Genomic DNA, 70,911 nt, shown 5'->3' with positions numbered 1-70,911 from the left:
TAAACATACTTTATTTTAGTGACAATATGCCCAAAAATATCTCAGAGGATATACTCCCTTAGGAGGTCAGTAAAATACACAAAATATACACACAAACAAAAATCAGGTAAGTAAAAGAGTCAGAAAGTAGTGCAAACACTGTAGAATACAATAGGATGCAATAGGTCTAGGGGCAACACAAACCATATACTAAGAAATTGGAATGCGAACCACAAGTGGACCCCTAGGCTAGTGTAGTGTGTAGAGGGTCGCTGGGAGTGTAAGAAAACACTAAGGGTGTCCAAGATACCCCACCCCAAGACCCTGGAAAGTAGGAGTAAAGTACTACTATTTCCCCAGAAACACACTAAAGTCGTGATAAGGGATTTTGCAAAGACCACAACAGACTGCAAAGCGCTGAAGACGGATTCCTGGACCTGAGGACCTGCAAAGGAAGGGGACCAAGTCCAAGAGTCACGAAAGTGTTCGGGGGGGGGGGGGGGGGGGACAGGAGCCCACTAAACCCCGGATGAATGTGCAAAATGGCTGCCTCCGGATGGAAGAAGCTGAAGATTCTGCAACAAAGAAAGGTGCTAGGAACTTCTCCTTCATGCAGAAGATGTTTCATGGAGTGCTGGAGGATGCAGAGTTGTTTCCTTGGCAAAATACCACAAACAAGTCTTGCTAGCTGCAAGAGTCACGGTTGAAGAAAAAGGGTGCTGCCCGGGCCCAGGCAGGACCAGGATGTCGCCATTTGGGAGAGGAGACAGAGGGGCCCTCAGCAACGTAGAGAGCCCATGCACAAGAAGGTAGCACCTGCAGAAGTCCTTGAACACGGGTTCAAGAAGTCTGAAAATGGCGGTCGTCTGAACATTGCAAAAGAGGGTCCCACGACACCAGAGATCAACTCAGGGAACTGAGGATCACAGGACAGAGTGCTGGGGACCTAGGCTTGGCTGTGCATGCAGGAGTGTGTTGAAATATGCACAGAAGCCCTTGTAGCTGCAGTTCACGCGGTGCACAGGACTACTGTCTGGAGAAGGGAGGCAAGGACTTGCCTCCTCCAAATTTGGACAGTTGGCCCACTGGACAGTCTGGGTCACTTGGGTCCACCACCTGTGTTCCAGGGGCCACACTCGTCCGGGTGAGACGGGTCCCAGAGTGCCGGTGGTGCTGAAGTTTGGTGCCTGCTGAAGCAGGGGGAAGATTCCGTCGACCCACTGGAGATTTCGTTGTGGCTTCCAGTGCAGAATGAAGGCAGGCAGACCCCAAAGCATGCACAACCAGGAAACAGTTGAGAAAGCGGGCAGGATTGGAAGCTACAATGTCGCTGGTAGTCTTCTTTCTACTTTGTTGCAGTTTTGCAGGTGTCCTGGAGCAGTCAGCAGTCAATCCTTGTCAGAAGTCGAAGAGAGAGGTGCAGAGGAACTATGGTGAGTTCTTGCATTTGTTATCTGAGGAAAAGCCCACTGGAGAGACCCTAAATAGCCCTCAGAGGAGGATTGGCCAACTAGTCAGGTAAGCACCTATCAGGAGGGGTCTCTGACGTCACCTGCTGGCACTGGCCACTCAGAGGCCTCCAGAGTGCCCTCACATCTCTGGATCCAAGATGGAAGAGGTCTGGGACACACTGGAGGAGCTCTGGGCCCCACTTCTGGGGTGGTGATGGACAGGGGAGTGGTCACTCCCCTTTCCTTTGTCCAGTTTTGTGCCAGAGCAGGGACTGGGGTTCCCTAAACCGGTGTAGACTGGCTTATGCAAGGAGGGCACCCTCTGTGCCCTTCAAAGCATTTCCAGAGGCTGGGAGAGGCTACTCCTGCCCAGCCTTTAACACCTATTTCCAAAGGAAGAGGGTGTAACACCCTCTCTCAGAGGAAATTCTTTGTTCTGCCTTCCTGGGTAGGCCCAGGAGGGCAGAACCCTGTCTGTGGGGCGGCAGCAGCGGTAGCTGCAGAGAAAACACCAGAGAGCTGGTTTGGCAGTACCCGCTGTCCATCGTGGAGCCCCGGGATGCATAGAATTGGCACCCCAATACCAGATTTGGCATGGGGGGGGGGGGGGGGGGGGGGGTGACAATTCCATGATCTTAGACATGTTATATGGCCATATTCGGAGTAACCATTGTGAAGCTACATATAGGTGTTGACCTATATGTAGTGCACATGTGTAATGGTGTCTCCGCACTCACAAAGTCCGGGCAAATGGCCCTGAACTATGTGGGGGCACCTTGGCTAGTGCAAGGGTGCCCTCACACTTAGTAACTTTGCACCTAACCTTCAGAAAGTGAAGGTTAGACATATAGGTGACTTTTAAGTTACTTAGTGCAGTGAAAATGGCTGTGAAATAATGTGTGTTAATTGTCTGAGCTCCCTACGGGTGGCAAAAGAAATGCTGCAGCCCATAGGGACCTCCTGGAACCCCAATACCTGGGTACCTAGGTACCATATACCTGGGAATTATAAGGGTGTTCCAGTTGAGATTGGTAAAAGTGGTCACTAGCCTATAGTGACAATTTAAAGGCAGAGAAAGCATACACACTGAGGTTCTGATTGGCAGAGCCTCAGTGACATAGTTATTCACTACACAGGTACACACATTCAGGCCACAACCTATGAGCACTGGGGTCCTGGCTAGCAGGATCCCAGTGAGACAAGCAAAACAAACGGACATACATGTAAAAAAAAAAATGGGGGTAACATACCAGGCAAGATGGTACTTTCCTACACACTGTGTGGTTCCTTTCATATGTGATAAGTTGCTGTGTGACTATTGTGGTATTGTACAAGCTTTGCATCCCTCCTAGATAAGCCTTGGCTGCTCATCCATAGCTACCTCTAGAGAGCCTGGCTTCCTAGACACGAACACTTAATCTGGGTTGCCATGACCTGGTATAAAGTACCAACACCACAGATGTGTACCACACACCAGGCCAGCATCCTATATAACTCCATGGTGGATTCTGGGTGAAGATGACCTGCAAAAGAAGGGGACAGAGTCCAGTCCACGCAGGAGTGTCCAGGTGGGGCAGGAGGCAATAGCCACCCTTCTGCGGGTGAAGATCTAGGTAGACAGTGATGGATGAAGTCTCCTAGTTGCTGGATTGCTAACAGGTCAGAGGTCAGGAAGACCATCGCCATGCAACTGGAGCTGTTGGAAATTTGCAGAGCTGAACAAGACCAGCCAGGTCCTGGGGACTCTACCCTTGGAGGGGAGTCCAGACTGACCCTCAGAAGATAAGAGCCAGCAGAAGCAGTACTATCCTCCACGAGCAGCCCACTAGCAGCAGGCACAATAAGCCGCAGTGAGGTCCATGCAGCACTCCTGAAGAGGAGACCCACGTCGCTGGAGCAGCAGATAGGAGACTGCCCTTGCAATTGTAGAGTGCTGGGCTACCTGGAGACTGAAGATCCCTCAGAGCAGGAGTCAATAAGCCTTGGTTGCAGAAGTAGTCACAGTGAACAGGGTTTATGTCTTGCAGGAAGAGGCAAGGGCTCACTATCTACCAAGTTGAGCGAAAGGCAGAGAGGACCCCTCAGAACCACCACTTGTGCTGAAGAATCTTCACAGGTCCAAAGGACAGCAGATACCAGCAGGCAGACATTGTTGCTTGCAGATGCAGAGGAGTGGCTCTTTCACTCCAAGGGAGATTCCTTCTTGCTTCTTTTGTGCAGCTGAAGTCTTGCTAACCCCAGAGGATGCACAGCCATAGAAATGTTGCAAGTTGCTGACAGGAGCCACGTAAACAATATTGCAATGAGATTTCATCCCAGTGTTGCAGTCTTGTTCGGTTCCTGAGAAGTTCAGCAGCGGTTCCGGTGGCCAGGAGCAGAAGAGGTTGTTGCAGAGGAGTTCTGGTGGAGTCTTGCACAACAAGTCTGGGAACCCACTGGCAAAAGGAGTCCCTAAATAGCCCCAAAAGGGGCTTGGTCACTTTGCAAGGTGACCACCCATCAGAGGGGGTCACTGACGTCATCTGCCTTCCCTGACCAGTTAGCTGCTCTCAGGAGACCTCTGCCCATCTTATTTTCAGGATGGCAGAATCAAGTGGCCACCTGGGGGAGCTCTGCGCACACCACCCCTGGGGTGGTGATGGACAGGGGAGTGGTCACGGTAGGAAGCTGGCCTGGTGTGTGTGGTGGAGACCTATGGCATTTGCACTTTATATCAGGTCCAGGCAATCCCTGTTAATTAGTGAGACAGTGTCTGGGAAGCCAGGGCTCCCTAGTGGTAGCTGTGGTGAGCAGCTAAGACTTGTCTAGGAGGATTGTAAAGCACTTGCAATACCACAGCAGTTACACAGCAACTTATCACACCTGAAAGGAACCACACAGTGTCACAAAAATAAAGGCACTTTATTACAGTAGCACGGAACTAGATTATAGGCAGCCCCCCAACTGGAGGTAATATATATAATATTAATAAACACAAGCTTTATTCAGTGATAAAAAAAAAACATCAAAGCAGATAACCATAGTACCCCATATGATTACAAATTGAATTAAAAAATAAATAATAAAAACAGTTAAAAAAACACCATTCCATACTAACAATAAACATTTATGTCTCTCAGTTCTTACCCTACAACATGCATACTTACAAATTACTGTATTTTTAAAAGGCTAACTGCATGAATCAGAGCAATAGAAGTATCGCTCTTTAGAATCCTGAGGGCGATAACAAGTTGTCTGATGCCCAAGTTCTGACAAACTGGACGAATCCACTTACGTCGAGAAAGAGCATACCCTGGACAGAAGAATATGAAGTGTTTGAACGATTCAAGGGCAGCATTGCAGCCTGGGCATAGGTTAAATACTGGTGGTGTCCTCCAACTACCAGTGAAAGACAATAACGGTAAACACCTGTAACGAAAACGGGCATACAAACTCTTTACAACGGAGTCTGGAATAAGATCTAAATAAGATTCATACTGGGGGTACCACTTAAAATCAAGAAATTGGTAGGTCAATCGTCCATGGGATGTACCAAGGAGATAGTTGTTCCTAACATAAAACCAATAAACTGTTTTCAGAGATTGTTTCTGAGCCTTCCCTATATCCTGTGGGTTGTCCCAGTAGTTCCCAAGTCCAAGGGTATGAAACCAGTTAGACACATGCCTAAGCCATGGAATAGAGGCTGCATTAGGTCTTTTTTTTAGAAGATCAAGAAGTGAGTCCCTATAAATAGTGAGCTCTTGGGTGGTCCAGATCCTTATCGTGTCAGAAATGCGATTAAAACCAAGGTTCAGAAAAATGGGGATCAGAGGAGTAATGCTTGGGCACGCAAGTAATGCTCTGGCAAAGCTATTTTCACCCACAGACAGTTTGGTGGTTTTACAAAATCCCCACACCACGGCGCCATGGGTAACAGCATTTTGTGCTTTTTCCAAATAGCCGGGGAAACGGCTTTCATGGCAGTACTTTTATATAGGCGCAAAATGGCACCTGATCTATGTTGGAGAAGAGACAGACTTTTGCTAATCTGATCTTCCCAATGTAATTTATTGGAAATCCTCACACCCAAATAGTTTATCGAAGTGACTTTATCCAAAGGAACCCCAGCTATAGTGATAGTGCACCTCATGGCTTGTTCTGGGCTAAACACCATTAATTTGGTTTTGCTGACATTCAGTTCCAAACCATGACCTGCACAAAATGTTGAAAACTTGTTAACAAGGGTCTGGAGCCCCATTGGAGTCTTAGAGATGAAGAGGGAGTCATCTGCAAAGAGTAGTACAGGGATTTTTTGCGCATTCAAGGAGGGGGCATCGTTTTGACAAAGAAACACAGCTTGTACCACCTCATGTATATATAAAGTAAATAGTGTTGGTGCCAACATACAAGCTTGATGTACCCCCCCGCTGGATTGCAATGTGGTCTGTTAGTTCTCCCGGATTACCCCATCTCACCTGAGCATATGTGCCCTCGTACAGCCGTTGTAGAAGATGAACTATGTTCCCTGGATACCTATTTTATGTAGAACACCCCATAGTTTATCTCGGGGAACCATGTCAAAAGCAGACTGAAGATCCACAAAAACAACATATAAATTTTGTTTGTCAAGGATTACATATTTCCAATAAAAGAGCGCCAACCTGAAAACCTGATCCGCCGCACTAGTTTTGGGGCAGAAACCCGCCTAGAGTGGGGACATCACATAATGGACATCAACCCAGTCCAAAAGCTGTTTAGCAAAGATTTTTTGAAGATTATCGATAAGGCTGATGGGTCTATAGTTAACAGGTGAGCTCACTTCAGTTGTTTTTCTTCTAAGAAGCTTTTTCTAGTCACGAGATTGAATGACTCCTCCTTTTGGCGATAGTGCGCATGGGCATTGAGTCCTTTGAGTCCAAGGGTTCCCCTTAGAGGTAAGATAGAGGCAAAAAATTAGATAACTCTAATGCTCTATTTTGTGGTAGTGTGGTCGAGCAGTAGGCTTATCAGAGGGCAGTGTTAAGCATTTGTACACACACAGGCAATGAATGAGGAACACACACTCAATGACAATTCCAGGCCAATAGGTTTTTATAGGGGGAGCCTCTGGATTCCCTCTGCAGGCGTCGCTGTGGGGGCTCAGGGGGTCATCTCAGGCTACTCACTGGGTCGCAGTCACCGGGGAGTCCTCCCTGTGGTGTTTGTTTTCTGGATCTCGAGCTGAGGGCGTTGGGTGCAGAGTGGGAAGTCTCATGCTGCCAGCAGGAAATGTGAGTTCTTTAAAAGTTGCTTCTTTGTTGCAAAGAAGTTGCTGTTGTTGAGCAGAGCCGCTGCTCACAGGACTTTTTTGGTTCTTTAGTCTAGGGAAGTCCTCTGAGGCTTCGGAGGTCGCTGGTCCCTGTCGGATGCGTCGCTGGTTGCAGGTTTTCGAGTCAGGAGACAGGCCGGTAGGGCTGGGGCCAAAGCAGTTGTTGTCTTCCGTCTTCTCTGCAGGGCTTGTAGGTCAGCAGTCCTTATTTCTTCAGGTTGTAGGAATCTGATTCCCTGGGTTCTGGGTGCTTCTAAACACTAGATTTAGGGGTGTGTTTAGGTCTGGGAGGGCAGTAGCCAATGGCTACTGTCCTGGAGGGTGGCTACATCCTCTTTGTGCCGCCTCCCTGTGGGGAGGGGGGCACATCCCTAATTCTCAAGATGGAGGATTTCTAAAGGCAGCGGTCACCTCAGCTCAGGGCACCTTAGGGGAAGTTCTGACTGGTGGGTGACTCCTCCTTGTTTTTCTCATTATCTCCTCCAGCCTTGCCGCCAAAAGTGGGGGGAGTGGCCAGAGGGGCGGGTATCTCCACTAGCTGGGATGCCCTGGGGTGTTGTAACAAAAGGCAGGAGCTTTTGAGGCTCACTGCCAGGTGTTACAGTTCCTGCAGGGGGGGCGAGAAGCACCTCCACCCAGTACAGGCTTTGTTCCTGGCCCAATAGTGACAAAGGCACTCTCTCCATGTGGCCAGAAACTCGTCTGGTTGTGGCAGGTTGACAGAAACTGGTCAGCCTAGCATTAGGAGTTGGACTGGTATTCAGGGGGTATCTCTAAGATGCCCTCTGGGTGCATTTTACAATAAATTCTACACTGGCATCAATGTGCTTTTATTGTGCTGAGAAGTTTGATACCAAACTTCCCAGATTTCAGTGTAGCCATTATGGAACTGAGGAGTTTGTGTTTGACCAACTCCCAGACCATATTCACTTTTATGGCTACCCTGCACTTACTATGTCTAAGGTTTTGCTTAGACACTGTAGGGACATAATGCTCATGCACATATGCCCTCACATGTGGGATAGTCCACCCTGCCTTAGGGCTGTAAGGCCTTCTAGAGGGGTGACTTACCTATGCCACAGGCACTCTGAGGGGAGTGTCATGTCGACTTAGTCATTTTCTCCCCACCAGCACACACAAGCTGTGAGGCAGTGTGCATGTGCTGAGTGAAGGGTCCCCAGGGTTGCATAAGACATGCTACAGCCCTTAGAGACCTTCTCTGGCCATCAGGGCCCTTGCTACCAGGGGTACCATTTACAAGGGACTTATCTGGGTGTCAGGGCTGTGCCAATTGTGGGAACAAAGGTACAGTTTAGGGAAAGAACACTGGTACTGGGGCCTGGTTAGCAGGGTCCCAGCACACTTTCAAATCATAACTTGGCATCAGCAAAGGCAAAAAGTCAGGGGGACACCTACCCCCACCCCCTTCACCCTCTCTCTACAGCATGCCTCAGTGATAACCCCCGCAGGCAATGATTCCAGACTGTTGGTGGCTGCAGGAAGCTCAGTCCCCCTTCACCCTTGGTGGCTGCAGGAAGCTCAGTTCCGCTTCACCCTTGGGGGCTGCAGGGAGCTCAGTCTCACTTCACCCTTGGGGCTGCAGGAAGTTCAGTCCTGCTTCACCCTTGGGGGCTGCAGGAAGCTCAGTCCCACTTCACCCTTGGGGGCTGCAGGAAGCTCAGACCCGCTTCACCCTTGGGGCTGCAGGAAGCTCAGTCCTGCTTCTCCCTTGGGGCTGCAGGAAGCTGAGTCCGCCATCACCCTTGGGGGCTTCACCCTTGGGGCTGCAGGAAGCTCAGTCCTGTTTCACCCTTGGGGCTGCGGGAAGCTCAGTCCTGTTTCACCCTTGGGGCTGTGGGAAGCTCAGTCCCGATTCACCCTCTGGGGGCTGCATGAAGCTCAGTACCGCTTCACCCTGTGGGGGCTGCAGGAAGCTCAGTCCCGCTTCGCTCTTGGGGCTGCAGGAAGCTCAGTCCCACTTCACCCTTGGGGCTGTAGGAAGCTCAGTCCCGCTTCACCCTTGGGGGCTGCAGGAAGCTCAGTCCCACTTCCCCCTTGGGGGCTGCAGGAAGCTCAGTCCCGCTTCACTCTTGGGATTGCAGGAAGCTCAGTCCCGCTTCACTCTTGAGGTTGTAGGAAGCTCAGTCCACCTTCACCCTTGGGGCTGCAGGAAGCTCAGTCCGCCTTCATCCTTGGGGCTGCTGGAAGCTCAGTCCCGCTTCAACCTTGGGGCTGCAGGGAGCTCAGTCTGCCTTCACCCTTGGTGGCTGCAGGAAGCTCAGTTCTGCTTCACCATTGGGGTTGCAGGAAGCTCTGTCCACCGCACCTGAAGAGCTGACAGTCTGAGTGTTCCTGTCCCTACTGTCGGGTCGTGGGTAAAAGCACAGTGACCATGCCGACACAAGATATGGTGATTGGCAGTATCTTTATTCACTCCGCTCCGCAGGCCTAGGAAAAAGCCCTTTCCCGCTCCTCACATTTAAAGATTATGTCTACGTCACCCAGGGCGCACCCATTGATCCCGGTTCTAACGGGATGAGCGGCATAGCCCCTGCGGGATATGGGTGAGATGGACTGGCCCTGACGTCGACACTACATCCCTCCCCAACTGAAGGATGAAAACCATAACAGGGCAACCATCATGATCAACCTACAGGATAGAAAAATCACAACATTAATCAATCATGTCTCCAGACAGGCAGTGACGCAGAGGCGTCCAAACGAATGCCCCAGTTCAGCCGAGTGCAAAGTCTGCATATTGCCTGGACGGGCTGGGGTTAGACCTTAGTTGATAGCACTCACTCCCACACCTTCCGGACGCCGGCTTCTGGCTCAACCCTAGGCTGGAGGCACCTGCCTCCGTGATTGTGTCTTCAGTTGTTGTTGGCGTCTTTGGGGATGCTGGTTCTGGGTGATCCACTGAGGTCCTTCCCGCGATGGGACCATCTTGGTTTTCCATGCCCTCAGGAAGGGTTGGACTCCTCTCATGGTCGTTCTGGGCCTCAGTTGTGGCATTTGAGACTGGGCAGTGTTTCGGGTTACCTCTTCCGACCCGCGGCTTGCAGTTATTATTGTGCCCTTCACAACAGTCACTGTCCAGGGTAGTGCTTCAAAGGGTAACCAAAATTTGCCTCCAGGGTGGCAGTCTTTCACTAGGACAGCATCTCCCACTTGAATGGATACTTCTCGGGCCCTCTGCCTCCAAGAGGCATAGGCGTTGGTTTGGGACCTTTGTCTTTCTGACTAGCTCTGGGGCGGCTGGACTGCCCATGACAGGTGATGTGGGATAATGTCCGTCACTACTCGTCCAAAACAAAGCTGACGTGGGGTCACACCCATGGTGGGTGACTTGGTACTCCAGGAGGAAGGCGTATATTGCACTGAGGGGCCATTCACCGTGATGACCGGCGCTGGGGGGGCTCCGGGGCCCCGCTGGCTTGGCAAACTAGGCAGCCTTTGTCGGTGTCCTCCACTAGCTGGTCCAAACCCGGGAACCAGACCTTGCTTTGGAGCCGGTTTTTAGACTTGACAATGCCTTGGTGGGCCCTGTGCGCCAGTGACACAGCTCGGGCGACCAGACTAGCGGGGATTACCAGGCGGAGCCCCCTCAGCAGGAACCCCCCCCCTCGCTTACTGACAGTTCATGCCAGCATTCACCAAGATAGCGTCGTTCACATTGAGGACCCCCGGGAGCCCTTGCAGGACCCCCTTGATGGTGTGTTGAAACACCTCCGCAGCACTGGAGATGCCAAAATTCCACTGGGTATATCTCCAGAGGCCAATGTGTGTGGAAAAGATGGTTATCGGCCTGGATGTTGGGTGTAGCACAATCTGATGGTACCCTGACCTGAGGTCCATTTTGGAGAACCACTGGGATCCTGACAGCTCACCTATGATGTCTATGGTCGGGGTCAGGTGCCGTTCCCTCTTGATCGCCTGATTGGGTAGGCACATATGCGCGCAAATTCGGACAGCCTCCGGTTGTGTGGGTTTTCGTGCGACAACAATTGGGGACACCTATGGGGTGGGACCTGCCACTCTTTCAATGATGCCTACCCTCTCCAGGAGTCGTAGTTCTTGTTCTACTTTTGGGCGTAGGTGGAAAGCTACCCGTCTGTGTCTGAGGGCGACTGGAGCTACTGAGTCGTCAATGTGGAGTTTCAGACAATCAATCCCCTTGAAGAGTGAATCAAACTATTTTACGAGGTCTTCTAGATCGTTGGCATGGATGCTAAATGCAAAATGTACTAAGTTGAAGTTCTGGGCGGTCTGGCAGGCAAGCAGGAACCCTGAGCCTTCTTTGGACACGTAGATTTTAGCCAATACTGTGGTGCTTTCATGGGCAACTTCTGCTGTGAAGACTCATGCCATTTCAAGTGGTTGAGTGTTGCCAAATGCATAGACCTCTACTTGTGTCGGTATGAGTGGTGGTGGCGGCTTGGAAAGTCTCTGGTACCCTTCTGCGGCCATGAGATTTATCGAGGCACCAGTGTCGACTAATGCAGATACGGGTAGGCCTTGTAGCAGCACCTGGCACGTGGGTAGCCGTCAACCACCGATGGTGTGCACAACATGGACCACATGGTGATCATCGTCCATATCACTGTCCGAATGCGTGGGTGGGGTGGCATCTATTGACCATCTTCTTAGATGTGGGTGCCACTGCTCTTGGCGCGGATCGACAGACCTCCGTGAAGTGGTTTGGTTTCCCACGTGCGCTGCACGTTTTCCCTCATGCTGGGAAGCTTCCGGGGTGCGGTAACAATCCTCCACACCACTTGCAGTGTCTGTCAATGTGTCTCCCTATGTGGCTGTCGTCCTTTGTCTGCGGTGCGCTTGTGGACACTGTGTACTGATTCTGTTTTGACCTGGACTGTTGGTGCCTGCTCCATGTGCGCGGTGCGTGCCTTTGACAGCTTAAGGGAAAGTCCTTCATTTGCATGTTTGGCTGTTGTAGGATGTGCTCTCTGAGCTTCGATGAGGGGCATCCCTGGATAAACTGCGCCTGGATTTCGTCTTCCTCGTCGGGCAGCGTGCATGTGCTGGCCAGTTCTCTCAACCGTGCATAGAAGACGTCAACTGATTTGTCGGATGTTTGGCGCGCCTGGCTGAGCAAGAATCACTCATAGTCGGGATTTGCGTACGGTTCGAAATGTGCTGTGTTTGCCCTCCTGAGAGTGTCATACGTGTGTGGTCTTGCTTCAATTATCGACTTGTACACATTGTGGATGTCCGCCCCCCTAGATGAAGAAGGGGAGGGTTCTCTTGCGCTCCGCTTGAATGTCCAGAGCATCAAAGTGGGTTTCGAGGTGCTCTACCCACACTTTCCACCTTGCTGCCTGTGTTGTGGGGGCTCCTGTGATGGTGAATGGCTCCAGGGCGGGGATACCAGCCATGTTGGGGGAGGTATTGGGTTGTCCGTGGGGGGCGGGGGAAAGACGCTTTGAAGTCCGTGCCTTGGGAGCAGCGGCTTCCTCACCTCAGATAATGCTGGAAGGACTTCTGCTAGTAAAACACTTCACATGCAACGTGCTGTCAGGCAGGTGTGGTAGCACGTGGGACCTGGGATAGTCTGCTTGCTGGATTTGAGAGGCGGCTGGCTTCTTTGTTGTTGGCACTGTGGTGTAGGTACAAGTGGTGTCTTTCCTGGAGTCCGTCCCATATCGGTAGGCTAGCTGAGTAGCAGGAGTCCCAGCAGGGTGTTCCTGCCCCTCCCTGGAAGTGCTGGTTGAATACACGGCAGGAGGCCCAGTCGGGCACAGCTCATGGGGGTGGGGCGCACAAACACCTGCAGTGGCGTTGCGAAGGGCCGCAGGCTGCACTCAGAGGAGCCGCACTTTACCACTCGTGCAGAGGGCCGGGCTGGAGAGTGCCACCGAAACCTTCGGGCCGGTGAAGGGCGTGTCGCCGTGACCACGCGCTGGCAGCAACAGGCTGGACGAAATGCGGCACAGTTTTGTAGAGGCATCGCACCCGGGACCTCCGGTATTGTAGGCTGGTGGGCCCAACCCTCATCGCCAGTTGTCTGGTCCCACCCTCGTCGCCAGCTGTCAGGTCCCACCCTTGTCGCCAGCTGTCAGTCCCACCCTCGTCGCCAGCTGTCGGGTCCCACCCTCGTCACCAGTTGTCGGGTCCCACCCTCGCCGCCAGCTGTCGGGTCCCACCCTCGCCGCCAGTTGTCGGGTCCCACCCTCGTCGCCACCAGCTGTCGGGTCCCACCCTCGCTGCCAGTTGTCGGGTCCCACCCTCGTCGCCACCAGTTGTCGGGTCCCACCCTCGTCCCAGTTGTCGGGTCCCACCCTCGCCGCCAGCTGTCGGGTCGCACCCTCGTCCCAGTTGTCGGGTCCCACCCTCGTCGCCAGCTGTCGGGTCCCACCCTCGTCGCCAGTTATTGGGTCCCACCCTCGTCCCAGTTGTCGGGTCCCACCCTCGCCGCCAGCTGTCGGGTCCCACTCTCGTCCCAGTTGTCGGGTCCCACCCTCGCTGCCAGCTGTCGGGTCCCACCCTCGCCGCCAGCTGTCGGGTCGCATCCTCGTCCCAGTTGTCGGGTCTGTAGGAAAGTACCATCTTGCCTGGCATGTTACCCCCATTTTTCACTGTATATATGTTGTTTTAGTTGTATGTGTCACTGGGACCCTGCCAGCCAGGGCCCCAGTGCTCATAAGTGTGCCTGAAAGTGTTACCTGTGTTATGACTAACTGTCTCATTGAGGCTCTGCTATCCAGAACCTCAGTGGTTATGCTCTCTCATTTCTTTCAAATTGTCACTAACAGGCTAGTGACCAATTTTACCAATTTACATTGGCTTACTGGAACACCCTTATAATTCCCTAGTATATGGTACTGAGGTACCCAGGGTATTGGGGTTCCAGGAGATCCCTATGGGCTGCAGCATTTCTTTTGCCACCCATAGGGAGCTCTGACAATTCTTACACAGGCCTGCCACTGCAGCCTGAGTGAAATAACGTCCACGTTATTTCACAGCCATTTACCACTGCACTTAAGTAACTTATAAGTCACCTATATGTCTAACCTTTACCTGGTAAAGGTTAGGTGCAAAGTTACTTAGTGTGAGGGCACCCTGGCACTAGCCAAGGTGCCCCCACATTGTTCAGGGCAAATTCCCCGGACTCTGTGAGTGCGGGGACACCATTACACGCGTGCACTACACATAGGTCACTACCTATGTGTAGCTTCACAATGGTAACTCCGAATATGGCCATGTAACAAGTCTATGATCATGGAATTGCCCCCTCTATGCCATCCTGGCATAGTTGGCACAATCCCATGATCCCAGTGGTCTGTAGCACAGACCCTGGTACTGCCAAACTGCCTTTTCGGGGGTTTCACTGCAGCTGCTGCTGCTGCCAACCCCTCAGACAGGTTTCTACCCTCCTGGGGTCCAGCCAGGCCTGGCCCAGGATGGCAGAACAAAGGACTTCCTCAGAGAGAGGGTGTTACACCCTCTCCCTTTGGAAAATGGTGTGAAGGCAGGGGAGGAGTAGCCTCCCCCAGCCTCTGGAAATGCTTTCATGGGCACAGATGGTGCCCATTTCTGCATAAGCCAGTCTACACCGGTTCAGGGACCTCTCAGCCCTGCTCTGGCGTGAAACTGGACAAAGGAAAGGGGAGTGACCACTCCCCTGACCTGCACCTCCCCTGGGGCGTGCCCAGAGCTCCTCCAGTGTGCTCCAGACCTCTGCCATCTTGGAAACAGAGGTGCTGCTGGTACACTGGACTGCTCTAAGTGGCCAGGGCCAGCAGGTGACGTCAGAGACTCCTTCTGATAGGCTCCTTCAGGTGTTGCTAGCCTATCCTCTCTCCTAAGTAGCCAAACCCTCTTTTCTGGCTATTTAGGGTCTCTGCTTTGGGGAATTCCTTAGATAACGAATGCAAGAGCTCATCAGAGTTCCTTTGCATCTCTCTCTTCACCTTCTGCCAAGGAATTGACTGCTGACCGCCCTGGAAGCCTGCAAAACTGCAACAAAGTAGCGAAGACGACTACTGCAACTCTGTAACGCTAATCCTGCCGCCTTCTCAACTGTTTTCCTTGTGGTGCATGCTGTGGGGGTACTCTGCCTCCTCTCTGCACTAGAAGCTCTGAAGAAATCTCCCGTGGGTCGACGGAATCGTCCCCCTGCAACCGCAGGCACCAAAGAACTGCATCACCGGTCCCCTGGGTCTCCTCTCAGCACGACGAGCGAGGTCCCTTGAATACAGCAACTGTGTCCAAGTGACTCCCACAGTCCAGTGACTCTTCAGTCCAAGTTTGGTGGAGGTAAGTCCTTGCCTCCCCACGTCAGACTGCATTGCTGGGAACAGCGACTTTTGCAGCTACTCCGGCCTCTGTGCGCTTCCGGCGGAAATCCTTTGTGCACAGCCAAGCCTGGGTCAACGGCACTCTAACCTGCATTGCATGACTTTCTAAGTTGGTCTCCGGCGACGTGAGACTCCTTTGTGCAACTTCGGGTGAGCACCGTTTCACTCTTCTTCGTAGTGCCTGTTCCGGCACTTCTGCGGGTGCTGCCTGCTTCTGAGAGGGCTCCTTGTTTTGCTCAATGCCCCCTCTGTCCCCAGACGTAATTGGCGACATCCTGGTCCCTCCTGAGCCACCGCAGCATCCAAAAACCCTAACCGCACGATTTGCAGCTAGCAAGGCTTGTTGGCGGTCTTTCGGCGGGAAAACACTTCTGCACGACTCTCCACGGCGTGGGGGATCCATCCTCCAAAGGGGAAGTCTCTAGCCCTTGTCGTTCCTGCAGAATCCTCAGCTTCTACTGTCCAGTAGCAGCTTCTTTGCACCCACAGCTGGCATTTCCTGGGCATCTGCCCATCTCCGACTTGCTTGTGACTTTTGGACTTGGTCCCCTTGTTCCACAGGTACCCTCAACTGGAAATCCATCGTTGTTGCATTGCTGGTTTGTGTCTTTCCTGCAGAATTCCCCTATCACGACTTCTATGTCCTTTGGGGAACTTTAGTGCACTTTCCACTCACTTTTCAGGGTCTTGGGGTGGGCTATTTTTCTAACCCTCACTATTTTCTAATAGTCCCAGCGACCCTCTACAAGGTCACATAGGTTTGGGGTCCATTCGTGGTTCGCATTCCACTTTTGGAGTATATGGTTTGTGTTGCCCCTATCCCTATGTGTCCCCATTGCATCCTATTGTAACTATACATTGTTTGCACTGTTTTCTAAGACTATACTGCATATATTTGGTATTGTGTACATATATCTTGTGTATATTTGCTATCCTCATACTGAGGGTACACTCTGAGATACTTTGGCATATTGTCATAAAAATAAAGTACCTTTATTTTTAGTATATCTGTGTATGGTGTTTTCTTATGATATTGTGCAAGTGACACTAGTGGTACTGTAGGAGCTTCACTCGTCTCCTAGTTCAGCCTAAGCTGCTCTGCTAAGCTACCATTATCTATCAGCCTAAGCTGCTAGACACCCTATACACTAATAAGGGATACCTGGGCCTGGTGCAAGGTGTAAGTACCCCTTGGTACTCACTACAAGCCAGTCCAGCCTCCTACATTGGTTGTGCAGCGGTGGGATAAGTGCTTTGAGACTACATACCACTCTTGTCATTGTACTTTTCATAAGAGAAAAATATACAAAACAAGTTCAGTGTGTACACATAACTAAAAAGTTTTGCATTTCCTCTTTTCACTCTTTTCTATGTGCTGAAAAGTACCTCTGAACTTTCTAAAAGTTCTTTAAAAGTTTTTAAAGTTTTTTTCTGTCTTTCCAAAAAGTTCTGAAAAACTTTTTTCTTCACTTTTTCTATCACTTAAACTCTTTCTAAAATGTCTGGCACAGGCCAAACTGTTGATCTGTCCAAACTTGCTTATGACAAACTTAGCTGGAAAGAAGCAAGGAGTCTCTGCATAGATAGAGGTTTAAGTGTAAGGAAGAATCCTTCTAGAGAACTGTTAGTGAATATGCTTGTTGAACAGGATATGGCCAGAGCTGGCACTCCTGTTGAAAAGTTAGCTGATGGTTCCCAAAGAAGTGGGAGGGAAACTTCCAAGCCTGCCCCCTAGTAGACAACCTAGCATAGCTGGTACTGACGTTGAGTCACATCATACTGATAGTGTGGTCTCACATCACAGTAAGAGTATTCACTCACATCATAGTAGAAGTGATGTCTCTGTGAGCCAAGCTGTTAGGGTGCCATCTGTTAGGGACAGGTCTCCTTCTGTCCTTTCTCATCATACTTCTGTTTCTAGACATGTCCCTCCCACCCACCCTGATGACAGATTGTTAGAAAGGGAGCTCAATAGATTGAGAGTGGAACAAACCAGACTGAAGCTCAAGAAGCAACAGCTGGATTTGGATAGACAGTCTTTAGAAGTAGAGAAGGAGAGAGAAACTGGGTTTAGAAGCCCATGGTGGCAGCAGCAGTATTCCCAATAGTCATCCTGCAAAAGAGCATGATTCTAGGAATCTGCACAAGATAGTTCCCCCTTATAAGGAGGGGGATGACATTAACAAGTGGTTTGCTGCACTTGAGAGGGCCTGTGTTGTACAGGATGTCCCTCAAAGGCAGTGGGCTGCTATCCTATGGCTATCATTTAGTGGAAAGGGTAGGGATAGGCTCCTTACTGTGAAAGAAAGTGATGCCAATAATTTCACTATTCTTAAGAATGCACTCCTGGATGGTTATGGCTTAATCACTGAACAGTACAGGATGAAGTTCAGAGAGACCAAAAAGGAGTCTTCACAAGACTGGGTTGATTTCATTGACTATTCAGTGAAGGCCTTGGAGGGGTGGTTACATGGCAGTAAAGTTACTGATTATGAAAGCCTGTATAACTTGATCCTGAGAGAGCATACTCTTAATAATTGTGTGTCTGATTTGTTGCACCACTACTTGGTGGACTCTGATCTGACCTCTCCCCAAGAATTGGGAAAGAAGGCAGACAAATGGGTCAGAACAAGGGTGAACAGAAAAGTTCATACAGGGGGTGACAAAGATGGCAATAAGAAGAAGGATGGTAAGTCTTCTGACAAGGGTGGGGACAAATCTAAAAATGAGTCTTCATCAGGCCCACAAAAACACTCTGGTGGGGGTGGTGGGTCCAAATCCTCTTCCAGTCAAAACAAAGAAAAGAAACCATGGTGCTATTTATGTAAAATAAAAGGCCATTGGACAACAGATCCCAGTTGTCCAAAGAAAAGCACCAAGCCTCCTACCACTACAACCCCTACTGCTACACCTAGTGTCCCTACTAATAGCAGTGGTGGTGGGAGCAAACCTACTAATAGCCAATCTAAGGGAGTAGCTGGGCTCACCTTTGGTAACTTAGTTGGGGTTGGTCTGATTAGGGAGACCACAGAGGCTGTGTTAGTCTCTGAGGGGGCTATTGATTTAGCCACCTTGGTTGCTTGTCCCCTTAACATGGATAAGTACAAGCAACTACCCCTAATAAATGGTGTTGAGGTTCAGGCCTACAGGGACACAGGTGCCAGTGTCACAATGGTGATAGAGAAACTGGTCCACCCTGAACAACACCTACTTGGTCACCAGTACCAAGTAACCGATGCTCACAACAACACCCTTAGCCACCCCATGGCTGTTGTAAATCTCAACTGGGGGGGGGTTACTGGTCCAAAGAAAGTTGTGGTTGCCTCAGATTTAGCTGTAGACTGTCTATTAGGGAATGATTTAGAGACACCAGCTTGGGCAGAAGTGGAGTTGGAGGCTCATGCAGCAATGCTGGGCATTCCAGGGCATATTTTTGCTTTGACAAGGGCTCAGGCCAAAAAGCAAAAAGGACAGGGAAACTTGGATCCTGGAACAATGGACCAAGTGCTCCCTAAAGCTAGGGCTAGTAGAAGTAAAGCACTACCTACTATCCCTCCCTCTACAGTGGATTCTACTTCTGAGGAAGAAGAATTTCCACCCTGTGCAGAACCTACACCAGAGGAGCTGGAAGCAGACACTGCTGAGCTTTTGGGTGAAGGGGGGAATGCCAGGCAGGAGCTGAGTGTGGCACAGCAGACCTGTCCCACACTAGAGGGTCTAAGACAGCAAGCTGTCAAACAAGCAAATGGGGATGTCAGTGACTCTCACAGAGTTTACTGGGAGGAAAACCTCTTGTACACTGAAGCAAGGGATCCAAAACCTGGAGCTGCCAGGAGATTGGTGATTCCTCAGGAGTACAGAAAGTTCCTCCTAACTCTTGCTCACGACATTCCCCTTGCTGGACATTTGGGGCAAACGAAAACTTGGGACAGGCTTGTTCCCTTGTTTCATTGGCCTAGAATGTCTGAGGACACAAAAGATTTTTGTAAGTCCTGTGAAACCTGTCAAGCCAGTGGCAAGACAGGTGGCACACCAAAGGCACCCCTTATTCCACTGCCTGTGGTTGGGGTTCCCTTTGAAAGGGTAGGGGTCGACATAGTTGGCCCCCTTGACCCTCCTACTGCTTCAGGCAAAAGATTCATCTTAGTGGTAGTGGACCATGCCACAAGATATCCTGAAGCTATTCCTTTAAGGACCACTACAGCTCCTGCAGTGGCAAAGGCCCTCCTGGGAATATTTTCCAGGGTGGGCTTCCCAAAGGAGGTAGTTTCAGACAGAGGAAGCAATTTCATGTCTGCTTACTTGAAGGCCATGTGGACGGAGTGTGGGGTGACATACAAGTTCAACACACCCTATCATCCACAAACAAATGGACTGGTGAAGAGATTTAACAAAACTCTCAAAGGCATGATTATGGGTCTCCCTGAAAAACTCCGCAGGAGATGGGATATCCTGTTACCATGCCTCCTTTTTGCCTACAGGGAGGTACCCCAGAAAGGAGTGGGCTTCAGCCCCTTTGAACTCCTCTTTGGACACCCTGTTAGGGGTCCACTAACACTTGTCAAGGAGGGTTTGGAACAACCTTTAAAAGCTCCAAAACAAGATATTGTGGATTATGTACTTGGCCTCAGATCAAGGATGGCTGATTACATGAAAAAGGCCAGTAAAAACCTTCAGGACAGCCAAGAGCTCCAGAAGCAATGGCATGACCAGAAGGCTGTTTTGGTTCAGTACCAACCAGGGCAGAAAGTGTGGGTCTTGGAGCCTGTGGCCCCAAGAGCACTCCAAGATAAATGGAGTGGACCCCACACAATTGTTGAGAAAAAGGGTGAAGTCACCTACTTAGTTGACTTAGGCACTGCCAGGAGTCCCCTTAGGGTGCTCCATGTCAATCGCCTGAAACCCTACTATGACAGGGCTGATCTCACCCTGCTCATGGCAACTGATGAGGGACAGGAAGAAGACAGTGATCCTCTACCTGATCTCTTCTCTTCCACAGAACAAGATGCTCTAGTGGAAGGAGTTGTACTGGCAGATTGTCTTGCTGCTGAGCAGAAAGACCACTGCATAAATCTCCTGGGTCAGTTTTCTGAACTCTTCTCTACTGTGCCAGGTACCACTTCTTGGTGTGAGCACACTATAGATACTGGAGACAGCTTGCCTGTCAAAAGTAAAATCTATAGGCAGCCTGACCATGTCAGAGACTGCATAAAGCAAGAGGTGCAGAAAATGTTAGAACTGGGAGTGGTTGAGCACTATGAAAGTCCATGGGCCTCTCCTGTGGTACTTGTACCAAAACCCCATTCCAAAGATGGAAAGAAGGAAATGCGGTTTTGTGTAGACTACAGAGGTCAAAACCAGGTAACCAAAACTGACGCTCACCCTATACCCAGGGCAGATGAGCTCATAGATACACTGGCATCTGCCAAGTATCTAAGCACTTTTGATTTGACTGCAGGGTATTGGCAGATCAAATTATCAGAAGATGCTAAAGCTAAAACTGCATTTTCAACCATTGGAGGCCATTACCAGTTCACAGTAATGCCTTTTGGATTGAAAAATGCACCTGCCACTTTTCAAAGGTTGGTGAACACAGTCCTGCAAGGGCTGGAAGCTTTCAGTGCAGCATATTTGGACGATATAGCTGTCTTTAGCTCCAGCTGGGATGATCACCTGGTCCACCTATGGAAAGTTTTGGAGGCCCTGCAAAAGGCAGGCCTCACTATCAAGGCTTCAAAGTGCCAGATAGGGCAGGGGAAGGTGGTTTATCTGGGACACCTGGTTGGTGGGGAACAGATTGCACCACTTCAGGGGAAAATCCAAACAATTATTGATTGGGTTCCCCCTACTACTCAGACTCAGGTGAGAGCCTTTTTAGGCCTCACTGGGTACTACAGGAGGTTCATTAAGAACTATGGCTCCATTGCAGCCCCTCTTAATGACCTCACATCCAAGAAAATGCCTAAAAAGGTATTATGGACAGCAAACTGTCAGAAAGCTTTTGAGGAGCTGAAGCAGGCCATGTGCTCTGCACCTGTCCTGAAAAGCCCAAAATTCTATGACCAAACTGATGCATCTGAATTAGGAGTAGGGGCAGTCCTATCACAACTTAATTCTGAGGGCCAGGATCAACCTGTTGCTTTTATTAGTAGGAGGTTGACCCCTAGAGAAAAGCGTTAGTCTGCCATAGAGAGGGAGGCCTTTGCTGTGGTCTGGGCACTGAAGAAGTTGAGGCCATACCTGTTTGGCAGTCACTTCATTGTTCAGACAGACCACAAACCTCTACTTTGGCTAAAACAAATGAAAGGGGAAAATCCTAAATTGTTGAGGTGGTCCATATCCCTACAGGGAATGGACTATACAGTGGAACATAGACCTGGGAGTACCCACTCCAATGCAGATGGACTCTCCACATATTTCCACTTAGACAATGAAGACCCATCAGGGAATGACTAGTCTTATTGTCCTTCGTTTGGGAGGGGGGGGGGTTGTGTAGGAAAGTACCATCTTGCCTGGCATGTTACCCCCATTTTTCACTGTATATATGTTGTTTTAGTTGTATGTGTCACTGGGACCCTGCCACCCAGGGCCCCAGTGCTCATAAGTGTGCCTGAAAGTGATACCTGTGTTATGACTAACTGTCTCACTGAGGCTCTGCTATCCAGAACCTCAGTGGTTATGCTCTCTCATTTCTTTCAAATTGTGTCTAACAGGCTAGTGACCAATTTTACCAATTTACATTGGCTTACTGGAACACCCTTATAATTCCCTAGTATATGGTACTGAGGTACCCAGGGTATTGGGGTTCCAGGAGATCCCTATGGGCTGCAGCATTTCTTTTGCCACCCATAGGGAGCTCTGACAATTCTTACACAGGCCTGCCACTGCAGCCTGAGTGAAATAACGTCCACGTTATTTCACAGCCATTTACCACTGCACTTAAGTAACTTATAAGTCACCTATATGTCTAACCTTTACCTGGTAAAGGTTAGGTGCAAAGTTACTTAGTGTGAGGGCACCCTGGCACTAGCCAAGGTGCCCCCACATTGTTCAGGGCCAATTCCCCGGACTTTGTGAGTGCGGGGGACACCATTACACGCGTGCACTACACATAGGTCACTACCTATGTGTAGCTTCACAATGGTAACTCCGAATATGGCCATGTAACATGTCTATGATCATGGAATTGCCCCCTCTATGCCATCCTGGCATAGTTGGCACAATCCCATGATCCCAGTGGTCTGTAGCACAGACCCTGGTACTGCCAAACTGCCTTTTCAGGGGTTTGACTGCAGCTGCTGCCAACCCCTCAGACAGGTTTCTGCCCTCCTGGGGTCCAGCCAGGCCTGGCCCAGGATGGCAGAACAAAGGACTTCCTCTGAGAGAGGGTGTTACACCCTCTCCCTTTGGAAAATGGTGTGAAGGCAGGGGAGGAGTAGCCTCCCCCAGCCTCTGGAAATGCTTTGTTGGGCATAGATGTGCCCAATTCTGCATAAGCCAGTCTACACCGGTTCAGGGACCCCTTAGCCCCTGCTCTGGCGCGAAACTGGACAAAGGAAAGGGGAGTGACCACTCCCCTGACCTGCACCTCCCCTGGGAGGTGTCCAGAGCTCCTCCAGTGTGCTCCAGACCTCTGCCATCTTGGAAACAGAGGTGCTGCTGGCACACTCGACTGCTCTGAGTGGCCAGTGCCACCAGGTGACGTCAGAGACTCCTGCTGATAGGCTCATTCAGGTGTTAGTAGCCTTTCCTCTCTCCTAGGTAGCCAAACCCTCTTTTCTGGCTATTTAGGGTCTCTGTCTCTGGGGAAACTTTAGATAACGAATGCATGAGCTCAGCCGAGTTCCTCTGCATCTCTCTCTTCACCTTCTGATAAGGAAACGACCGCTGACCGCGCTGGAAGCCTGCAAACCTGCAACATAGTAGCAAAGACGACTACTGCAACTCTGTAACGCTGATCCTGCCGCCTTCTCGACTGTTTTCCTGCTTGTGCATGCTGTGGAGGTAGCCTGCCTCCTCTCTGCACCAGAAGCTCCGAAGAAATCTCCCGTGGGTCGACGGAATCTTCCCCCTGCAACCACAGGCACCAAAAAGCTGCATTACCGGTCCCTTGGGTCTCCTCTCAGCACGACGAGTGAGGTCCCTCGAATCCAGCGACTCTGTCCAAGTGACCCCCACAGTCCAGTGACTCTTCAGCCCAAGTTTGGTGGAGGTAAGTCCTTGCCTCACCTCGCTGGGCTGCATTGCTGGGAACCGCGACTTTGCAAGCTTCTCCGGCCCCTGTGCACTTCCGGCGGAAATCCTTCGTGCACAGCCAAGCCTGGGTCCACGGCACTCTAACCTGCATTGCACGACTTTCTAAGTTGGTCTCCGGCGACGTGGGACTCCTTTGTGCAACTTCGGCGAGCACCGTTTCACGCATCCTCGTAGTGCCTGTTTCTGGCACTTCTCCGGGTGCTACCTGCTTCAGTGAGGGCTCTTTGTCTTGCTCGACGTCCCCTCTCTCTGCAGGTCCAATTTGCGACCTCCTGGTCCCTCCTGGGCCCTAGCAGCGTCCAAAAACGCCAAACGCACGATTTGTGTGTAGCAAGGCTTGTTGGCGTCCTTCCGGCGGGAAAACACTTGTGCACGACTTTCCAAAGCGAGAGGGATCCGTTCACCAAAGGGGAAGTCTCTAGCCCTTTTCGTTCCTGCAGAAACCTCAGCTTCTTCTGTCCAGTAGAAGCTTCTTTGCACCCGCAGCTGGCATTTCCTGGGCATTTGCCCATCTCCGACTTGCTTGTGACTTTTGGACTTGGTCCCCTTGTTCCACAGGTACCCTCGACTGGAAATCCATTGTTGTTGCATTGTTGGTTTGTGTCTTTCCTGCATTATTCCTCTAACACGACTTCTTTGTCCTTAGGGGAACTTTAGTGCACTTTGCACTCACTTTTCAGGGTCTTGGGGTGGGCTATTTTTCTAACCCTCACTATTTTCTAATAGTCCCAGCGACCCTCTACAAGGTCACATAGGTTTGGGGTCCATTCGTGGTTCGCATTCCACTTTTGGAGTATATGGTTTGTGTTGCCCCTATCCCTATGTTTCCCCATTGCATCCTATTGTAACTATACATTGTTTGCACTGTTTTCTAAGACTATACTGCATATTTTTGCTATTGTGTATATATATCTTGTGTATATTTCCTATCCTCTCACTGAGGGTACACTCTGAGATACTTTGGCATATTGTCATAAAAATAAAGTACCTTTATTTTTAGTATAACTGTGTATTGTGTTTACTTATGATATTGTGCATATGACACTAGGTGGTACTGTAGTAGCTTCACACGTCTCCTAGTTCAGCCTAAGCTGCTCTGCTAAGCTACCATTATCTATCAGCCTAAGCTGCTAGACACCCTATACACTAATAAGGGATAACTGGGCCTGGTGCAAGGTGCAAGTACCCCTTGGTGCTCACTACAAGCCCGGCCGGGCTGGTGCAGGCCCCTCGTGGGCGGCTGTGGGGTGGTGGGTAGAAGCGCTGTGAGGCGGCGGCACAGGGTGCGTGAGTGCTGCTCCCCGTCACATGGAAGGAGTGAGTGCTCTGACGTCAGCACTACTCCTGCAAACCGGGGCTCGAATGATGGGTGAACGAGGGAGTGATTGTGAATAAACATCAGTGGGAGATGGAGTGAGAGCTGCGAGCAGAGAGCGCATCGGCTTCCAAGCGCTGCCTGGTCCCCGCAGATGCTCCGCGCCGCGCGCCGGGACGGGCCACGTATTCTTTCTACTTCCGGGTCGGTGCAGCAGCCTATCGGGGCGCTTCCGGGTCACGGGCGGCGGAGCAGGCACCGGAAGCTGTTCAGAGGAGCTTCAAGGAGACCGGAAGTGGATCCGCAGGACGCGCGGAGAGAAGATGGCGGCGCTGCCCGGTGAGGGGGCGCGGAGGGGGCGCACAGCGGTGCGGAGTAGCGTCGGTGCCGGGCTCAGGGCCGGGCTCTCAGTGCCGGGTGCTCAGTGCCGGGCTCTCAGTGCCGGGCTCTCAGTGCAGGGTTCAGTGCCGGGTGCTCAGTGCCGGGCGCTCAGTGCCTGCTCAGTGCCGGACTCTCAGTGCCGGACTCTCAGTGCCGGGTGCTCAGGGCCGGGCTCTCAGTGCCTTCTCAGTGCCGGGCTCTCAGTGCAGGGTTCAGTGCCGGGCTCTCAGTGCCGGGTTCAGTGCCGGGCTCTCAGTGCAGGGTTCAGTGCCGGGTGCTCAGTGCCTGCTCAGTGCCGGGCTCTCAGTGCCGGGTTCTCAGTGCCGGGTGCTCAGTGCCTGCCTCTCAGTGCAGGGTTCAGTGCCGGGCTCTTAGTGCCGGACTCTCAGTGCAGGGCTCTCAGTGCAGGGCTCTCAGTGCAGGGCTCTCAGTGCCGGGTTCTCAGTGCCGGGCTCTCAGTGCAGGGTTCAGTGCCGGGCGCTCAGTGCCGGGCTCTCAGTGCCGGGTTCTCAGTGCCGGGCTCTCAGTGCCGGGCTCTCAGTGCCTGCTCAGTGCCGGGCTCTCAGTGCCGGGTTCAGTGCCGGGTGCTCAGTGCCTGCTCAGTGCCGGGCTCTCAGTGCAGGGTTCAGTGCCGGGTGCTCAGTGCCTGCTCAGTGCCGGGCTCTCAGTGCCGGGCTCTCAGTGCAGGGTTCAGTGCCGGGTGCTCAGTGCCGGGCTCTCAGTGCCGGACTCTCAGTGCCGGACTCTCAGTGCCGGGCTCTCAGTGCCGGGCTCTCAGTGCCGGGTTCTCAGTGCCGGGTGCTCAGTGCCTGCTCAGTGCCGGGCTCTCAGTGCAGGGTTCAGTGCCGGGTGCTCAGTGCCTGCTCAGTGCCGGGCTCTCAGTGCAGGGTTCAGTGCCGGGCTCTCAGTGCCGGGCTCTCAGTGCCGGGCTCTCAGTGCCGGGCTCTCAGTGCCGGGCTCTCAGTGCCGGGTTCTCAGTGCCGGGTGCTCAGTGCCTGCTCAGTGCCGGGCTCTCAGTGCCGGGTTCAGTGCCGGGCGCTCAGTGCCGGGCTCACGGTACCGGGCTCAGTGCCCGCTCCGGGCCCCGGGACCCCGCAGCTCCCACGCCCCGGGGCGGCCGCGCGGAAACGCCTGTGTGCCCAGGGGAATATCACGCATCCCTCTCTCTGCCGGGCGCAGCCCTCAGTCTACGAAGTGCACACGGAGCCCAAACTATAAACCTGGCAGCGCGTTGAGCGCCGCCCGAGCCTGCGAGCTTCGGACTCTGCTAACGACGTGCGCATTCACCCACCCCATTATTCCACTTTACCAGAATATTAAGGGTCCATTTTATTTTTTTCATAATGCAAAAAGTCGTTAACAAGCACCACAACGTAAATATAAAACGAAATTGATCCAAAACATCCGTTCATTGAATAGCCCTCCCTCAGGAAGCGGAGAGGAAGTCTCATGAGCCGCACCTTCACCAGCCACTCCACATAGCGTTTAGGCCCTCCTAGTGCAAAGACTACAGACCGTCCAGAACGCTGCAGCCAGACTTATCCAGTTCACTCCTACGGTGCATCATTCAACACAGAAAGACTGAACTTGTTACAACTTCAGAAATCATAACTCAAAAAGTACTTAACTAATTCTGATCATTTTGGTCTTAAACTATATATAACAATCAAAAGTATTTTAATAAATTGGTCTCAAGTTATTCCCTCGAATATGAGTTGCATGATTGATACTAAGTACAGCAAATGCTTTGCACTTCTCCAACATTCCCCTAGCTGCTCGCCCAAGCCACCATAAAAACATTAGGCATTAGGTGATCTAATTCTCATCCCTGTAAACCAATGTGTGGTTGCCTGGACCCACTGCACAGTGTGCCTAGCTTTGCACACTACATAGAGGGCAGCCTTCTAGAAAAGTGCATAAGAAGCTTCATACAAAACACTTCCAGCTATCACTTCTTTTATTTTTGTTTCTGAATCTCTACAAGGGGAGAGGTACAGCCAGATTTGGGTTCCAGATATGCTGTACTATAGGGCTCAAGCTGCATCTCTATATCGAGAGTCTGGATGTGGCTTCCACACTTACTGTATATGGTGACTAAAGTTGTACCTCAGCGACAAGATCGCATATGCAGGTCCCAAGCTTGCTGTGCAGCATGACAGAGGCTGCAATATGCTGATCAAAGCTCAGACGTAGGTCACAAGCTTGTTGTATCTCTTGAACAAGCAGAACCTCATTAATGAGAGCCTAGATGTGGCTCCTAAGCTTGCTGAAGCTGCACCTCAATGAGCTGAAGAAGTGGGTCCCTGTGCCATAGGACTTGAACTCTTCCTTAGTGGGAAAGCTTAGATGTGGGCCCTGAGCTTGCTGGTGGGCTTCCAGTGTATGTATTGCCCCTGCTGTGGCATGTCGATAAGTCTGAACAAAAACCTGTACCGGTACCCCTCATGGACCAGGGCTGCCTGCAGTCCCTGAGAGCTTTGGTGGAAACCTTAAGCTCTTAGCCAGAGTCTGGGACGCTGATAGTAGGGAAAGTCCTTCGTGTGTTAGTGCAGTGGCCTCTGTCAGGACTGCTGCTGGATTGGGAACAGCCGGAGTTGTGTGTCTGGACGTTTCATCCAGCATTGAAAGGAGAGCAACTTCTGCAGTGGCAATGTCAAGCCCTGACCTGTGTGATTTAGAGTAGGGGGGCTGCACCTAGCAAAGAGATCATTACGTGCTGACCCAATCAATTTACAATGAGGGAGAACTTTAAAAAAAAAAAAAAAAAACGTTCCATCTCTCCAAGTACTTTCTTTCTGTAAACAAGCCATATAAAATATCTATGCACATCTAAAAATATTTTTACATGTAGTAGAGAACACATTCAAACTGCGGTTTATTCATTTGACCATAGTAAAAGAATTTGGGTGTTGAGTTCTTGGAGACATTTCGCCAGAATGAGTTGTCAGTGAATCGGAAAATAACTTACATTAAGAGGATCTGAAGAGTTTGCGCTTACGTCCTCGTCTGCTTACTTTTATCACTCTGCTTCAAACATTGCAAGCGCAGACGCATTGTGTATTAATGCTCAACAGTACTCCTGTGTTATATTAATGTAACTTCACCTATTGCGTAGCTTTCCCGAACGCACAGATGTGTGTAATAACTCTTATTAGGCAAGTAAAGCCAACCTTAATAAAAACTCTGTCTAATCAGTGCTCCTGCTTGTAATTTGGCTGTAGTTTTCAGTATTATAGCAGAGGACTGTGGAGTCAGTTTTGAAGGTCGTAAATCAGTCTCTTTCTTTGATTCATTCATCAAGGTGTTGCCACATTTGCCTCACCCGGAGCATCTCTTGTTCTGGTGCTTTTGAGCAGTCACTTTGGGCTCCTGTTCATAGTAAACCAAATTTATCCTTGCCAGCTCCTGGTGCAGCTTCTGAAGCAGAGTGGCTTTGGAGCTGAGCAGAGACTTGTAAGGTTCTGTTTCTCATCTGCTGGCCTCAGGCTACACATCTGCCTTAGAGGCCTTGAGCAGAAGAGGTATTGATCGCCCACAGTGTGCCCTGTTGCAGTGGGACAAGGCCCTCAAATTAGTCGGGAATTACATTTCTTGACATTCAGTGTGACTCTTGCCCCAGCTGGGAGATGGTATTACTCCTATGGAGTAGAGGATCAAACTTAAACCTTGACATGGCAGACAAGCCCCTGCATGGATGTGTCCGCAGTTACTTGAAACACAGGCTACTTCTATGTGAGCCGGACTGAACACGAGGTGCAGTACCAGATGAATTCTTACAGCACCAAAGATCCATCAGACAGAAGAGGGTGGTCGGGCCCTTCCATGAAATTTAAGAACCCTGTGGACCACTTGACCCACTCTAAGAATGCTGTAAGAGGCACATCTGCCCCTCAGCAAACCTTGAAAGACCTGTCTTTTCTAGTCTGAAAATACTGTCTCATCTCAGGGACCTAAAGCAAATGGGCAAATGGCTCTATACATGATGAGTATTTTATAGAGAGGAGGGGGTGAGATGCGTGCACACTCGGATGCACTGTGAGGGCCGGGAAGTATCTTGCAGTGATGTGGAGAGGTACAGGGAGAGGTGTATATGGTCCAGTACTACAGGGAGTTTTTAACCACCTTCTTTCCTTTTCAGTGCCTCGCCTGGCCCGGCTGCAAGCTCTGACCTTCAGGTAGGACTCTGCCTGGGAAGCCCTGCTGAAAGGGAGTGGTGGGAGGGCACTTGAGCTTATCACACAAAGCTGGCCGGGTGCACTTTGGTACTGAAGCAATGTAGGAGGGAGTTTGCCTCCAGTCCTGGGCTTCTTGTGGGTGCAGCCAGGCGTTTGAGTGGCTCTGCGACTGCTGTGTGTCTGTGCAGGCAGAGCCCTTTGTACAAGCCGGCACATCTCTCTTGTAGTCGTGACCTCAGTAAACTCTAATAACCTGCTAACTAATGCATACAAATGTTTGATACAGATCTACCACTGGGACAGGGTGGTGTAATGCGTTAAAAGTCCAGCTGGTCAGTACCAACACCCAAGTCTCCTGCCAGTCTTGCAGGCCCTATGCTATCATCAGTAGTTGCACCTGCCCACCCCTCCTGCCAGGTTTCTTGAATCAGTCTCTTCCTTCAGTCTGCTCACATCCGTTCTCTACCATCTGTTTTAGGCCTGGGTCCTTTGCTCTGCTTCAGAATCTGCTGTGTCGTCCGAGTGCCACAGTGGAACATGGTATCAGGTAATTCTTTGCACTGTGCAATGCTGGACAGTTATGCCAGTTGTGGTGTGTGGTCTGGAGTGATATTGTCTAGGGTAGAGAGTGGCTGGGGAGGGGGAGCAGTTGTGAAGCTGCTGGTGCATTGCCTAGGGTAGAGAGTGGCTGGTGAAGGAGAGCAGTTGTGGAGGTGTTGGTGCATTGTCTAGGCTACAGGGTGGCTGGGGAGGGGGAGCAGTTGTGGAGCTGCTGGTGCATTGCCTAGGGTAGAGAGTGGCTGGGGAAGGGAGAGCAGTTGAGGAGGTGTCTGTGCATTGTCTAGGCTAGAGAGTGGCTGGGGAGGGGAGAGTACTTGTGGAGGAGTCAGTGCATTGTCTAGGCTGGGGAGGGGAGAGTACTTGTGGAGGTGTCAGTGCATTGTCTAGGCTAGAGAGTGGCTGGGGAGGGGAGAGTACTTGTGGAGGTGTCAGTCCATTGTCTAGGCTAGAGAGTGGCTGGGGAGGGGAGAGTACTTGTGGAGGTGTCAGTGCATTGTCTAGGATAGAGAGTGGCTGGGGAGGGGAGAGTACTTGTGGAGGTGTCAGTGCATTGTCTAGGCTAGAGAGTGGCTGGCGAGGGAGAGAAGTTGTGGAGGTGTTGGTGCATTGTCTAGGCTAGAGTTTGACTGGGGAGGGAGAGGAGTTGTGGGTGCATTATCTAGGCTGGAGAGTGGCTGGCGAGGGAGAGCAGTTGTGAAGGTGTTGGTGTATTGTCTAGGCTAGAGTTTGACTGGGGAGGGAGAGGAGTTGTGGGTGCATTGTCTAGGCTAGAGAGTGGCTGGCGAGGGGGAGCAGTTGTGGAGGTGTCGGTGCATTGTCTAGGTTAGAGAGTGGCTGGCGAGGGGGAGCAGTTGTGGAGGTGTCGGTGCATTGTCTAGGTTAGAGAGGGGCTGGTGAGAGAGAGCAGTTGTGAAGGTGCCTGTGCATTATCTAGGCTGGAGAGTGACTGGCGAGGGAGAGAAGTTGTGGAGGTGTTGGTGCATTGTCTAGGCTAGAGTTTGACTGGAGAGGAGTTGTGGGTGCATTGTCTAGGCTAGAGAGTGGCTGTAGAAGGGGAGCAGCTGTGGAGGTGTCAGTGCATTTTCTAGGCTCGAGAGTGGCTGGGGAGGGAGAGCAGTTGTGGAGGTGTTGATGCATTGCCTAGGTGCACAGGCACCTCCACAACTGCATTGTCTAGGCTAGAGAGTGGCTGAGGAGGGGGGGCAGTTGTGGAGGTGTTGGTCCATTGTCTAGGCTGGAGAGTGACTGGCAAGGGAGAGAAGTTGTGGAGGTGTTGGTGCATTGTCTAGGCTAGAGTTTTACTGGAGAGGGAGAGGAGTTGTGGGTGCATTGCCTAGGGTAGAGAGTGGCTGGCGAGGGAGAGCAGTTGTGGACGTGTCGGTGCATTGTCTAGGCTAGAGAGTGGCTGGGGAGGGGAGAGTACTTGTGGACGTGTCAGTGCATTGTCTAGGCTAGAGAGTGGCTGGGGAGGGGAGAGTACTTGTGGAGGTATCAGCGCATTGTCTAGGCTAGAGAGTGGCTGGGGAGGGGAGAGTACTTGTGGAGGTGTCAGCGCATTGTCTAGGCTAGAGAGTGGCTGGGGAGGGGAGAGTACTTGTGGAGGTGTCAGTGCATTGTCTAGGCTAGAGAGTGGCTGGGGAGGGGAGAGTACTTGTGGAGGTGTCAGTGCATTGTCTAGGCTAGAGAGTGGCTGGGGAGGGGAGAGTACTTGTGGAGGTGTCAGTGCATTGTCTAGGCTAGAGAGTGGCTGGGGAGGGGAGAGTACTTGTGGTGGTGTCACCGCATTGTCTAGGCTATAGAGTGGCTGGGGAGGGGAGAGTACTTGTGGAGGTGTCAGCGCATTGTCTAGGCTAGAGAGTGGCAGGGGAGAGTACTTGTGGAGGTGTCAGCGCATTGTCTAGGCTAGAGAGTGGCTGGGGAGGGGGGAGCAGTTGTGGAGGTGTCGGTGCATTGTCTAGGCTAGAGAGTGGCTGGTGAGGGAGAGCAGTTGTGAAGGTGCCTGTGCATTGTCTAGGCTGGAGAGTGACTGGCGAGGGAGAGAAGTTGTGGAGGTGTTGGTGCATTGTCTAGGCTAGAGTTTGACTGGAGAGGAGTTGTGGGTGCATTGTCTAGGCTAGAGAGTGGCTGGAGAGGGGGAGCAGTTGTGGAGGTGTCGGTGCATTTTCTAGGCTCGAGAGTGGCTGGGGAGGGAGAGCAGTTGTGGAGGTGTTGATGCATTGCCTAGGTGCACAGGCACCTCCACAACTGCATTGTCTAGGCTAGAGAGTGGCTGAGGAGGGGGAGCAGTTGCTCTTAGACAGGATGGGTTCTTGTTTTACAAAACGCTGCCTGGGACACAGTAGGAGTTGCAACCCTACTATGCACACTCCTTTATAAATGGCACTCATAGCGGCGTGCACCTCTATCTGGGAGTAAGTGGTGTGCAGCACTCGCTTGGTATTAAAGCTGTTTCTTTCTAAATGTCCCACACTTGCACGTTATCTTTTTCTCCCTGTTAGGCATCAGAGTTCAGCTGTGGCTCCCGCCCAGAAATCAGTAGGGACCCCTGCACCAAAATCAGCTCTGCCCAGCAGCAGAGGAGAGTACATTGTCACCAAACTGGATGACCTGGTGAACTGGGCACGCAGGGTGAGCATTGAAGCTGGTGCTGGGTACTAAGGTGGTACTAGCTACACACAGATGGGCACACAGTTTGAGCACTGGTGAGGCTTGCGCCAGGCAGATAGTGCCCTGGTACTAGGGTGGTACAAGCTACATATAGGGAGTGCAGTGAAGATTGATAGCAGATACGCAAGATGGGTGCGGAGATGCCAGGAGCGCCTGGTTAGTGCAGGGAGAGTTGTGAGCGGGGCAGAGCTTGGGTGCTGGATTAGTGCTGGTGGTTGAGTGAAGGGTTTTTATTGGAACTCTGAGGGCACTCTGGAGCAGGGGTGTGGTGGCAGAGCTGTGCATCCAAAGGAGTGTTTATATAATGGGTGAGGACTGGTTTACGCGGGGTGGACAGTGAGGCGGTTTAAGGGTTAGGGTCAGGTTGTTCTAGAAATCCAGGTTGAGTAATATAGGCTGAGGCCTCCTGCAGATGCAGTGGGCGCTCGGCCTTGATATCCTGTTAATGTCGAGAGGGATGGTCAGTGGCAGGCATGGCGTTACAATGGGTGGTGTTAGCTTTCCTTTACTTATGCATTGTTTACGTCTTTCTTTACTCTTCTTTACACCCACTCGTGGTACTCTGCTGATTTTTATTCTTGGTGCCTTCCTCATCAATATCCACTCTGTACACTTTTCCTCCTTTTAACCTGTCCCCTTCTCCTCACTAAAGCACTGATCCCTGCTGTCCCCCTTGCTCACGCTGTACCCTTGTCCCCTCTATCCTCTTCTCATCTCTCATGTCCCCCTTGCTCACGCTGTACCCTTGTCCCCTCTATCCTCTTCTCATCTCATCTCTCATATCCCCCTTGCTTCTGTATCCCACGTTCATTGTTTGTGTCACTTTTCCTGCAGAGCTCTCTCTGGCCCATGACCTTTGGCTTGGCGTGCTGTGCCGTGGAGATGATGCACATGGCCGCCCCACGTTACGACATGGATCGTTTTGGTGTGGTCTTTCGCGCCAGCCCACGCCAAGCTGATGTTATGATCGTGGCAGGAACCTTGACAAACAAGATGGCGCCCGCTCTTCGAAAGGTGAGATCTTCAAGCTTCACCGACGCTCACTCCAACATGGATCATGGATGTGTGCACTTCCTCCTCATCTCCTCTTCAGATCACTGCTGGGTGACTGTATCCCGTCTCACACCCGCCCCTCGGAATCACTGCTGGGTGTCTGTATCCCCTCTCACACCAGCCCCTCAGCATCACTGCTGGGTGACTGTATCCCCTCTCACACCAGCCCTCAGCATCACTGCTGGGTGACTGTATCCCCTCTCACACCAGCCCTCAGCATCACTGCTGGGTGACTGTATCCCCTCTCACACCCGCCCCTCGGAATCACTGCTGGGTGTCTGTATCCCCTCTCACACCAGCCCCTCTGAATCACTGCTGGGTGACTGTATCCCCTCTCACACCAGCCCTCAGCATCACTGCTGGGTGACTGTATCCCCTCTCACACCCGCCCTCAGCATCACTGCTGGGTGACTGTATCCCCTCTCACACCCGCCCTCAGCATCACTGCTGGGTGACTGTATCCCCTCTCACACCCGCCCTCAGCATCACTGCTGGGAGACTGTATCCCCTCACACCCGCCCTCAGCATCACTGCTGGGTGACTGTATCCCGTCTCACAACCGCCCTCGGAATCACTGCTGGGGGACTGTATCCCCTCTCACACCCGCCCTCAGCATCACTGCTGGGAGATTGTATCCCCTCACACCCGCCCCTCAGAATCACTGCTGGGTGACTGTATCCCCTCCCACACCCGCCCCTCGGAATCACTGCTGGGTGTCTGTATCCCCTCTCACACCAGCCCCTCAGCATCACTGCTGGGTGACTGTATCCCCTCTCACACCAGCCCTCAGCATCACTGCTGGGTGACTGTATCCCCTCACACACCAGCCCCTCAGTATCTCTGCTGGGTGACTGTATCCCCTCTCACACCCACCCCTCAGCATCACTGCTGGGTGACTGTATCCCCTCTCACACCCGCCCTCAGCATCACTGCTGGGTGACTGTATCCCCTCTCACACCCGCCCTCAGCATCACTGCTGGGAGACTGTATCCCCTCACACCCGCCCTCAGCATCACTGCTGGGTGACTGTATCCCGTCTCACAACCGCCCTCGGAATCACTGCTGGGGGACTGTATCCCCTCTCACACCCGCCCTCAGCATCACTGCTGGGAGATTGTATCCCCTCACACCCGCCCCTCAGAATCACTGCTGGGTGACTGTATCCCGTCTCACAACCGCCCTCGGAATCACTGCTGGGGGACTGTATTCCCTCTCACACCCGCCCTCAGCATCACTGCTGGGTGACTGTATCCCCTCCCACACCAGCCCCTCAGCATCACTGCTGGGTGACTGTTTCCCCTCCTACACCAGCCCCTCAGCATTCACTGATTCACTTCTGGGTGAGGATTCCTCCCCCACTGGATGTCGACCGGTGTTTGGGTGATGTTTAGCAGCCCTCTGGGTTATTGCTGGGTAGTGTCTGTTTCCACCCATTTTTTTGTCTTATCAGTACTCCCCCGCCCCTCCTCATTTCCCCCTGACTAGCACTGTCGTTTATTGCAAGTTGGTGCTTGTGACACCGGTGAACAAGTGACTCTGCTCGTGCTAGCTATGGCGCTTGCAGTGCTCGCACTCAGGAGCACATATACATCAGGCTCCCTCCGTGCTCTCCCATGCCACACACTCCCTGGGTTTCCCCACTCACCCACTGCTCGGAGCTACATTGCTTGAAAGCTGGGTTTGTACCCTACAAATCCCGCATCCGGAGTTAGAGGAGCTGAGTGCGGTGAGATGGGGTTCGTGTCCTGAGGACACATGTCTTGTGCCCGAGGTCGCTCTTGCATGTGGCGGCCAGCAGCTCGCTGCTGTTTATGTTGATGAAACTGTGACCTGTTCTGCGGGAGTTGGCATGGGTGAGAGATGCCTTCTAGCTGTCAGCTGACTTTGTTGTCTCATTGCAGGTTTATGACCAGATGCCAGAACCGCGATATGTGGTGTCCATGGGCAGGTGAGCACTCTGTTGATTGGCTTCTTGGTGTAGGAAAGTATCCTCTTTTTGGCATGGGTACCCCCAGTTTTTGCCTGTTGTCAGTGTGCTTGGACTGTTTTCATTTGGGATCCTGTCAACCAAGACCCCAGTGATTGTTCACTCTCCTCTAAATTTGGTTGCCTAGGACTTTGCACACCCCACAATTGCCATCCTGGTGCCCCCACATAAGTCCCTAGTATGCGATACTTAGGTACACAGGGCTGTAGGGCACCAGGGTTATGTCATGGGCTGCAGCATGTATTATGCTACCCAAGAAAGCCCATGCAAAATGTTTAGGCAGGCCTGCCATTGCAGCCTGCGAGAAAAGATGCATGCACCCTTTTCAGTACAGGCCACTATACCAGATCACTGTAAATAACCCCTGTGGTACGCCCTGCTAGCCCATGGGGCAGGGTGCAGGTACCTTTGTGTTGGGGCACCGCTCCATGACCACAGGTGCTGCCACTACACTGGACTTTGTATGTGCGGGGAAGCCGTTTTACACGTATACTGGACACCGGTCACTGTAAGTCACCCCTATGATACGCTCTCCTAGTCCAGAGGGCAGAGTTCCCCCCTTGCATAAACAGGTTTGCACCAGTCCAGGGACCCTGGTCCCTGCTCTGGGGTGAAACTAGACAAAGCAAAGGGGCGTGACCACTCAGCTGTCAATCACTATCCCAGGGCTGGTGCCCAGAGCTCCTTCAGGTGGCCACTTGGTTCTGCCATCTTGAATCCAAGATGTGCAGAGGCCTCTGGGAGCATCTGATTAGCCAGTTCAGGTAGGTGACATCACAGCCCCCTCCTGATAAATGGTCACCCTGCTAGGTGACCAGTCCCCCTTCCTGGGCTATTGAGGGTCTCCTTGGGTGGGTCCTCAGATTCACCATGCAAGATTCCAGCAGGACTCCACTGCAACGTTTACTATATCTTCTGGCCACTGGAACCGCAACTGGACTCTTCAGGCACCAACAATCTGGAACTCCAGCGACGATTTGGCTTTGCTACATTGTTTCTCCGGCTCCTTCCAGCAACTGCAACATTTCCACAGCTGTGCATCCTCTGAGGGTGGCGAGTCTTCAGCGTGCACCAAGAAGCAAGAAGGAATCTCCTTTGGAGTGAAGGAGTCACTGCCCTGCATCTGCAGGCACCAACTGCTACAACGTCTGGCTGTGTGGATCTGCTCTCCTCTGGAACTCCGTGGTTCCTGGTAGTGGTCTAGCGTGGTCCTCTTGGTCCTCTCTGCCAGCTGTCCAGCTTGGGAGATGGTAAGTCCTTGCATCTCCTTGCAGGAGAGTAACCCTGTGCACTGCGACTCTTGCAGCTACGAAGGTTTGTTTGCTCCTCCTCCAAGGGATCTTCATGCTTCATGTAGCCCCCAGCACTTCTTCCTGCCAAGGACAGTCTCCTCTCTGTTGCTCCAGCGACGTGGGACTCCTCTTTGGGTGTACTGACCTGGCCTCACTGCAGCTACTGTGTCGCCTGCCTGTGGGGGCTGCCTCTTCTTCTGGTGACTCTCCCAACTGCTGAGGGTCACCCTGGACTCACCTCCTTGGGTCGAGTCCCCTGGGCCTTGCAACACTTCTTTTCCATATTCTGCCTTTGCCAAGGCTTGTTGGTGGTCTTCCTGCATACTTACCACTGCATCCCGATAGCCGACGTTGGACACCATCTGCATCACTTCAGAGACTCCTCTTCATCTCCTGTGCTGCACTGCTGGCCTTCTTCGTCGCTTGTCGACCTAGTCCTCCATCCACAGAAGGGTAGGTAGTGGCTCCTGCCACAACCGGGCACTTCAATACAAACTGGACTTGGTGCCCTTCCTTTGCAGGTCCTCATCCGTGAGGATCCACCTTTGGCTTCTTCCAGTCTTGGTTGGGTCTTGCATAGTCCTTTTCCAAGTCCTCCTGTTGGGTTTGGGGAAAGCCAGGTATGTACCTCTCCTCTCCCGGTCGATGGGGGCACTCTGGTACTCACCTCTTGGGGTTCCTAGTTCCTCCAGCTCCCCTCTAATAATTCCACACCCTTGGGTGGGGGATTGTATATATGGTTTGGCTCTCACTGTTTTCTATTGCTTTTGCCAATGCCTATTGCTTTTTATGCTAGTTACTGACTCCTGATGTGTATATAATAATGTGTCTACTTACATGCTAGTGAAGTATTGCCTATACAGTATTTTAGTATTAGTGTTACTATAATAAAGTACCTTTACTTTTGTAACACTGGGTGTTTCCTTTCATGAGTGAGTACTGTGTGACTTCAGTGGTTTTGCATGAGCTTTGCATGTCGCCTAGATAAGCCTTGGCTGCTCATCCACAGCTACCTGTAGAGAGCGCTGGCTTCCAGACACTGCCTACACTTCACTACTAGGGGATACCTGGAGCTGGTATAAAGTGATAACACCATAGGTGCTCACCACACACCAGGCCAGCTTCCTACACTTGGGAGGAGGAGAATCTGCTAGGAAGGGATCGTAGCCTTACAGGAAGATGTGCCACGCGACTGTCTTCTGTGTGACCGGATGCTCTTTCTCACTCAGCTGCACCACTTCTTGGATCCGTGTCGGTGAGAAGGTGCTAAGGCCCCCTGTCTCCTTTCCCAAAATGCCGACAGGAAGTTTGTAGACCTCATAAGCTCCTTCTAGCAGGAACCCAAGGATGCTGATGTGTTATGGCATTATTCTTTCTGTGCAGCTAAAAAGAGCTCTCTCTCTGCAGTGAGTTGGTTGAAACTGTTACTTTGGCGAACGCAGCGTTCAGTCCTGGCTGCTTGAAGCGTGTGTTGGATTATGTTTAATTATTAAGCAGCTCCACAAGGCTGTAAACTCTCTTCTCCTGAGTTTGGGGAGATGTTTTTGAAAGGTGCAGTATAGCCCCTTCCTTGTCCAGTGTTGGCTTCAGATAACGTTGTCCCACCTTGAGAGTTGGCAGCCAGAGTCCTCTCTTTTATATCTGGGAATGTGTTTGTTACGCAAGGCGCTGGTCCCTGATTCGAACTGAGGGCCACTGTTAAGCGCAGAGAACGCCGGGATAGTGTTGGACATTGAAATCTCCAGTCCTTATTGTGAAACTGAGAGCGTTGCAGATCTTAATAAAATACTGGGTGCAGATGCCACCTGGCCTTAGCTGCACCTCTGAGAAAGTGCTGAGAGCACAGCACGTCGGTTCATAACTCCACCTCCGGGATGTGTAGAAGTGCAGAGACCCCCATGCCCTTGGCTGGGACAGTGGTAAATGCGATCACAGGCCCTGCTTGCACTTGTGATGAAGAGTTGGTTTCTGAAGCCTCAGTCACTCGTCCGTGGCTGGAGGAGTATCTCTGCAGAGGCTCTTGGCTCTTACCTTTTGGCCCGTAGTGTTGCGTGCAGGCGACATCTTGCCTTTACTCCAGGCCTGGAAGGGCTTTGGCTGCTTTCACCTCTGGTATCTTACTTGCTGTCTCTTCCTTCCTCAGCTGTGCCAACGGGGGAGGTTATTACCACTACTCCTACTCGGTGGTCCGGGGATGTGACCGCATCGTGCCAGTCGACATCTACGTACCAGGTGTGATATCTGGATTTGAAGGCAGTAGTTTGCATAAAGCTGCTTGTATTTGTGGGATGGGTTACAAACCAGGAACACTCACTAACACACACTGGTGTCTTACCCCCAGGTTGTCCACCCACGGCCGAAGCTCTCCTCTATGGAATCCTCCAGCTTCAGAAGAAGATCAAGCGGGAGAAGAAATTAAGAATCTGGTACCGGAAATAGACGCGGAACAATCTCGGCTGGATGTTTCTGATCAGACACTTATTTATCTAAGGAACTGGTTTGTGTTGGCTCCTGAAGTCTCTGGCTGCACACTTCTGCCTCTTTCATGCAGTGCTTTACTGGCTGCATTTTCTGTAGCACTCTCTGACCATCAGCGGCTGCAGGGTCATTGGGTGTAGAGTCTGCAGTGTTACGGGTTGTAGAGTTTCTAGAGTGGTGGCTGTAGGGGCTGCAGTGTCGAGTGGGGACTGCTGCGTCATGAGTAGTAGGGTTGCTATGTTCCATCGTCTTGCTTTGGTGGCTCACACTGTGTCCAAGGGATTGACAACCCAAAAAAGCTGTATTGCAGTGATTCCTCTACATGAATAAAGTATTCCTAAAGGTCCCGCCTGGTCTCCGTTCACAAGAATGCAGGTTGTGTCTTAGTGTGTGATGTGGTTTGCGACATCGTGGCATGGCCTCATGTGTTGAAAGGACATGCTCTTCGGCCCTTGTCCTTCGAGTGGGAAGACAGGCCTTTAGATGCAGGCCCTTCCTTTGCATGCTCGCATATGATCCGGGACAGGATTGCCTGCGGGTGCGCAAAGTGCATGAACCTCATTATCTTGCTTTTCCATTGCTCTTGCTCGCCACGAAAAGGCCTATTCTGGAAGATGAGGGAATTACAATAAGTTTGTTAATTAACAATTGCTGTTGGTTTTCGGAAAGGTAAATTCATCCTGCAAACAAGAGAAAGGCAGTCAGTTTGCACATTACTTTCATACATCTGTGAGTTCAGGAATGGCAGAGAACAGCAAGACCATTCAGGGAATGAAATGTGTGTCCCCACCTTCTGTAAGATGATAGTCACCAGTTTACTGGTCCATCGCAGGCCTCCATCCTTCTGGGGCCAGTGATATCAGAGCCAGTGAAATGAGTTACGTTAGCAAGGATGCGGCAAGCTTGTGAAACAAAAGACTATATAAAAACATTATTTTTCAGACGCATGTAGACTGCACTGTGTGGCAAAAGGAGGAGACTGAAAGGGGTGATAGAACCAGTGAAACATTGTTGCTTGGATGCAAGTGCTTCAGAGCCTTTCTTTGAGCCCATACTTGAACTTTGAGAAGGAGGAGCCTGGCAGAAGAACCGTTGTCCAGGAAGCTCGCCGATGGTGACCACGTTAGGCTGAAGGTAGATCTTGAAGGTTCCTTGAGTGCGAGGTCTGGTCCTTGGGCTGTAGGCGCATCGAGCACATGCTAGTGGCTCTATGCGTTTCACAAGCTTGTTCTGCTTTGTAATTTTAATTGCATGGGGTGTTCTCCGGGACAGGCTACTAGGCAGCAGCCTTGTGGCTGTTAGGGTTCTGGCCTTATGACCAATAAATAATTTGTCCTTTGAGGCACTGACCAAGCTACGCTCTGTGCAAATGTAATGTTGGTGTCAAAAGTGCTGTTCGTGTTAACCCCTTCGCTGCCTGGCCTTTTCCCCTCCTGTGCCAAGCCTTTTTTGGGTCATTTTGAGCAGTTCGTGCTTAGGCCCTCATAACTTTTTGTCCACATAAGCTACCCACGCCAAATTTGCGTCCAACATCCTATGGATTCTAGAGGTACCCAGAGTTTGTGGGTTCTCCTGAAGAAGACCAAGAAATTTGCCAAAATTCAGCAAACATTTTTTTTTAAATGGGGGGGGGGGAAGGACTGGCGAAGAAGGCTTGTGTTTTTTTTCTCTGAAAATGGCATAAACAAAGGGTTTGCAGTGCTAAATCACCAGCTTCCCAGCTATCAGGAACAGGCAGACTTGAATCAGAAAACCACATTTTTCAACACAATTGTGGCATTTTAGTGGGGCGGCATACCCCACTTTTACTATTTTTTTTGTGCTTTCAGCCTCCTTCCAGTTAGTGGAAGAAATGGATGGATGTTAAACCAATGCTGGATCCCAGAAAGCTAAACGTTTCTGAAAAGTAGACAACATTCTGAATTCAGCAAGGGGTCATTTGTGTAGATCCCACAAGATTTTCCTACAGAAAATGACAGCTGAATGTCAGATTTTTTAAATCAATATGCTGTTATGTCTGCTGGACTCTCCTGGCTCTAGGGATATATAGGGCTTGTAGGTTCGTCAAGAACCCTAGGTACCCAGAGTCAATGAATGAGCTGCACCTTGCAATGGGTTTTCATTCTATACCGGGTAAAAAGCAATTCATTTGCTGAAATATAAAGAGTGAAAAATAGGTATCAAGAAAACCTTTGTATTTCCAAAATGGGCACAAGATAAGGTGTTGAGAAGCAGTGGTTATTTGCACATCTCTGAATTCCAGGGTGCCCATACTAGTATGTGAATTACAGGGCATTTTTCAAATAGATGTCTTTTTTACACACTTGCTTATATTTGGAAGGAAAATATATAGAGAAAGACAAGGGGCAGTAACACTTGTTTTGCTATTGTGTGTTCCCCGAAGTCTCCTGATAAAAATGGTACCTCACTTGCGTGGGGAGGCCTAATACTCGCAACAGGAAAGGCAACATGGACACATCACATTTTTACATTGAAATCTGCTATGTTTTTTGCAAAGTGTCTAGCTGTGGATTTTGGCCTCTAACTCAGCCGGCACCTAGGCAACCTACCAAACCTGTGCAATTTGTAAAACTAGACACCTAGGGGAATCCAAGATGGGGTGACTTGTGGGGCTCTCAAACAGTTCTGTTACCTAGAATCCTTTGCAAACCTCAAAATCTGGCTAAAAAAATATACTTTTTCCTCACATTTTGATGAGAAAAAGTTCTGGAATCTGAGAGGAGCCTCAAATTTCCTTCCACCCAGCGTTCCCCCAAGATTCCTGATAAAAATGATACCTCACTTGTGTGGGTAGGACTAGTGCCCGCGACAGGAAACGCCCCAAAACTCTATGTGGACACATCAAAATGAGCAAATACTAAACTGCCTGTTTTTGCGGGGGCACCTACGTTCTTGGTCCTGGGCTCGGCAGCCATATGGGGAAACCTACCAAACCCAACCATTTCTGAAAACTAGACAGCAAGGGAGTCAAGGGAGGTGCGACTTGTGGGGAGCCCCTAATAGTTTTTTTTTTTTTTACCCAGAATCCTAAGCGAACCTCAAATTTAGCTAAAAAAAATCACATTTTCCCACATTTCTGTGTGGGATACCGCACCGGGACACATTCCCTACCACCCAACGCTCCCCTCAGTCTCCCAGTAAAAATGCTACCTCTCTTGTGTAGGCGACCAAGTGCCTGTGACGGGGAAGAACCAAAAACATGTTGAAATTGAGGGGGATCCAAAGCGGATCCAAAAGGGCAGTTTGAAAAGAAAAAAAAAGGTTTTAGGCTGACAAGTGGGGCATAATTTTTATCGGTATAGATGAGACAATGCTGGGTGGTAGGAATTTTGTGGATTCCTGCAGATTCCAGAAGGTTCCATCACAAAAATCTGTGATTTCCAGCAAAGTTGGAGGTTTGCAGGGCATTGTGGGTAATAAAATGGTGCCGGGTGCATGTGAAGCACACCGCCCTGGAATCACCCAGATGTTTAGTTTTCAGATGTGTCTAGGTCTTTTGGATTTTTCTACATGGCAGTGTCCCAGAGTCTAAAAAGTGCAGACCTCACCATTCCAAGTGGGGCGATTTTGAGAGTTAGCCAAGCTCTCATGGCCCAAATGTAAAACCAAAACCCAAAATAATCAAATATCTTCTTGCTTAGGGTGGGATAAGATGTTTTAGTGTGCGGGGTAGAGCTGAAAGTTACCCCCTTCAGTTGGGATGGGGGCATACCCATGCCCATACTGGTTGGTAGCCATTGCCACACAATAATTATTATTATTTTGTTTTAATTCTCTGGCATCTAGTAGACTTTCTACCCCCACATGTGTGGATCGGGGGTAATTGCCCCATCTGCCCATGGTGGGCAGAACAACTTTGGCCCCATTTATTTGGGGTGGGTATGGCCATACTCTCAACCTCTTATTTTGAAAAAAAAAATAATTCTTCCCTGGTCTCTGGTGGGCTTTCTGCCCCCCTAGGGGGCTGATGGACCTTCCAAAAATAGGCCGATCTGCCCCCGAGAAGGGCAGATATGGCCAACAGTAATGTGCTCCCATGGGGAGCGACCCTTGCCCAAGGGGCTGCCCCCCAAACAAAACACACACACCAATCCCTGTTGCCTAAGTGCTTAATAGAAATAGGCTGATCTACCCCGGGGGGGCAGGGGCAGAACAGGCCTAATAAAAAAAAAATTGCCCCTCCTGGGGAGCGACCCTTGCCTAAGGGGTCGCTCCCCTTATCAATGTAAATAAAAATTAAAACAAAAATCCCTGGTGTCTAGTGGCTTCTGCCCCACCAAACTTTTTCAAGTAAAAATGTTTGCATCCACGTTGCACTCAACAGTGGTAAACAACAGGGCATGGCGGTTTATTGTGTGCTTTGAGAATGAAGGTGAACCTACCTCCCTCTGAAGGTCTCTTGTGCACTACAAGGCCAGTCTGCAGGCTCAACAGCCGTGAAGTCATCAGGAAGTGCAGTGTAGTCTTACTCCATGTGGGCACTCTTCACAAGCAATAAGGCAAGATTTAACCCTGGTGGCGGAAACTGTTTTATACTTAACTAGAGCATGACATGGTACATAGCCCATAATACACTCAGGGTCTGCCCACAGGTAGCCCTCTCAGCACAGTACGTAACACATTAACATGGTGCCTGGCCACAGCTACCCTACTCAGGACAGTGCGTAACACATTATAAACTTGGTGCCTGGCCACAGGTAGCCTTCTCAGCACAGTACGTAACACATTATAAACTTGGTGTCTGGCAGAGGTATGCCTTCTCAGCACAGTACGTAACACACTATAAACTTGGTGTATGGCCACAGGTATGCCTTCTCAGCACAGTACGTAACACACTATAAACTAGGTGTCTGGCAGAGGTATGCCTTCTCAGCACAGTACGTAACACACTATAAACTTGGTGTCTGGTAGAGGTATACCTTCTCAACACAGTACGTAACACATACACTTGGTGTCTGGCCACAGGTATGCCTTCTCAGCACAGTACGTAACACACTATAAACTAGGTGTCTGGCAGAGGTATGCCTTCTCAGCACAGTACGTAACACACTATAAACTTGGTGTCTGGTAGAGGTATACCTTCTCAACACAGTACGTAACACATACACTTGGTGTCTGGCCACAAGTATGCCTTCTAAGCACAATACGTAACACACTAACTTGGTGTCTGGCAGAGAATGCCTTCATAGCACAGCACGTAACACACTATAAACTTGGTGTCTGGCCACAGTTAGCCTTCTCAGCACAGTACGTAACACATTATAAATTTGGTGTCTGGCCACAGGTAGCCTTCTCAACATAGTACGTAACACATTAACTTGGTGCCTGGCCACAGGTAGCCTTCTCAGCACAGTACGTAACGCATTCTAAAAATGGTGTCTGGCAGAGGTATGAATTCACAGCACAGTATGTCACATTATAAACTTAGTGTCTGCCCACAGGTATGCCTTCTCAACACAGTACATAACATTTCATAAACATGGCGTCTGGTAGAGGTATGCCTTCTCAGCAGAGGATGTAACGCATTATACACTTGGGCCCATATTTATACTTTTTTAGCGCTGCATTTGTGTAATTTTTTTGACGCAAAAGTGCCACAAACTTACAAAATACAATTGTATTTTGAAAGTTTGCGCCGCTTTTGCGTCAAACAAATGGCGCAAATGTGGCACTAAAAAAGTATAAATATGGGCCTTGGAGTCTGGCCACAGGTAGCCTTCTCAACACAGTACGTAACACATTATGAACTTGGTGTCTGGTGGAGGTATGCCTTCTCAGCACGTAACACATTATAAACGTGGTCTTTGGCCACAGGCAGCCTTCTCAGCACAGTACGTAACACATTCTAAACTTGGTGTCTGGCAGAGGTATGCCTTCTCAGCACAGTACGTAACACATTCTAAAAATGGTGTCTGGCAGAGGTATGAATTCTCAGCACAGTATGTCACACATTATAAATTTGGTGTCTGCCCACAGGTATGCCTTCTCAACACAGTACGTAACACTTCATAAACATGGTGTCTGGTAGAGGTATGCCTTCTCAGCAGAGTACGTAACACATACACTTGGTGTCTGACCACAGGTAGCCTTCTCAACACAGTACTTAACACAATAACTTGGTGTCTGGCCACAGGTAGCCTTCTCAGCACAGTACGTAACACATTATAAACTTGGTGTCTGGCAGAGGTATGCCTCTTCAGCACAGTACGTAACACATTATAAACTTGGTGTCTGGCAGAGGTAAGCCTTCTCAGCACAGTATGTAACACATTATACACTTGGTGTCTGGTAGAGGTATGCCTTCTCGGCACAGTACGTAACACATTATACACTTGGTGTCTGGCCACAGGTAGCCTTCTCAACACAGTACTTAACACAATAACTTGGTGTATGGCAGAGGTATGCCTTCTCAGTACAGTACGTAACACATTAACTTGGTGCCTGGCCACAGGTAGCCTTCTCAGCACAGTACGTAACACATTATAAACTTGGTGTCTGGCTGAGGTATGCCTCCTCAGCACAGTACGTAACACATTATAAACTTGGTGTCTGGCAGAGGTATGCCTCCTCAGCACAGTACGTAACACATTATAAACTTGGTGTCTGATTGAAGTATGCCTCCTCAGCACAGTAAGTAACACACTATAAACTTAGTGTCTGGTAGAGGTATACCTTCTCAACACACTACGTAACACATACACTTGGTGTCTGGCCACAAGTATGCCTTCTAAGCACAATACGTAACACACTAACTTGGAGTCTGGCAGAGAATGCCTTCATAGCACAGCACGTAACACATTATAAACTTGGAGTCTGGCATAGGTATGCCTTCTCAGCACAGTACGTAACACATTAACATGGTGCCTGGCCACAGGTAGCCTTCTCAGCGCAGTACATAACACATTATGAACTTGGTGTCTGGCAGAGGTATGCGTTCTCAGCACAGCACGTAACACATTATAAACTTGGTGTCTAGCCACAAGTATGTTCTCTCAGCACAGTACGTAACACATTATAAACTTGGTGTCTGACAGAGGTATACCTTCTCAGCACAGGCTGTAACACATTACGCTGGTGTCTGGCAGAGGTATGCCTTCTCAGCACAGTGCGTAATACATTATAAACTTAGGCCCATATTTTTACTTTTTAGCAATGCTTTTACACCGCTTTTTGACGCAAAAACAGCGCAAACTTACAAAATACATTTGTATTATGCAAGTTTGCGCCACTTTTGCATAAAAAATTACTCAAATGCGGCGCTAAAAAGAATAAATATGGGCCTGTCGCGCCGCTGCACGCCACACGAGCCGAACATTCGGCTTGGGCCGTGGCACGCGGTCACAAGACGCGACGCGCCCCTAGGCTGCTCTGCATTCTCCGAGGCCCCAAATTGGGCATGGGGCCTCATTCTACTTTCACGCACCGCGCTCACAGGCAGGTCTGACCCCCCACTCACCTGTTCTTTTCTGCTTTTTCTGGCTATCTGGTTGTGCCTTCCTTTGTGTTTTTTCTCCCTTTCCCATATTTCCCTTTTCTTCCCAGCATTCCTTGTTCCCTACTCTCTATGGCTCCTAGTCCATTCTGTTCTATGTGTTTTTCCCTATCTAAGATGGTGTCCTTGTACGTCCTGTTGGTCGCTTCCTGTTTGTTGGTATTTAAGGGCTGTGATTCTTTCTCTCCTTGCGCTGCAACACTTTCTGTTTGGATGGTGTCTTCGCTCCTATTTCTTTGCCTTCCTGTGCTGGTTCTCGTCAGTTCCAGTATATTTTCCTGTATTTTGCCTCTGTTGATTCCTGTTCTTTTTGTACCTGTTTCAGGAACCTATCTTTTTGGAGGTTTTTTCCCCTTTTCAGTGTTTTTTTTCCCTCTGGCTCTACTTCTGAGCGACACGGTCTGCTCTTGGCGCTCCCATTGCCTGCAGCACCGTGGCTACCAGAAAGAGTCGCCCCTACCTGGGCCAAGGCCGAACATTCGAGAACAGGATCCACGCCACTCGTTCTGCGGACTCCAGGTTTAAGCAGCACGTGAGTCGTGACAGATTCCAGCGCCCATTTCTCCCGACGTCGTCTAACACCATGGATGATACAGTGGCGGCTGCTGCAGATCCTGATCAATCTCTTCTGGCAGCTATTCACCAACAAGGCTCACAAGATGTCCTTCAATATATTACTCGCTTTCGACAGCTAGTGGCGGAGACCACCTGGGTGGAACGAACTCTGGTGACTTTATTCCGTAGAGGACTTAAAGAAGAAATTAAAGACGAGTTAGTACACTCCACCCAAGTTGAAGATCTTTGTGGTCTGATGGATCAGGCTCTTTCCATCGAATACCGTCTCCAAGAGCGACGTATGGAGAAGAGAAAGAGTAGAGGATCTTCCCAGCCAAGCACTTCACGGGTCTTTATGCATCGTCCTGAGGAACCTCGTCCTCCCGCCAGAGACAGCGAAGGCGAACCTATGCAGGTGGATACTACTCGAGGACCGCTTTCTGTTAACGAGCGGAAGACAGATGTAAGAAAGGATTGTGCCTGTATTGTGGTGCTGCCGGCCACATGCTTCGTACCTGCCGCGTTCATGCTCAAAGACCATCAGGAAACGCCACTTCCCGTCCTCTGTAAGAAGGGAGGGGACGGGATCATCGGCTATACCTTCCATCAGTTCATTCAAGGACAGTGCCACAACTTTGTTTATGTTACCTGTGATGTTACAATTACCGGACGGCCGTCAAGAAAGAACGATGGCTTTACTTGATTGTGGTGCCAGTGGCATATACATGGATAAGACTTGGGCTACTACTCAACAAATACCAACACGACCCAAAGAAACCCCAGAACAAGTTCACAGAGTGGATGGGTCCTTAATATCCTCTGGTCCAGTTGATACTACCACCCTGACACTAAGTTTACAATTTGGTAACCACCAAGAACACATCTCATTTGATCTCATATCATCCCCCAACCATACTATCATTTTAGGAATTCCGTGGTTCATAAGACATAACCCTTATGTAAATTGGGAAACCCAGACTATTTCCTTGTCCTCACAGTTTTGTCATGAGAATTGCTTTGCTTCAGACACATATTGGTCACCCAAGAGATTGATGCCTACTGAAATTACTACCGGATGTTCCATCAATACAGTCCAAGGAGTCCCTGATCACTATCTAGAATTTCAAGATGTGTTCCAAAAACCATCCAGACCTGTGTTACCCGCACATCGAGATTATGATTGTGCTATTCCGTTGGAACCCGGAGCTATCGTTCCCTTTGGGAGGATGTATTCACTCACAGAACCCGAAAGGAAAGTTCTAAAGGAGTATCTGGAAGAAAACTTACACAGCGGTCTTATGTACCATCGTCCTCTCCGGCTGGGGCTCCTCTCTTTTTTGTACCCAAGAAGACGAAGGATCTTCGTCCCTGTCTGGATTTTCGAGGCCTAAATAAGATAACTATAAAAGACCGTTATCCTTTGCCCCTCATCAAGGATATATTAGAGGCAGTCAGAGGGGCTCAACGATTTACCAAACTTGATTTCGTGGAGCCTACCACCTTTTGCGTATTAAAGAAGGAGACGAGTGGAAGACTGCTTTCCGGACCCCATTTGGTCATTATGAGTACAGAGTTATGCCTTTTGGTTTCACTAATGCCCCCTCCATTTTCCAAAGATTTATGGACTCTGTGTTCTCTGATCTCTTGAACCATACGGTCGTCATCTATTTAGACAATATCCTTATTTATTCTAGACGTCCTGAACTGCATTCCTCTCATGTGAAACAAGTCCTCCAAAGACTCCAGGAACATCAACTGTCCTGTAAACCAGAAAAGTGTGAGTTTGACAAGACCGAAGTCAAATATTTGGGATATCACCTGAGTCCCACTGGCATAGCTATGGACCAAGAAAAGGTACAAGCCATTCTAGACTGGCCTTCTCCTTCCTCTATTAAGGAAACACAATGTTTTCTAGGATTGGCTAATTTTTATCGGCAGTTTATCTTAGACTCTGCAGAACAAACCAGCCACATAACTCAAACATTAAAAAAGGAGAATATAAAGAAAGGCTTTGTTTGGGCTAGGGCGGCTGAAATAGCTTTTCAAGGTCTCAAGAAGGCCTTCACTCAAGCACCGATATTGAGACATCCAGATACCAACAAAAAATGTATTGTTGTTACAGATGCTTCTGAAAGAGCCATCGGAGCTGCCTTACTCCAACAACAAGAAGATGACGGTCTTGAACATCCTTTTTTCTATTTGTCCCATGTACTCTCTGCGTCGGAACAACATTACTCAGTACTAGAAAGGGAGTTATTAGCTCTGAAAACAGCCTGCCTTGAGTGGAGACAGTTTCTTATGGGTTCCAAAGAGCCCTTCGAGGTGAGAACAGACCATCGTAGTCTACAATGTCTACGGAACGTTTTATGCCAGAACAGTCGTCAGACTCGTTGGGCCTTCTTCTTCAGTCAGTATGACTTTTATGTCACCCATATTCCTGGATCCCAAAACATTCTGGCTGATGCTCTGTCTCGCCGTTATCCAGAGTTTACTTCTACCCCATCACAGTATCTACTTTAGCCCAGTAAAATCATCGGAGTAACTCAGTCTTTCCTGGATGAGGTACAACTGGAATATTCCAACCTGTCTGATCAAGAATTAAAGAAACTAAACCCCCTTATATGTAAATGGCAAGGGTATTATTATTATCAGAACCTGTTGTTCCTCCCTGTAGGAAAGTTCCATCTTGCCTGGCATGTTACCCCCATATTTCACTGTATATATGTTGTTTTAGTCTATGTGTCACTGGGACCCTGCCAGGCAGAGCCCCAGTGCTCATAAGTATGTGCCCTGTATGTGTTCCCTGTGTGATGCCTAACTGTCTCACTGAGGCTCTGCTAACCAGAACCTCAGTGGTTATGCTCTCTTTGCTTTCCAAATTTGTCACTGACAGGCTAGTGACTAAATTTACCAATTCACATTGGCATACTGGTACACCCATATAATTCCCTAATATATGGTACTGAGGTACCCAGGGTATTGGGGTTCCAGGAGATCCCTATGGGCTGCAGCATTTCTTTTGCCACCCATAGGGAGCTCTGCCAATTCTTACACAGGCCTGCCACTGCAGCCTGCGTGAAATAACGTCCACGTTATTTCACAGCCATTTACCACTGCACTTAAGTAACTTATAAGTCACCTATATGTCTAACCTTCACCTGGTGAAGTTTGGGTGCAAAGTTACTTAGTGTGTGGGCACCCTGGCACTAGCCAAGGTGCCCCCACATCGTTCAGGGCAAATTCCCCGGACTTTGTGAGTGCGGGGACACCATTACACGCGTGCACTATTCATAGGTCACTACCTATGTATAGCGTCATAATGGTAACTCCGAACATGGACATGTAACATGTCTAAGATCATGGAATTGTCACCCCAATGCCATTCTGGCATTGGGGAGACAATTCCATGATCCCCCGGGTCTCTAGCACAGAACCCGGGTACTGCCAAACTGCCTTTCCGGGGTCTCCACTGCAGCTGCTGCTGCTGCCAACCCTTCAGACAGGTTTCTGCCCTCCTGGGGTCCAGGCAGCCCTGGCCCAGGAAGGCAGAACAAAGGACTTCCTCTGAGAGAGGGTGTAACACCCTCACCCTTTGGAAATAGGTGTGAGGGCTGGGGAGGAGTAGCCTCCCCCAGCCTCTGGAAATGCTTTGATGGGCACAGATGGTGCCCATCTCTGCATAAGCCAGTCTACACCGGTTCAGGGATCCCCCAGCCCTGCTCTGGGGTGAAACTGGACAAAGGAAAGGGGAGTGACCACTCCCCTGACCTGCACCTCCCAGGGGAGGTGCCCAGAGCTCCTCCAGTGTGTCCCAGACCTCTGCCATCTTGGAAACAGAGGTGTTGGGGGCACACTGGACTACTCTGAGTGGCCAGTGCCAGCAGGTGACGTCAGAGGCTCCTGATAGGCTCTTACCTCTCTTGGTAGCCAATCCTCCTTCCTAGGTAGCCAAACATCCTTTTCTGGCTATTTAGGGTCTCTGCTTTGGGGATCTCACCACATAACGAAGGCAAGAGCTCATCAGAGTTCCTCTGCATCTCCCTCTTCACCTTCTGCCAAAGGATCAACCGCTGACTGCTCAGGACGCCTGACACTCCTTCCTGCAGTGCACAACCTTCTGAGTTGTCCTCCGGCGTCGTGGGACTCCCTTTTGTGACTTCGCGTGGACTCCGGTTCACTCTTCTTCCAAGTGCCTGTTCAGGTACTTCTGCGGGTGCTCCCTGCTTCTGTGAGGGCTCCCTGAGTTGCCGGGCGCTCCCTCTGTCTCCTCCTCCAAGTGGCGACATCCTGGTCCCTCCTGGGCCACAGCAGCACCCAAGAACCTCTACCGCGACCCTTGCAGCTAGCAAGGCTTATTTGTGGTCTTTCTGCGTGGGAACACCTCTGCAAGCTTCATCGCGACGTGGGACATCTGTCTTCCAAAGGAGAAGTCCCTAGCTCTCTTCTTTCTTGCAGAACTCCAAGCTTCTTCCATCCAGTGGCAGCTTCCTTGCACCCTCAGCTGGCATTTCCTGGGCTCATGCCCACTCTCGACGCTGTCGCGACTATTGGACTTGGTCCCCTTGTCTTACAGGTACTCAGGTCCGGAAATCCACTGTTGTTGCATTGCTGGTGTTTGTTCTTCCTGCAGAATCCCCCTATCACAACTTCTGTGCTCTCTGGGGGTAGTAGGTGCATTTTACACCTACTTTCCAGGGTCTTGGGGTGGGCTATTTTTTTAACCCTCACTGTTTTCTTACAGTCCCAGTGACCCTCTACAAGCTCACATAGGTCTGGGGTCCATTTGTGGTTCGCATTCCACTTTTGGAGTATATGGTTTGTGTTGCCCCTATACCTATGTGCTCCTATTGCAATCTACTGTAATTCTACACTGCTTGCATTACTTTTCTCGCTATTACCTGCATAATTTTGGTTTGTGTACATATATCTTGTGTATATACCTTATCCTCATACTGAGGGTACTCACAGATACTTTTGGCATATTGTCATAAAAATAGAGTACCTTTATTTCTTAGTACTTCTGTGTATTGTGTTTTCTTATGATATTGTGCATATGACACCAGTGGTATAGTAGGAGCTTTACATGTCTCCTAGTTCAGCCTTATCTGCTCTGCTATAGCTACCTTCTACCAGCCTAAGCTGCTAGAAACACCTCTTCTACCCTAATAAGGGATAACTGGACCTGGCACAAGGTATAAGTACCTCTGGTACCCACTACAAGCCAGGCCAGCCTCCTACAACTGCCCAAAGAGATGGGTCACAGGAGGTCAATAGCCTCCTCACTCAGGGCAGCAGGGCTAACTGGGGCAGGGCCTGAGGTGCCTGGGTCGAAGGAGATGCCCACCCTCTTGGGTGAGCTGGCACGGGAAACTTGCTGAGGGGCTGCCGGGAGGGAGGTGCTGGTACGGGGATGGCGGCTGTACCTGTAGTTGGGGTGGCCACAAACGTGTCCACCACCACCAGGGAGCTTCCATCTGAGGAGGTATCACTGTCCGAAATGTCCCCTCCTGTCTCCACCGTGGTGCTCCCATCGCCCTCCATCCCACTGGTGCCCTCACCATCGGTGGGTTCAGCCTCCTGGGCCCTTTGGGATGCAGCTCCCTCCATCGCTGGTGCCTCTGCTCCTCCGCCAGATGATGCTAATGCACAGAAGGACAGGGTGACAAAACAAAAAGGGGGGGGGGGGGGAGAAAAAGGATACACTGGGTCAATGGCTGCTCCAATACCACTGGTGGCGTACACGACACACACACACACACACACAGGGAACAGCCCTACGCATTAGGCAATGCACTACCAGTCACAATGCTAGTCACCAGCCCATTGACAGTATTACCTAACGCCACTAACAGCATACCAGAGACCCACAGACCCCTGCCCAGTAGTGGATGCCTACGAGCTTGGTTGGAGGTGGTTCACATACACTGCCCAACAAGGGACCTACCCTGCAATGTCCGGCCTGGCCTAGGGGCACCCACAGGCCCACATCCCCCAGCCGGAGACCACCCCACCACGCGCAAGTAGTATATTTGGAAACTGTACTCACCCCCTTGTGGCTGCTGTGATGCCCTCAAGCGCCCATCCAGCTCCAGATAGGCCACCACCAGTATGCAGGCCATCGGGGGGGTCAGGGTTCAACGGGCACCCCTTTCTCGTTGAGAAGCCATCCCCAGCTGGGCCTCCACCGTAACTGCCTCCTGGAGAGTTGGTTCCCTCGGCCTGTCCTCCCCCTATTGCACAGCAGTCCTCCCAGCTTCCCTGTTGTCCTGTGCCTCTGTCCCCTGAACCGTGTGCCCACCGCCACTGACCCCAGGTCCCTGATCATCCTGTGTTTGTGGGGTGGCCTGAGGTCCCTGTAGTGGTGGACACACTGCTGATTGACGTGAGCGGGGGACAGAGGTATGGGCCTGCTGGGTGCGTACTGTGCTGGTGTTTCCTGAGGGGGAGGCTCTGTGGTGGTATGGGACTGTGCCTGGGTAACCGACTGTCCCGAGATCCATGATGGGCCAGGTTGGTAATCCAGATCCAGGCGAGCAAAGCTGCTGTCATCACTGTGGGCCTCTTCTGGGGGTGACTGGAAGTTGCTGGCACCTCCTCTCTGGTGACGTTGGCTGGGGGACCTGTGTGGATGTAAATGCAGTGTTATTGTTCCTGTGCGTGTGTCATCTTGTGCAGGGGTGTGTTGCCCTGTATGGTTGTTATTGCCCTGGCAACTTTGCCTTTTGTGAGTAGTGATTTTGTGGGCTAGGTGATTCTCTCTAATGTGCATGCTTTAGTTTTCGGTGTCCATACAGGTCTGTGAGTGGTGTCCACGCATTGGTGTTACATGCAGGGCTTGGTATTGGGATGAGTGGGTTGTGATGGTGGGGTATGTGGGAGGTGGTGAAGTGATGGGAGTGAGGGTAGGGGTGAGGGTTTGTGATGGCATGCAGGTAGGGGGGTGATAGTAATAGAGATTTGACTTACCAGAGTCCACTCCTCCTCCTGCCAGGCCCTCAGGATGTATGATCGCCAAGAGTTGCTCCTCCCATGTTGTTAGTTTTGGGGGTGCGGAGGTGGGGATCCACCGCCAGTCCTCTGTACAGCTATTTGGTGTCTTGCTGCTGTGGAACGTTCCTTCTCCCGTAGGACGTTCCACCTCTTCCTGATGCCATCCCTTGTTCTGGGGTGCTGTCCCACGGCATTTACCCTGTCCACGATTCTCTGCCTTACCTCCATCTTCCTAGCAATGGATGTCTGCTGCACCTGTGATCCAAATATCTGTGGCTCTACCCTGATGATTTCCTCCACCATGACCCTTAGCTCCTCCTCAGAATCTGGGGTGTTGTTGTGGTGTCATGAGTGTAGTGTGTAGGGTGATGTGTTGGGGTGTGTGATGTGAGGTGCGTGGGTGGTGTATAGGTGATGGTGGTTTGTGGCTCTGGTTGTGTGAGTGCTCAGCTGGCAATTATTTCTAGTCGTAAAGGGTTGTGGGTAATGTGGGTGTGTGTTTGTGGGTGTGGTGTGTGTATGTGTGTCAGGTGTGTGTAGTTTGAATTGTCCAATGTGGTGCTGTTTTGTTAGTGTGTGTGTATTTTGAGCATGGCGGTATGTACTGCCAATTGTTTACCGCTGTTGAATGTCCGCTGTGGTGATTCATGGGTCATAATGTTGTGGGCGTTGTTCTGTTGGCACAATGGTGTGGGTTTTGATACTGCCAGTTTATCACTGACCTTTGGTCTGGCGGATTTGTGAGTGTGGCTGAATAGTGACGGATTGGTGTGTTTGTATCGTGATATGGTAAGCGGATATCCGCGGCGGTATGTTGGAGGCAGTCAGCATGGCGGTAAGTGGGATTTACCGCCAATGTCATAATGAAGACCTATATCTCATTTTGATATAGTATATACAGATACAGCTTCCTACATACAGTAAGTAAAGCACTTACAAGTTCAGTCTCCTGGGCATAGGTAGCCCACTGTTGCCGGTTCAAGGCAACCCCAAACACCCAGCACCAGCAACACATGGCCCGTCAGGTGCGGAGGTTAAAGAGGAGCCAAAATAACATGGGTGCCTATGAAGATGGGGGTGTTCCGGTTCCAGTCTGCTGGCAGGTAAGTACCCGCATCCTCGGGGGCAGACCAGGGGGGTTTAGTAGAGCACTGGTGGGGCCCCAAGTAGGCACACAAAACACACCCTCAGCGGCACAGGGGCGGCCGGGTGCAGTGGGCAAACAGGGCGTCAGATTTGCAATAGGTTTCAATGGAGGGACCCGGGAGTCACTCAGACGTTGCAGGAGGGCACAGGGGGGCTTCTCGGGCCAGCCACCTACTGGGCAAGGTTGAGGGCCGTCTGCTGGTCACTGCTGCACCGGTGGTCAGTTTCTCACGGGCCTGGGGGTGCAGTGCTTCTGCAGGCGTCAGATATCTTTGTCCCAAGCAGTCTCGGTCAGGCGGGACCTCTGGATTCCCTCTGCAGGTGTTTATCGTGGGGGTTCAGAGAGGTCAGCCCAGGGTGGACACGTTGTCGGAGTCACCTGGGGATCCTCTCTGGGTTGTTGATTTCTCAGGACACGGGCTGGGGTCGTCAGGTGCAGAGTAGTGGGGACTCACGCTTCTGGAGTGAGGTGAGAGTCCTTTTAAAGATGGTTTATTCTTTCTTTGGTTGGACAGGTCCTCTATCCACGGGAGTTCTTGATCCTTTGTAGCTGCAGGGCAGTCCTCTGAGTCGGCAGAGGTTGCTTAGCCTGCAGAATGCATCGCTGGTGCAGGTTCTCTGAAGTTGGAGACAGGCTGGTAGGGCTGGGTCCAGAGCAGTTGTCGCCTTCCTTCTTCTCTGCTGGGTTTTTCAGCTAGGAGTCCTTCTTCTTTGTAGGTCATCAGGAATCTGATTTTCTGGGTTCAGGGTCACCCCTAAATACTAAATTTAGGGGTGTGTTAGGGCTGGAAGGCAGTAGCCAATGGCTAGTGTCCCTGAGGGTGGCTACACCATCCTTGTGCCTCCTCCCTTTGGGGAGGGGGGCACATCCCTATTCCTATTGGGCTAAATCCTCCAAAACAAGATGGGGTATTTTCCAAGGAGGGCGTCACTTCAGCTCTGGTCACCTTAGGGATGGACCTGGCTGAGGAGGTGACTCCTTGTTTTCGTCAGTATTTCCCCAAACTTGCCACCAAAAGTGGGGGCTGTGTCCGGGGACGGGAGGCGGACATCCCGCTAGCTGGAGTGCCCTGGGACGCTGTAACACCAGGCTTGAGCCTTTGAGGCTCACCCCCATGGTGTTACAGTTCCTGCAGGGGGAGGTGTGAAGCACCTCCAGCCAGGACCGGCTTTGTTCCTGGTCACAGAGTGCACAAAGGCACTCACCCCATGTGGCCAGAAACTAGTCTGGAAGTGGGAGGCTGGCGGAGACCAATCAGCCTAGCACTAGCAGTTGGGCTGGCATGCAGGGGGCATCTCTAAGATGCCCTCTGTGTGCATTTTTTAATAAATCTTACACTGGCATCAGTGTGGGTTTATTGTGCTGAGAAGTTTGATACTAAACTTCCCAGACTTCAGTGTAGCCATTATGGAACTGTGAAGTTTTTGACAAACTCGCAGACCATATAATCAGTATGGTTACCCTGCACTTACAATGTCTAAGAATTAACTTAGACACTGTAGGGGCATAGTGCTCATCCAGCTATGCCCTCACCTGTGGTATAGTGCACCCTGCCTTAGGGCTGTAAGGCCTGCAAGAGGGGTGACTTACCTATGCCACAGGCAGTGGGTTGTGGGTATGGCACTCTGAGGGGAGTGCCATGTCAACTTAGTCTTTTTCTCCCCACCAGCACACACAAGCTGTGAGGCAGTGTGTATGTGCTGAGTGAGGGGTCCCCAGGGTGGCATAAGACATGCTGCAGCCCTTAGAGACCTTCCCTGGCATCAGGGCCCTTGGTACCAGGGGTACCACTTACAAGGGACTTATCTGTGTGCCAGGGCTGTGCCAATTGTGGAGACAAAGGTACAGTTTTAGGGAAAGAACACTGGTGCTGGGGCCTGGTTGGCAGGGTCCCAGCACACTTTCAATCAAAACTTAGCATCAGCAAAGGCAAAAAGTTAGGGGGTAACCATGCCAACAGTGGCATTTTCCTACAACCTTCCTCCGGGTACCACCTGCTTCTGGTGAGTGATGCCTGTCTTTCCATCACCACTTGTGCTCGCCTCAATAATACCTTCCTCTGGGCGCCACCTGCTCGTCGTGGGTGATGCCTGTCTTTCCATCACCACTTGTGCTTGCCTCGATAATACCATCCTCCAGTTACCACCTGCTCGTGGTGAGTGATACCTGTCTTTCCATCACCACTTGTGCCTGCATGTGGTGAGTGATACCTGTCTTTCCATCACCGCTTATGCTCGCCTCGATAATACCTTCCTTCGGGTACCACCTGCTTGTGGTGAGCGATTCCTCTCTTTCCATCACCACTTGTGCTCGACTCTATAATACCCTCCTCCAGTTGCCACCTGATCGTGGTGAGTGATAACGGTCTTTCCATCACCGCTTATGCTCACCTCAATAATACCTTCCTCTGGGTACCACCTGCTTGTGGTGAGTGATGCCTGTCTTTCCATCACTGCTTGTGCTCGCCTCGATAATACCTTCCTCCGGGTACCACCTGCTTGTGGTGAGTGATTCCTGTCTTTCCATCAGGAACGTAGATCTCAGCAGCAGCATCAGGCACGGAGCCCTCAGCAGCAGCATCAGGCACAGAGACCTCAGAAGGGGCATCAGGAACGTAGATCTCAGCAGCAGCAGAATCAGGAACAGAAACCTCAGCAGCGGCATCAGGAACGGAGGCCTCAGCAGCGGCATCAGGAACGGAGGCCTCAGCAGCGGCATCAGGAACGGAGGCCTCAGCAGCGACATCAGGAACGGAGACCTCAGCAGCGACATCAGGAACGGAGACGTCAGCAGCAGCATCAGGAACGGAGACGTCAGCAGCGGCATCAGGAACGGAGACCTCAGCAGCGGCATCGGGCACAGAGACCTCAGCAACGGCATCAGGCACAGAGACCTCAGCAGCAGCAGATCTCAGCAGCAACATCAGGAGCGGAAATCTCAGCAGCAGCAGATCTCAGCAGCAGCGTCAGGAACGGAGATCTCAGCAGCCGCAGATCTCAGCAGCAACATCAGGAGCGGAGATCTCAGCAGCAGCAGATCTCAGCAGCAGCGTCAGGAACGTAGATCTCAGCAGCAGCATCAGGAACGGAGACCTCAGCAGCAGCATCAGGAACGGAGACCTCAGCAGCAGCATCAGGAACGGAGACCTCAGCAGTGGCATCGGGCACAGAGACCTCAGCAACGGCATCGGGCACAGAGACCTCAGCAACGGCATCAGGCACAGAGACCTCAGCAGTGGCATCGGGCACAGAGACCTCAGCAGTGGCATCGGGCACAGAGACCTCAGCAGTGGCATCAGGCACAGAGACCTCAGCAGTGGCATCAGGCACAGAGACCTCAGCAGCAGCATCAGGAACGGAGACCTCAGCAGCAGCATCGCAGCAGCATCAGGAACAGGAACGGAGACCTCAGCAGCGACATCAGGAACGAAGAAGTCAGAAGCGACATCAGGAACAGAGAAGTCAGCAGCGACATCAGGCACGGAGTAGTCAGCAGCGGCATCAGGAACGGAGACGTCAGCAGCGACATCAGGAACAGAGACATCACCAGCAGCATCAGGCACAGAGACGTCAGCAGCGGCATCATGAACGGAGACCTCAGCAGCGGCATCAGGAACGGAGACCTCAGCAGCGGCATCAGGAACGGAGACCTCAGCAGCGGCATCAGGAACGGAGACCTCAGCAGCGGCATCAGGAACGGAGACCTCAGCAGCGGCATCGGGCACAGAGACCTCAGCAGCGGCATCGGGCACAGAGACCTCAGCAGCGGCTTCAGATACAGAGACCTCAGCAGCGGCTTCAGATACAGAGACCTCAGCAGCGGCTTCAGATACAGAGACCTCAGCAGCGGCATCAGGAACGGAGTTCTCAGCAGCAGCAGATCTCAGCAGCAGCATCAGGAGCGGAGATCTCGGCAGCTGCAGATCTCAGCAGCAGCATCAGGAACGGGGATCTCAGCAGCAGCATCAGGAACAGAGACCTCAGCAGTGGCATCGGGCACAGAGACCTCAGCAACGGCATCGGGCACAGAGACCTCAGCAACGGCATCAGGCACAGAGACCTCAGCAGTGGCATCGGGCACAGAGACCTCAGCAGTGGCATCGGGCACAGAGACCTCAGCAGTGGCATCAGGCACAGAGACCTCAGCAGTGGCATCAGGCACAGAGACCTCAGCAGCAGCATCAGGAACGGAGACCTCAGCAGCAGCATCGCAGCAGCATCAGGAACAGGAACGGAGACCTCAGCAGCGACATCAGGAACGGAGAAGTCAGAAGCGACATCAGGAACAGAGAAGTCAGCAGCGACATCAGGCACGGAGTAGTCAGCAGCGGCATCAGGAACGGAGACGTCAGCAGCGACATCAGGAACAGAGACATCACCAGCAGCATCAGGCACAGAGACGTCAGCAGCGGCATCATGAACGGAGACCTCAGCAGCGGCATCAGGAACGGAGACCTCAGCAGCGGCATCAGGAACGGAGACCTCAGCAGCGGCATCAGGAACGGAGACCTCAGCAGCGGCATCAGGAACAGAGACCTCAGCAGCGGCATCAGGAACAGAGACCTCAGCAGCGGCATCGGGCACGGAGACCTCAGCAGCGGCATCAGGCACGGAGACCTCAGCAGCGGCACCAGGCACGGAGATCTCAGCAGCAGCAGATCTCAGCAGCAGCATCAGGAGCGGAGATCTCAGCAGCAACAGATCTCAGCAGTAGCGTCAGGAGCGGAGATCTCAGCAGCAGCAGATCTCAGCAGCAGCATCAGGAACGGAGATCTCAGCAGCACCATCAGTAACGGAGACCTCAGCAGCAGCATCAGGCACGGAGACCTCAGCAGCGGCATCAGGAACGGAGACCTCAGCAGCGGCATCAGGAAAGGAGACCTCAGCAGCAGCATCAGGAACGGAGACGTCAGAAGTGGCATCGGGCACAGAGACCTCAGCAGCGGCATCAGGCATGGAGACCTCAGCAGCGGCATCAGGAACGGAGACCTCAGCAGCGGCATCAGGAAAGGAGACCTCAGCAGCAGCATCAGGAACGGAGACGTCAGAAGTGGCATCGGGCACAGAGACCTCAGCAGCGGCATCAGGCACGGAGACCTCAGCAGCGGCATCAGGAACGGAGACCTCAGCAGCGGCATCAGGAAAGGAGACCTCAGCAGCAGCATCAGGAACGGAGACGTCAGAAGTGGCATCGGGCACAGAGACCTCAGCAGCGGCATCAGGCATGGAGACCTCAGCAGCGGCATCAGGAACGGAGATCTCAGCAGCAGCAGATCTCAGCAGCAGCATCAGGAGTGGAGATCTCAGCAGCAGCGTCAGGAGCGGAGATCTCAGCAGCAGCAGATCTCAGCAGCAGCGTCAGGAACGGAGATCTCAGCAGCACCATCAGTAATGGAGACCTCAGCAGCAGCATCAGGCACGGAGACCTCAGCAGCACCATCAGGAACGGAGACCTCAGCAGCGGCATCAGGAATGGAGACCTCAGCAGCGGCATCAGGAACGGAGATCTCAGCAGCAGCAGATCTCAGCAGCAGCATCAGGAGTGGAGGTCTCAGCAGCAGCAGATCTCAGCAGCAGCGTCAGGAGCGGAAATCTCAGCAGCAGCAGATCTCAGCAGCAGCGTCAGGAACGGAGATCTCAGCAGCACCATCAGTAATGGAGACCTCAGCAGCAGCATGAGGCACGGAGACCTCAGCAGCACCATCAGGAACGGAGACCTCGGCAGCGGCATCAGGAATGGAGACCTCAGCAGCGGCATCAGGAACTGAGACCTCAGCAGCGGCATCGGGCACAGAGACCTCAGCAGCGGCATCGGGCACAGAGACCTCAGCAGCGGCATCAGGCACAGAGACCTCAGCAGCGGCATCAGGCACGGGGACCTCTGCAGTGGCATCAGGAACGGAGATCTCAGCAACAGCAGATCTCACCAGCAGCATCAGGAGCAGAGATCTCAGCAGCAGCGTCAGGAGCGGAGATCTCAGCAGATCTCAGCAGCAGCATCAGGAACGGAGACCTCAGCAGCAGCATCAGTAACGGAGACCTCAGCAGCAGCATCAGGCACGGAGACCTCAGCAGCAGCATCAGGAACGGAGACCTCAGCAGCGGCATCAGGCATGGAGACCTCAGCAGCGGCATCAGGAACAGAGATCTCAGCAACAGCAGATCTCAGCAGCAGCATCAGGAGCGGAGATCTCAGCAGCAGCAGATCTCAGCAGCAGCGTCAGGAGCGGAGATCTCAGCAGCAGCGTCAGGAGCGGAGATCTCAGCAGCAGCAGATCTCAGCAGCAGCGTCAGGAACGGAGATCTCAGCAGCACCATCAGTAACAGAGACCTCAGCAGCAGCATCAGGGACGGAGACCTCAGCAGCAGCATCAGTAACAGAGACCTCAGCAGCAGCATCAGGAACGGAGACCTCAGCAGCGGCATCAGGAACGCAGCGGCATCAGGCACGGAGACCTCAGCAGCGGCATCAGGCACGAAGGCCTCAGCAGCAGCATCAGGAACGGAGACCTCAGCAGCAGCATCAGGAACGGAGACCTCAGCAGCGGCATCAGGAACGGAGACCTCAGCAGCGGCATCAGGCACGAAGACCTCAGCAGCGATATCAGGCACGAAGACCTCAGCAGCGGCATCAGGCACGGAGACGTCAGCAGCGGCATCAGGCACGGAGACCTCAGCAGCGGCATCAGGCACGGAGACCTCAGCAGCGGTATCAGGAACGGAGACGTCAGCAGCAACATCAGGAATGGAGACGTCAGCAGCAACATCAGGAACGGAGACATCAGCAGCGGCATCAGGAACGGAGACCTCAGCAGCGGCATCAGGAACAGAGACCTCAGCAGCGGCATCGGGCACAGAGACCTCAGCAGCGGCATCGGGCACAGAGACCTCAGCAGCGGCATCGGGCACAGAGACCTCAGCAGCGGCTTCAGATACAGAGACCTCAGCAGCGGCTTCAGATACAGAGACCTCAGCAGCGGCTTCAGATACAGAGACCTCAGCAGCGGCATCAGGAACGGAGTTCTCAGCAGCAGCAGATCTCAGCAGCAGCATCAGGAGCGGAGATCTCGGCAGCTGCAGATCTCAGCAGCAGCATCAGGAACGGGGATCTCAGCAGCAGCATCAGGAACGGAGACCTCAGCAGCGGCATCAGGAATGGAGACCTCAGCATCAGGAATAGAGACCTCAGCTGCGGCATCAGGAACAGAGACCTCAGCAGCAGCATCAGGAACAGAGATCTCAGCAGCGGCATCAGGAACAGAGATCTCAGCAGCGGCATCAGGAATGGAGACCTCAGCAGCGGTATCAGAAACAGAGACCTCAGCAGCGGCATCAGGAACAGAGATCTCAGCAGCGGCATCAGGAACAGAGATCTCAGCAGCGGCATTAGGAACAGAGATCTCAGCAGCGGCATCAGGAACGGAGATCTCAGCAGCAGCATATCTCAGCAGCGGCATCAGGAACAGAGATGTCAGCAGCAGCATCTTCCAATCTGCAGAGCAAGACCCCGGGGTGGGGGTAGTTGTGGAGAAGATCCTGTTACCGCCAGAGCTACTACTGCGTGTCTACCACCCTTCCTTGGCCGGGGATCCCTGCTGTGTGTCATTGTGTCCAGCCCTTCTGAGGATGCCACTGGGCTCACTGCGCCACATTGATGAAGAAGACCTCTTCTGAGCCCCCTCAACAAGTCTTCGAAGACAAGTTTGAGGAGGTCACCAAAGTGGGTATAAAGGATGGTATATATGGAACAGTCCATGTTTGCTGAGATGGATGGACATCCCATAAGCTGATCTTTTTCAGATGCCCATCCTCAGGACTGTCTGATTTAGGGCACCGACGAAACCCCAAGTGTGCCGAAGAGACGCCATCCACGTCACCACCTGCATGTTCCCTAAACCATCATCTCTCTCTGCTTCATTTACCTCAAACCAACTGCCTGTTTGGCCCTGCTGGCATTGAAATATACTGAACTTCATACCTGGATTACCTTCAAAAAGAGAATTGGCTGGACCGAAAGATGGTAGCTGAGCTGAGGACTTCTAAGAGAAGAATCATGTGAGATCCCCTTGGACGTAACCATCACCACGGTCTCCGGCAGCTTCGTGGTATACAGACACAGAGGCGTGGAAAGAGGTGGGTACTGACGGGTGAGGAAAACTATTGATGGGCCAACTGCAAGCTTGCCTCCCGCAGGATGAGGGTATCCTGTCTGAATGGACCATCAATTCCCACTGAAGAGATTCAAGCAGCTGCAGACATTCATGAGGCCGTTGTGGAGGTTGAGGGCGATAGTGACTTTCTAATTGCAAGAGTCTTCCAAGGACTTGACAAACCAGCCATGAAGTCGGCAGATGTTTATTTTGCAGCCGTTTCTAACTGTGGACATGGTGACCTGGAGCACGTGGCACCCACACTCCACATTCATGCTTTTGCAGCTCAGGGGAAGCAGACTGTCCTGAGAAGGACAGGAGGAGATCAGATGGTCTACTGTGAACTGGAGTATCACAGCTTCCAGGGAATCATGCACCAGGTGCAAACCAGCCATGGCTTCTACCACCACAACAGAACTTCAGACAAAAGGTGGTCTGTAAATCACAGAAGAGGTGAATGATTTATTGCCTCTGACCCAACTTCACCAGCACCCCTTACCAGCCTGCACAGACTCCAGCTGCATCACCGACGAAGCCATCATGACCACGACCTTCGCGTCTTCACACTCTGCACCCGACTCCCCCAGCTTGTGTCCAGAAGAACCAACACTGCTGAGAGGACCCCCAGGCAACTCCAACAACGTGGACACCCTGAGACGACCTCTCTGCACCCCCACAGCGACGTCTGCAGAGAGAATCCAGAGGCTCCCCCTGACCGCGACTGCCCGGTAACAAAGAACCAGACGCCTGGAAGAAGCACTGCACCCGCAGCCCCCAGGCCCGAGAGAAACCAAATACCGGTGCAGGAGTGACCAGCAGGCGGCCCTAATTGTTGCCCAGTCAGTGGCTGGCCCGAGAAGCCCCCATGTGCCCTGCTTGCATCGCCAGAGTGACCCCAGGGTCTCTCCCTTGATTTCTATATAAAATAAGACACCTACTTTGCACTCTGCACCCGGCCGCCCCTGTGCCGCTGAGGGTTTATTTTGTGTGCCTGTTTGGGACACCCCCCCCCCCCAGTGCTCTACAAACTCCCCCTGGTCTGCTCCCCGAGGACGCAGGTACTTACCTGCTGGCAGACTGGAACCAGAGCACCCCTGTTCTCCATAGGCGCCCTTGCTATTTGGGCACCTCTTTGACCTCTGCACCTGACCGGCTGTTGCTTGTGCTGGGTGTTTGGGGTTGACTTGAACCCCCAACGGTGGGCTGGCTATGCCCAGGAGACGGACTGTGTAAGTGCTTTCCTTAGCTGAAAAACTAACCAATACTTACTTCCCCCAGGAACTGTTGAATTTTTAACTGTGTCCACTTTTAAAATAGCTTATTGCCATTTTTGCCAAAACTGTGTACATTACTGTTTTAATTCAAAGTTCCATATTTACCTATGCCAAGTACCTTACAATTTATGTATTTACTTGGATTCTGAATCTTGTGGTTCTAAAATAAATTAGAAAAATAAGAAAACCTATGGGCCTGGAGTTAAGTCTTTGAGTGTGTGTTCCCATTTATTGCCCGTGTGTGTACAACAAATGCTTAACACTACCCTCTGATAAGCCTACTGCTCAACCACACTCCCACAAAACAGAGCATTAGTATTATGTAATTACGCCACTATCAACCTCTAAGGGGAACGCTTGGACTCTGTGCACACTATCTCTTACTTTGAGATAGTATATACAGAGCCAACTTCCTAAACCCACTTTTTACCTGCTGTCAGTGTGTTTTGACAGTTTTGACTGGGATCCTGATAAGCAGGACCCCAGTGACTGTGCTCTCTCTCCCCCTAAATTTGGTTGTCTTGGCAATTCTTACACCCCACAATTGGCATGCTGATGCACCACTGTAAGTCCCTCGTAGGTGGTACTTAAGTACCCAGAGCATTGGTACATCAAGGGTCCCCCAATGGCTGCAGCATATATTGTGCCACCCATGAGAGCCCATGAAAGTGTATCTGCCGGCCTGCCATTTCAGCCTGCGTGAAAGGGTGCATGCACCCTTTCACTACAGGTCACTGCACCAGGTCACTGTAAGTCACCCCATGGCAGGTCCTCCTAGCCCAGAGGGCAGGGTACAGCTTCCTGTGTGTGAGGGCACCCCTGCACCCCTGCATGAGCAGAGGTGCCCCTACGAACTCCAGTTCCAATTCTCCGGACTTCGTTAGTGCGAGGAAGCCATTTTACCCGTGTACTGGTCACTACCTGTGGTCCAGCTACATAATGGTAACTCCGAACCTGGGCAAGTTTGGCATCCGCAGGCACCCAAGGCAATGACATCTGGCTGGTGGGATCTTCTGTCCGGATCTGTGAAGATTCTTCAACACAGGTGGTGGTTCTGAGGGATCCCCTGGGTCCTCACTGCTTTCTGTCCAAAGTGGGAGACGGTAAGCACTTGCCTCTGCCACTGGGACAGAATCCCTGTGCACCACAACTGTTGCAACAACCAAGGCTTGTTGACTCCTGCTCCAAGGGATCTTCAGACTCCAAGTAGCCCTGGCTCACAGCACTCTACCTCTGCAGGGACAGTCTCCTCTCTGCTGCTCCAGTGACGTGGGACTCCTCTTCACGTGTGCGGACTGGGTATCACTGAAACTTACTGTGCCCGCTGCCAGTGGATGCTCGTGGGGGCTACGCCTGCTTCTGCTGGCTCTCCTGTCTTCCTGGGATCTGCCCGAGCTCTCCTCCACGGGTCAAGTCCCCCGGACCTTGCTGGGCTTCCACAGTTCTGCAAAACATCCAACAGCTCCTCTTGCATTTGCTTATTGGTGGCCATCCTAACCACTGACCCATCTGCAATGGGCAACCGTCGAGATACAACTCATAGGCGACTTCAAGGGCTTCTCTGCAGCTGGACTTCATTCTTCACTGTTGCCCCGGATCTTGAGCTACAAAAGGGTGGGCCTTGGCTCCTGCCCCACCTGGACACTTCTGCCAGGACTGGACTCTGTCCCCTTCTTTTGCAGGTCTTCTTCACACAGAATTCACCCTGGGGTTCAACTGGTAAGGTCCTGCCTCTGCATTATGCAACTGTGACGTCGCCATCTAGGCATATGGGGAAACTGGGTAACTTACCTCTCTGTACCAGACCTCTGGGGATCTTCTAGATACTTACCTTTTGGGGTTCCACACCTCCCCAGCACTTGTCTAACTACTCCATACAGTCTGGTGGGGGACCCCCATTCACATTCCATTCTTTTAGTATATGGTTTAGCCCCCCTATAGGCCCCTTGCTAATTTATGCTTTTCCTTAGAACTTACCTGTGTATATTTAGTGTCTGCTCACACCTCCAGAGGGAGGTGTACTAATTGTTGTCTAGTTTGGTGTGCCTATAATAAAGTATGTTTATTTTTTTGCAACACCTTGTGGTTCCTTTCATGTGTGATACGTTACTGTGTGACTGCTGTGGTATTGCAAGTGCTTCACATGCCTTCTAGATAAACCTTGGCTGCTCACCACAGCTACAACAGAGAGCCCTGGCTGTCTAGACACGGTAACATTATCTAATACAGGGGTTTGGTTGGACCTAGTATAAGGTGTCCACCACACACTGGGCCAGCTTCCTACAGACTGTATGTGTGCCTGTGACTCTGTGCGCTGCTAGACTAGAAATACTTTTTGTCCCAGAGCTGATGGTCTTTGAGACGGAGCATCAAATGCTTCAGAGCAGCGGGTCCTCTCACCTTCTTGTGTCCACAGTACACTCAGCAGGAAAGACAGATTGTTTCCTCTCGAGGTAAGAAAGTAGCTTGATTCGCCTGTGAGACTTAATGGCTTTGCCAATACTTTTTAGCTATGCTGTACAACATTGTCGCTGCTGTGCAGCATGGCTGTAAAAACAAAAACAAAACAAAAAAAGCATTGGCAAAGCCAAAAGTTTCCCTTTGTGTTTTTTTCTATATGCATTCTGAAATATTAGAAAAATGTTATACTAATGTTTGTTTTAAATTTGATAAACCATTAATGGTTTATCAAATTAAAAACAAACATTATAATAACTTTTTATAATATTTGTAATCTAGTTAGATAGAAAGAATAAACATAGGCAAAACCCATTGGCATGAGGGCATACGGCGAAGAAGAAAGACAGATAAAAAAGAAGACAGAAGGCAGCATGTGATAAGAAGAAAGAAGATAGTGAAGACAAGACTGCATGCGGGAAAGAAGAAAGGACAGCGAAGAAAGAAAACATAAGATGGCAAGCGGTAAAGAAGAAAGAAGACAGCGAAGAATAAGAAATAAGACGGCATGCGGTAAAGAAGGTAGAAGACAGTGAAGACAAGACGGCATGCGGTAAAGAAGAAAGAGGACAGCGAAGAAAGAAAACATAAGACGGCATGCAGTAAAGAAGAAAGAGGACAGTGAAGAATAAGACGGCATGCTGTAAAGAAGAAAGAAGACAGTGAAGACAAGACGGCATGCGGGAAAGAAGAAAGAGGACAACAAAGAAAGAAAACATAAGACGGCATGCAGTAAAGAAGAAAAGACAGCGAAGAATAAGACATAAGACGGCAAGTGGTAAAGAAGAAAGAAGACAGTAAGACAAGACTGCGTGTGGGAAAAAAGAAGGAGTACAACGAAGAAAGAAAACATAAGACGGCATGCAGTAAAGAAGAAAGAAGACAGACAAGAATAAGACATAAGACGGCATGAGGTAACGAAGAAAGAAGACAGTGAAGAATAAGACATAAGACAGCAAGTGGTAAAGAAGAAAGAGGACAGTGAAGAATAAGACATAAGACGGCATTCCGTAAAGAAGAAAGAAGAAAGAAGACACGAAGACAAGACTGCGTGCAGGAAAAAAGTAAGAGGACAACGAAGAAAGAAAACATAAGATGGCATGCAGTAAAGAAGAAAGAAGACAGCGAAGAATAAAACATAAGACAGCATGCGGTAAACAAGAAAGAGGACAGCGAAGAATAAGACATAAGGTGGCATGAGGTAAAGAAGAAAGAGGACAGCGAAGAATAAGACATAAGACGGCATGAGGTAAAGAAGAAAGAGGACAGCGAAGAATAAGACATAAGACGGCATGAGGTAAAGAAGAAAGAGGACAGCGAAGAATAAGACATAAGACGGCATGAGGTAAAGAAGAAAGAGGACAGTGAAGAATAAGACATAAGACAGCATGCAGTAAGGAAGAAAGAAGACAAGACTGCATGCGGGAAGAAAGAAAGAGGACAGCGAAGAATAAGACATAAGGTGGCATGCGGTAAACAAGAAAGAGGACAGCGAAGAATAAGACATAAGATGGCATGAGGTAAGGAAGAAAGGACACAGAAGAATAAGACAGCATGAGGTAAAGAAGAAAGAGGACAGCGAAGAATAAGACATAAGACAGCATGAGGTAAAGAAGAAAGAAGACAGCGAAGAATAAGACATAAGATGGCATGAGGTAAAGAAGAAAGAAGACAGCGAAGAATAAGACATAAGATGGCATGAGGTAAAGAAGAAAGAAGACAGCGAAGAATAAGATATAAGATGGCATGAGGTAAGGAAGAAAGGACACAGAAGAATAAGACAGCATGAGGTAAAGAAGAAAGAGGACAGCGAAGAATAAGACATAAGACGGCATGCAGTAAATAAGAAAGAAGACAGTGAAGACAAGACTGCATGCAGGAAAGAAGAAAGAGGACAGTAAAGAAAGAAAACACAAGACGTGATGCAGTAATGAAGAAAGAAGACAGTGAAGCATAAGACATAAGACGGCATGCGGTAAAGAAGAAAGAGGGCAGCGAAGAAAGAAAACACAAGACGGCATGCAGTAAAGAAGAAAGAGGACAGCGAAGAATAAGACATAAGATGGCATGCAGTAAAGAAGAAAGAGGACAACGAAGAATAAGACGGTATGCCGTAAAGGAGAAAGAAGACAGTGAAGACAAGACTGCATGCGGAAAAGAAGAAAGAGGACAGCGAAGAAAGAAAACATAAGACGGCATGCAGTAAAGAAGACAGTGAAGACAAGACTGCATGCGGGAAAGAAGAAAGAGGACAGCGAAGAATAAGACATAAGATGGCATGCAGTAAAGAAGAAAGAAGACAGTGAAGACAATAGTGCATGCGGAAAAGAAGAAAGAGGACAGCGAAGAAAGAAAACATAAGACGGCATGCAGTAAAGAAGAAAGAAGACAATGAAGAATAAGATATAAGATGGCATGAGGTAAGGAAGAAAGAGGACACAGAAGAATAAGACAAAGGACAGCATGAGGTAAAGAAGAAAGAGGACAGCGAAGAATAAGACATAAGACGGTATGCGGTAAAGAAGAATGAAGACAGAGAAGTAAGAAGACTGCATGCAGAAAGAAAAAAGAAGTACCTTCAGTGTTGTAGCCAGGGGAAGGATACTAGCTGGTGTCCAATAGGAAGTGACTGTAAGGAGTACTTGGTCCAGAGACAACTCAACTGCAAGATTGGCGAAGAAGACAACAGGAATGATGTGCAGACGACATGCTGGCCAATCAGAAGTACGTAAAATCAGAGCGACGTTGCAGTAAGCCAATGGTAAGTAAGGGGCTGGTTCCAACCCCCTTTAAAGTTTTTTTTATTATTAACAATAGATTTCGCAAGCAGCGCACAAGCACACTTGCAGGTTAAGCCAAAAAAGGCAGGATGACTGGGGCAATGTGTCATTTTAGAGGTGCATGCATGCGTTCAACACGCATTGCACACTTAGGAAAGGGTGACTTCTTTTTCTGTTGCTGAGATGAATTTGCAGATTTAAAAACATCAAAACTTCCAAGCAGTTTGGGGAGGGGGAAAAGCAACACAAGAGAGAGAACACAGCAACGGAAGAAGCACCCAGGTGAAAGTGAGCAACATGGAGCAGAGTGTGGAAAAGCAATTGGCACAGCCAAAGAGCAAAACTAATTTGGGTAGGAGGAGAGAAGCACAAGGGCGAGAAAGAGCAGTGTGGATGGGGGAGAAAAGCAAGTGAGGGAAATGGCTGGAAAACAATTGATGAAAAAAATAGTTTCATAACAGCGAGCAAAGGACGCAAAGAAGCCAGCCAGTGAAAGAGACATTAAAGAACCTATGCTTTATTGAAGATATAATAACACCAGGCTGAAGCAAGAAAAGCCATCCAATAGAAAGCAAGCAAACGAGTGACAGAAAAACCCTCCAATGGTAAGCAGTGGGCAGACCGTACGCCCCAGTATGTTATTGACAAGCCCACAGTATTTCCTTTGTAACCAGACAACTTGTACTGTTTGGTAGGCTAGGCTGAAAAATAGAAGGGAGCCTGTGTGTGCTTTTGGGCTCTGACAGGGGCGAGGTGGATTCTGCATACTGGCTCTGAGTTGTTGGCATAGAAGAGGCAGAGTCTCATGTGTTTCCCTGACAGAGGAAATGTAGACTCGGTTGTGTG

At 50.9% G+C, this 70,911-nt stretch overlaps 2 protein-coding genes across 3 annotated transcripts; both read left to right on the top strand.

Moving 5' to 3' along the window:
- Positions 1-24,709: 24,709 nt before the first annotated feature.
- NDUFS7 (NADH:ubiquinone oxidoreductase core subunit S7) lies at positions 24,710-39,546 on the top strand. 2 transcript variants are annotated; one of them, XM_069216447.1, is made up of 8 exons: positions 24,820-24,945; positions 29,126-29,162; positions 29,641-29,709; positions 32,222-32,351; positions 33,225-33,404; positions 35,345-35,391; positions 38,866-38,954; positions 39,064-39,546. In XM_069216447.1, exons 1-8 carry the CDS (start codon positions 24,930-24,932, stop codon positions 39,159-39,161), a joined length of 666 nt encoding a protein of 221 aa, XP_069072548.1. In that variant the 5' UTR covers positions 24,820-24,929; the 3' UTR covers positions 39,162-39,546. The 2 variants fall into 2 exon arrangements, with proteins under 2 accessions (XP_069072549.1, XP_069072548.1); XM_069216448.1 differs by lacking the exon at positions 29,126-29,162 and having other exon boundaries at positions 24,710-24,945.
- Positions 39,547-55,329: 15,783 nt separating this feature from the next.
- On the top strand, positions 55,330-63,059 carry LOC138267017 (trichohyalin-like). Its single transcript, XM_069215865.1, is given in 6 exon segments — positions 55,330-55,361; positions 57,935-58,790; positions 58,793-59,697; positions 59,790-60,447; positions 60,507-61,084; positions 61,199-63,059. Coding segments are annotated over 6 exon segments (4,890 nt in total).
- Positions 63,060-70,911: the final 7,852 nt, after the last annotated feature.

The sequence above is a fragment of the Pleurodeles waltl genome, chromosome 12, assembly GCF_031143425.1.
Source record: "Pleurodeles waltl isolate 20211129_DDA chromosome 12, aPleWal1.hap1.20221129, whole genome shotgun sequence".
NCBI classification, from domain to species: domain Eukaryota; kingdom Metazoa; phylum Chordata; class Amphibia; order Caudata; family Salamandridae; genus Pleurodeles; species Pleurodeles waltl.
This window is presented reverse-complemented; position numbering and strand designations above follow the sequence as displayed.

Excerpts from the sequence above, each read along its gene's own strand:
- NDUFS7 (XM_069216448.1), top strand. The coding sequence starts at position 24,761 with ATGCTCCGCGCCGCGCGCCGGGACGGGCCACGTATTCTTTCTACTTCC. Across the intron at positions 29,710-32,221 it reads ACAGTGGAACATGGTATCAG|GCATCAGAGTTCAGCTGTGG; the intron begins GTAATTCTTTGC and ends TCTCCCTGTTAG. Across the intron at positions 32,352-33,224 it reads TGGTGAACTGGGCACGCAGG|AGCTCTCTCTGGCCCATGAC; the intron begins GTGAGCATTGAA and ends CTTTTCCTGCAG.